The sequence below is a fragment of the Motacilla alba genome, chromosome 3, assembly GCF_015832195.1.
Source record: "Motacilla alba alba isolate MOTALB_02 chromosome 3, Motacilla_alba_V1.0_pri, whole genome shotgun sequence".
NCBI classification, from domain to species: domain Eukaryota; kingdom Metazoa; phylum Chordata; class Aves; order Passeriformes; family Motacillidae; genus Motacilla; species Motacilla alba.
Window position 1 is genome coordinate 1,393,278 of NC_052018.1, and position 63,785 is coordinate 1,457,062.

At 52.0% G+C, this 63,785-nt stretch overlaps 3 protein-coding genes across 6 annotated transcripts; all 3 read right to left on the reverse strand.

The window, feature by feature from the left end:
• Nucleotides 1-2,320: 2,320 nt before the first annotated feature.
• STMN4 (stathmin 4) lies at nt 2,321-13,995 on the reverse strand. 4 transcript variants are annotated; one of them, XM_038133825.1, is made up of 6 exons: nt 9,091-9,182; nt 8,107-8,163; nt 6,715-6,810; nt 5,163-5,368; nt 4,843-5,034; nt 2,321-3,779 (listed from the first exon to the last, which is right to left on the reverse strand). In XM_038133825.1, the coding sequence occupies exons 1-6, from the start codon at nt 9,179-9,181 to the stop codon at nt 3,720-3,722; spliced, it is 702 nt and encodes a 233-aa protein (XP_037989753.1). In that variant the 5' UTR covers nt 9,182; the 3' UTR covers nt 2,321-3,719. The 4 variants fall into 4 exon arrangements, 3 of the variants coding, with proteins under 3 accessions (XP_037989753.1, XP_037989754.1, XP_037989755.1); XM_038133826.1 differs by lacking the exon at nt 2,321-3,779 and adding an exon at nt 3,789-4,220 and having other exon boundaries at nt 9,091-9,663; XM_038133827.1 differs by lacking the exons at nt 2,321-3,779; nt 9,091-9,182 and adding exons at nt 3,791-4,220; nt 13,893-13,995.
• A 7,893-nt stretch (nt 13,996-21,888) lies between these two features.
• TRIM35 (tripartite motif containing 35) lies at nt 21,889-29,708 on the reverse strand. The gene is made up of 6 exons (XM_038133924.1): nt 29,118-29,708; nt 27,188-27,283; nt 24,779-25,009; nt 24,624-24,646; nt 24,214-24,335; nt 21,889-22,598 (listed from the first exon to the last, which is right to left on the reverse strand). The coding sequence occupies exons 1-6, from the start codon at nt 29,556-29,558 to the stop codon at nt 22,039-22,041; spliced, it is 1,473 nt and encodes a 490-aa protein (XP_037989852.1). The 5' UTR covers nt 29,559-29,708; the 3' UTR covers nt 21,889-22,038.
• A 2,936-nt stretch (nt 29,709-32,644) lies between these two features.
• Nucleotides 32,645-59,855, reverse strand: LOC119698534 (dynein regulatory complex protein 1-like). Its single transcript, XM_038130507.1, has 17 exons — nt 59,494-59,855; nt 57,169-57,262; nt 54,155-54,267; nt 52,115-52,298; nt 51,088-51,225; nt 50,779-50,865; nt 48,508-48,630; nt 44,255-44,394; nt 44,022-44,156; nt 39,954-40,183; nt 39,415-39,587; nt 39,207-39,296; nt 38,047-38,133; nt 37,768-37,922; nt 35,227-35,367; nt 35,018-35,128; nt 32,645-32,776 (listed from the first exon to the last, which is right to left on the reverse strand). Exons 1-17 carry the CDS (start codon nt 59,853-59,855, stop codon nt 32,695-32,697), a joined length of 2,445 nt encoding a protein of 814 aa, XP_037986435.1. The 3' UTR covers nt 32,645-32,694.
• Nucleotides 59,856-63,785: the final 3,930 nt, after the last annotated feature.

The following is a 63,785-nucleotide window of genomic DNA, read 5'->3' on the forward strand; positions in this document are numbered from 1 at the left end:
TGGATAATTAATTTTAATTATAGTTTCAGCCATAAACTCTCCTTTTTCCCTGGGTTTGCCTTTTCCTGGGATCTGGATTTCCTGGGATCTCAGCTCCGCCCTCCCTGTGTTTGGTGATGAATATTTAATTTAATTTAATTTAATTTAATTTAATTTAATTTAATTAATATTTAATTAACTGACCTTTCTTTCCTATTCAATGCTTTCTGAGGAGGGAAAGTCGGATTTATCCCTTCCAACCACTCCCTTCCCTCTTGGTGCTCTCCTGGTGGATTCTTTCCGATATTCCGGACTCTGTTTTCCCTGGAATGTCGTTTTTTTATGGATAAATCCACGGACAAGTTGCCTTCCAAGCATCCCACAAATAAATAATTCCCAGAGAACGAATCAAGGGTTTTTGGCTCTTGGTTTTCCTTGGATGTTTTCCAAGGGTGCGAGACATCCCAAGACTCTCCCGGATGTGTCTTGGATTCGACATTCCCGTTGGATCACCGGCCAAAACTCCGCGATACTTCCTGGATAATCAATACCCGGCAGAGGGATTAATTAATCACTTAATAAGCAACAAGCTTCACTAATTAACGATCCCATTACTGTTATTAATCCACCGTCTGATTTCCCACGTTATTGAACTCGGAAATTCCCAAACCTTGGGAATCCCACGTGGCTGATCAGGAGTGAATCCTTCCATCCTTCCTTTCCCACAGCTTTTTATCCCGGGTGCAAATTCCTCCCTTGGATTCTGGAAGGATCCAGGGAATTCTTGGAGCTGCTTCCCCATCCCAAAGGGGCTCCGGGAGAGCTGGGATTTGGGGAAGGGCTGGAGGGCCAGGAGGCAGGGAATGGCTTCCAGTGGGAAAGGGGAGCTTGGGATTGTGGGATCTTGGGAAGGAATTCCCGGCTGGGCTGGAATTCCCAGGGAATCCCTGGATCCCTGGCAGTGTCCAGGGGTGCATTTGGATCACCCTGGGATCATGGGAAGTGTCCCTGGGATGGGATTGAAGGTCCATGGATCCCATCCCAAACCATTCCGGGATTCTGGGATCAAGGACACTCAGGATCCATCCCGAGGGATTTTGATGGAATGTGGGGATGGAAAAGGGAAGGGAGACCCTTCCTGGAGTCCCCAATTCCCAGTGGAGCCCCTGGATCCCGAAATTCCTTCTCAAGGAGGAATCGGGATGGGGATGGATCCAGTGCCAGGCTGGGAGAGCTGGGAATGTGCAGCTGGAGCAGGGAAGGATCCAGGGAATCCTTGGAGCCGCTTCCCCATCCCAAAGGGGCTCCAGGAGAGCTGGGATTTGGGGAAGGGCTGGAGGGCCAGGAGGCAGGGAATGGCTTCCAGTGGGAAAGGGGAGCTTGGGATTGTGGGATCTTGGGCAGGAATTCCCGGCTGGGCTGGAATTCCCAGAGAATCCCTGGCAGTGTCCCAGGAAAGGTGGGATCACCCTGGGATAGGGGAAGGCATCAATGGGAGAAAAATTATTCCCCAAATCGTCGTTCCTCAGGATTCCTCAGGCTGGGCAGTGGGATGATCCTGGAATCCTGGAATGGTTTGGGTGGGAGCGGACCTTAAACCTCATCCCATTCCATCGGCTGGGACACCTCCCACCATCCCAGGTTTTTCAGGAAGTGTGGATGGATCCATGTCCTCTCTTCCTGATCCCTTTGGATACAGACCCTTCCTATCCCACCTGGACACCACAGGAATCCCAGCTGCATCCACAGGGAAGCCCAAACCCCTTTCCCTGGATTTGTCTGATCCCACACCCGTGGGAATCACCCATCCTGAGATATTCCCAGGATCAGTGAGCATCCTGGGATCCGGGATCTCCTTATCCTGGGTCAGAGAGGATTGGATCAGGAGGAACGGACACTTTGGACCCTCTGGAATGCTGCTCCCAAATTTTGGTCCCATTTTTGGGTGGAACAAAGATGGGAGAGGAACCTTCCCATTGCTTCCTCCTTGGAGCCGGGGCAGGAATTCCCGGGATTTCCTCCTGGCCCTGAGGAACGGATGGTTTTTTGCCTGTTCCATGGATATTCCATGGATGGATGATCCAACCTCATCCAGCTCTTTCCCAGGTTCCTCCCCTCCCAGCACATGGTTGGAGCTGGGATCCAACTCCCCGCTCCAGGTCTGGCACGGGAAAACTTCATGGAATGAGTTTGGAACTCCCAAATCTTCCAATCCCACCAGCTTTTTCGGGAATGAGGGGAAAACAGCCCGGCCTCCCACCCTAATTCCCTCCTTTCCTCCTTCTCCCGACTACGGAATGCCCCAATCCCAAAAAAAACCACACGGGAAGCGCCGCAGGGATCATGGAAACCAAAGGAAAGGCCAAGGCAGTTTTATTTACATCCGTTGTGTACAAAAAAAAGGACAGCTCGTGCCACAATCCGTCCCCAATCCCATTTTTTCCCCCTTTCCCAGGATTCTCCCCGGGGCTCCGGGATCAGGGTGGGCAACTCCTGGCACCGGGAAAGAGCCGCGACTCCCTCCGGACCCGGATCGGAGCTCGGAATGTCTTATCCAGACATAGCGGAGACCCAAACCCTTCGTTCACATCCGGGTTGGAATTCTGGGGGGTGCCGCAGCACTGGGAACGCTTCCAGCTGGCAGCTGGGAATGCAGGGAATTCCCACTTTCCCCCCCCCCGGAAAATCCCAATCTTCCTTCTCCCCGCCCTTCCTGGAGGCAAAGATTCCCCAGGAATGGCATGGCAGCTCCCAAAAAAGCATCTCCTGGGATATTGGGAGGGTTTTCCACCGTCCCTGGTGTCACCAGGAGGTGCCACCGCTGTCCCCAAGGGGTTCCCACGGATATTTCTCCCTGCTCTCCGCAGGGCTCCATCCCACCTCCACCTTTTTTCCCGAATTTTCCCTCATTCCCTTCCATCGCGGTCTCTGCGGCCCCGCCCTGGCTTCTCCTGCTGCTCCATCTCCGGGAGCTGATGGTTTTCCAGCCGGAAAGGGAGATTTCACCCAAGAATTCCCACCGGGATTGTTTTTTGGGCGGTTCTTACAAAAAAAAAAGCTTCTTTGGGAATTCATGGGGCTCTCCAATGCCACCCCTGGGAAGGATCATGGGCGCCTCCAACAGCTGGGAATAAACCTCTGGAGCAAGGGAATTTCACTCCCCTGACCACCCCCAACGGTGGTGGTGGGCAAAAAAAACTTCTCCCCCTTCCCAAAACGGTGCTGGCAGGGCAAAAAAAATGCCAGATCCGGGAAAAGATCCCAAATCCAGGCGGCAACGAGGGAGGGAGGGACACCAAGAGATGCCACAGCCCACGGATGGGATGGGATGGGATTGGATGGAGAAGACTCCGGAGGGATTCCCGCCCGCCCCGCCTGCCCAGCACCAAATTAAAGTCACACACGACGCACATTTCCCACAATTCCCTCCCCACCCTCTCCGTATTCCCGGGATTTCTCCCGGGGATCACCTCCTCAGCCCTCGGCTGTCCCCTCCGGACCTGGCTGACGGGCGGGACCCATCCGTGGGTGGGCATCCCAAAATCCCGCCCTCATCCCTTCCCTCCCCACCCTCCCCGGAACGACGACGACGACGACTCCGATGGCTTCACCCCCTCGACTCGCCACATCCACGAACAAAGAAAGCAGAGGAACGTCCACCATTTTCCCACACCATTCCGACCTGGAGCTGCGGAAGCCTCCGGCACCTCCCCGGAGCTGTCAGTCCAAGCAGAGCCTCTTTACCTGGAGGCTTCTTCCTTGAGCTCCTTGTTTTTCCTCACTTCTTCCGCGTGTTTGTCCTGTGGGATCGGGAAGGAGGAGGGGGAGGAGGGAGGAGGAGGAGGAGGAGGAGGAGGGGAGGGGAACACGCGTTAGCCGGGTTCCAGGATTCCGGGATCCCCACGGACAGCGGCTCCAGAGGGGTTGAAGGCACGAGGTTCATCCCGAGGGACGCCACGGATGGGTCACCAGCGTCCTCTCCTCCCCTGGGGTCACTTTAAGGGCTGCTGGTGGCACTTGGGGACACTTTGTCCTCGCCCTCTGGCTACGAGGGAGACGTCAACCGTCCCAGGAAGCCCCATGGAGCTGGGATTAGCTGGGATTTTCCGGCATTATCTGGCGCTCTCCGCCTCTGCCCCAACGGAGGCGTTCGGAGAAGGGCACTGGGCCGGCTCCGGATGTTTTGGAGGGAGCTGGAGGTGGTGAGGGTGGGATTTTCCGTGCGGAGGTTGGGAACAGACCTGATTCGGGAGAGAGAAGAGGGCTGGAAGGGTGGGAATGGCTCCCAGCACGGAGCCGGGGAGCTGCCGGATCCGTGGGAAGGGACATGGGGAAGATCCGCCAGCCCGGAGGTGGGAAAAGTGCAAGGGGAGCGGCAGGGATGCGGCTGGGATGGAATTCCCAGAGAAGCTGTGGCTGCCTCTGGATCTCTGGAAGTGTCCAAGGGAAGGCTGGACGGGGCTTGGAGCAACCTGGGATAGTCCAAGGAGAGGTTGGACAGGGCTTGGAGCAACCTGGGATAGTGGAAGGTGCCAGGGGTGGAACTGGATGATCCTAAAGGTCCCTCCCAACCCAACCATCCCGGGATTCTAGGATTCCTGGGATTCTGAGCCCCATCTTGGTGGGACACGGGAAAAGGACGGGCTTTGCTTGTCCATGGACAAGATCCAGATCCCAACTCTCCGACCTCTCCCAAGCCTACGGATCCGCCCAGGCAGGACCCCCCCGGTCCCAGTGGGACGCTGAGCTTGGGTGGGAAGGGAAGCGGGGACCCCCCCCCCCCACCTTTGGTGGTGCCACCCCAAGAGCCACCAGTATCCCGAATATTCCAAACTCATCCCAAGCCCTTTTCCAGGCGCCCACCTTCTCCTGGAGGCGCTCCAGCATGGCCGCCAGGTGGGCCTCGCGGTTCTCCTTGTTGGACTCCATCTTCTGCGCCAGCTTCTCCTTGGCCATCTTGATGAAGTTGTTGTTCTCCTCGATGGCCTTCTGGATCACTTCCCGCTCGTGTTCCCGCTTTTCCGCCAGGTGCTTCAGCAGCTCCGCCTCCTGGTACTGGGGGACACCACGGGGACATTCCCGGGATAAAGCCACCTCGTCCCAACCCAAAAACGGGGAGGGAATTCCCGACAGGGAACGCCGAACCCCAAAAATGGGGCGGGTGGGGGGGGGGATTCACCCACCTTTCTCCTCTCCTCCGCCGCTTCCAGCTTCTTCTGGATCTCCTCCAGGGAAGGGTCGCGGCGGCGGGGCAGGGAGGCGTTGAATTCCGGAATTCCGTCGAAGGAGGGAGGCTTCAGGATGACCTCGAAGGATTGGCCCGAGGTGCGTTTGTTGAGCTCGATCACTTCCATGTCGGAGATGACGCACCAGGTCAGATCCACCGTGTCTGGGTGAGGGAAAAGGGCGTGGAATGAGCGCCGGGAATTCCCATTCCCGGATTTCTGCACCTGTGGAAGCCGATTCCGCCTTTCCTGGTACCCGTGAGTTTCATCCAGATTTAGCCCAAATGCATCCCTGGGGTTAAGGGATGTGGGGTAGAAATTCCAGGATTCCCGTGGATGGGGCTGAGCTGGGAATATTTTGGAGAGCTGAGGCTTGGGAATGTTCCCGTCTCTCCATCTCTCCCTGCTTTGGGAAGTGGGAATGGGATCATGATCCCTTTTCCAGTGTAGATCCCCCTCGGGCTGGGAATCCTTTTCCATGGCCTCCGGACATGGATCGGGATGAAAACTACGGAGCCCACACTCCGGGGAAGAGGGAATGAGGAGCTCCCAGAGCTCCTCTGGATCCCAACCCATCCATGGGGTCGGGTTGGGAGTATTTGGGAGAGCTGAGGGTTGGGAATGTTCCTGTCTCTCCATCTCTCCCTGCTTTGGGAATTGGGAATGGGACCATGATCCCTTTTCCAGTGTAGATCCCCCTAGGGCTGGGAATCCTTTTCCATGGCCTCCAGACATGGATCGGGACGAAAAATACGGAGCCCACACTCCCGGGAAGAGGGAATGAGGAGCTCCCAGAGCTCCTCTGGATCCCAACCCATCCATGGGGTCGGGTTGGGAATATTTGGGAGAGCTGAGGGTTGGGAATGTTCCTGTCTCTCCATCAATCCCTGCTTTGGGAATTGGGAATGGGAAGATGATCCCATTCCCTGGATAACCTGGAGGAGCCCCCCAAGGCTCTTCCATGGCCTCTGCACATGGATTGGGATGAATCACCTGGAGCTGAAAAATACGGATACGGGATAAAAGGATAAAGGGCTCCCAGAGCTCCTCTGGATCCCAACCAATCCATGGGGTCGCGTTGGGAATATTTCGGAGAGCTGAGGGTTGGGAATGTTCCTGTCTCTCCATCTCTCCCTGCTTTGGGAAGTGGGAATGGGATCATGATCCCTTTTCCAGTGTAGATCCCCCTAGGGCTGGGAATCCTTTTCCACAGCCGAGAGACGTGGATCGGGATGAAAAATACGGAGCCCACACTCCCGGGAAGAGGGAATGAGGAGCTCCCAGAGCTCCTCTGGATCCCAACCCATCCAGGGGGTTGAATTGGGAATATCTGGGAGAGCTGAGGGGGCTGGGTCTGCCCAAACCCCTCCAGATCCCAACCCAGGCTTGTGCTGAATTCCCAGGAAATTCCGGAGCTGCCGCGCTCAGTTCAAGGGTGACCCCGCTCACGCCGAGGAGTCGAATCCCCCCAGAGATCCCGGAATTCCCGGGGTTGGGAAGGGGGTCCCACCTTCGTAGGCGTAGGTCGTCTTGTTGAGGGGATCCGACAGGAAACAGGAGCAGAAGAGGGAGACGAGGGGCAGCTCCTTCATCTTCTCCTTGTAGGCTGGGAAGAGACGCCGGGATCGGGATCAGAGGGGATCCGTGGGCCAGGGAAGGGGTTGGCATGGGGGGAAAATGGGATGGAGGGAATTCCAAGTGGGATCAGAGGGATGGAAGGGCTCCCTGGGCCAGGGAAAGGGTTGGGATGGAGGGAAAGGGGATGGGGGCTTTTCCAAGGGCCAGGGAAGGGGTGGGATCAGGATCAGAGGGGTTTGGGAACTTCCATGTGCCAGGAAAAGTTTGGGATTGGGGTCAGAGGGATGAGGGGGCTGCCACATATCAGGAAAGGTTTGGGATTGGGGTCAGAGGGATGAGGGGGCTCCCTGGGCCAGGAAAGGCCTGGGATTGGGATCAGAGGGGTGGGGAGGCTCCCTGGGCCAGGGAAAGGGTTGGGATGGAGGGAAAGGGGATGGGGGGTTTTCCAAGGGTCAGGGAAGGGGTGGGATCGGGATCAGAGGGGTTGGGGGACTTCCATGTGCCAGGAAAAGTTTGGGATTGGGGTCAGAGGGATGAGGGGGCTCCATGTACCAGGGAAAGGGTTGGGATGGTGGAAAAAGGGATGGAAGGAATTCCATGTGCCAGGAGAGGGGTGGGATTGGGATCAGAGGATTGGAGGGGCTCCATGTGACAGGGAAACAACGGGATTGGGATCAAAGGGGTGGAGGGGCTGCTACGTATCACGAAATGTTTGGGATCGGGATCAGAGGGATGAGGGGAATGCCACATCCCAGGGAAGGGATGGGATCGGGATCAGAGGGATTGGGAATTTCCACATCCCAGGGAAGGGATGGGATCAGGATCAGAGGGATTGGGAATTTCCACATCCCAGGGAAGGGATGGGATCAGGATCAGAGGGATGGGGAAATTCCAAATGTCACGGAAGGGGTGGGAAATTCCCAGTCAGAGGGATTGGGAATTTCCACATCCCAAGGAATGGATGGGATTGGGATCAGAGGGATTGGAGGGGCTCCATGTGCCGGGAAAGGGATTGGGATCAGAGGGATTGGGAATTTCCACATCCCAGGGAAGGGACTGGGATTGGGATCAGAGGGATTGGGAATTCCCACATCCCAGGGAAGGGATTTGGATCGGGATGGTGGCCAGCCCCAGATGTTCCAAGCGGGACGAGCTGAGGATCCAGACGTGCCAAGGGAAAACTCGGGAAGGACTCGGGATTGTCCCGGGCTGTCGATCCCTGTTTGTCACCACCGGGATGCCGGGAGCATTCCAGGGCCGGGATGAGAGCCCGGGATGGATTTGGGGTGCCATGGGGGGGTGGGGGGGTTTGGGGGCGGCGTACCAGCCAGAGTCATGGCGAGGAAATCCTTGGAATTCTGCAGGAAGAGCGATCCTGGGCCTGCGGAGGGAAGGAAGGGATCGGGTCAGTGGCGGGGTCCTGGGAACGGGATGATGGGAACTCACCGGGATGGAGGGATGGGATAACGGGATATGGGGATCATGGGATATAGGGATGATGGGATGGGATCATGGGGTGGGATGGGATGATTTGGGATGGGATGGGATGGGATAACGGGATATGGGGATAATGGTATGGGAACACACTGGAGTGATGGAATGAGATGGGATAATGGGATGGGATGGGATAATGGGATGGGATGGGATAACGGGATGGGATAATGGGATGGGATGGGATGGGATGGGATGGGATGGGATGGGATGGGATGGGATGGGATGATTAGGCATGATTTGGAATGGGATGATTTGGGATGGGATGGGATGGGATGGGATGGGATGGGATGGGATGGGATGGGATGGGATGGGATGGGATGGGATAGTGGGGTGGGATGGGATAATGGGATGGGATAACGGGGTGGGAATGCCCTGGGATAATGAGGTGGGATGAGATGATTTGGGATGGGAATGCACTGGGATAATGGGATGGGAAGGGATGATTTGGGATGGGATGGGATGGGACGGGATGGGATAATGGCATAGGAGGGGATGGGATAATGGGATGATTTGGGATGGGATGGGATGGGATGGGATAATGGGACAGGCACACACTGGAGTGATGGGATGGGATAATGGGATGGGATGATTTGGGATGGGATAATGGGACAGGCACACACTGGAGTGATGGGATGGGATAATGGGATGGGATGATTTGGGATGGGATAATGGCATAGGATGGGATGGGATAATGGGATGGTATGGGATGGAAAGGGATGGGATGGGATGGGATGATTTGGGATGGGATGGGATGATTTGGGATGGGATGGGATAATGGGATGGGATGGGATGGGATAATGGGACAGGAACACACCGGAGTGATGGGATGGGATGGGCACACACCGCGATGACGGACACATCCCGTGGGATGTTCCTGGCACACGCAGCCCTTCCCAGCTCCACATTCCCACGCCACACGTGTGAGGATGCACGCCGGGAGCCACACACGGACACACCTGGACACACCTGGACACACCTGGACCCCTCCCGAATTCCCTTCCAATTCCTTCTACTCGCATCCCGACTTTCCCAGTCCTCAGCCCCTCCCTTCCCGATGCTCCAGGATCCTCTCCCACATCCCAGTGGGATCGTTCCCGAGGTCTCCAGGGCCCCCACCCACCCCCAGGGCTTGAAATGGGAATTGGGAATCAGGAAAACTGGGATAATCCGGGCTGTTCCCCATTCCCAGGGTTTTTGGGTGTGGAAATGTGGAAACGCCCTTCCCAGCTGCACCGAAGCATGGAACGAGGTGGGATTTGGGGATTATTCCCAGATTTTGATCCCCAAATCCCTCCTGTAAAACACGGATCCTTAAATCCCTGCAGCTCCCGAGGGAATGACAATTCCAGGGCTGCGCCACGCCCCACCCATCCCGAGAAATCCCAGCCCCCAAATCCTGCTGGGATCTGCCCCGGGAATCCCAAAAATAACCCGGCTGCAGCTTCCAGAGGCTGCTGGGGGGGGAGAACAGGGAGAAAATCTGGGAATATCCAGCTGGGATCACCACCCACTTTTCCAGGTGGGGCTGGTGGGGCTCGGGTGGGGATGCTCCGATGGATTCCTGGATTCCGGTTATCCATGGATAACCCGGCTGGAAACGATTCCCTGCCTCCTGCCTCCCCGCTGCCGGCATTCCCGCCCCAAATCCGGCTTTTCCCTGGGATCTGCTGGCATTCCGTGCCCGCTCCCCAGACCTCACGTGGCGTTCCCACGGGATGAAACGTGGGGATCGCCCACCAGAGCCGGAATGGGTGGGAAATGGGATCCATCCCTATGGATACGGCTGGATGAGGGGGGAGTGGCCCAGCCCCGTTCCTGCCTGGATGAAGACGATTTTTCCAGGGGTTTGGAGGAGGGAATTCCTCCCCTGCCCCATTCCCAATGGGAGTGGGCCGTGGTAGGGGACCTGCGGCTGTCACCCCCAGAATCCCAGTGCGGATGGAATGATCCCCATCCCGACCAGGCGATCCCATTCCTGACCGGGCGATCCCATTCCTGACTGGGTGATCCCATTCCCAGAGAGGTGATCCCATTCCCAGCCACACCATCCCATTCCCAGACAGGCGATCCCATTCCTGACCAGGCGATCCCAATCCTGACCGGGCGATCCCATTCCCAGAGAGGTGATCCCATTCCCAGCCACACCATCCCATTCCCAGACAGGTGATCCCAATCCCAACAAGGCGATCCCATTCCCGACCAGGCGATCCCATTCCTGACCGGGCAATCCCATTCCCAGAGAGGTGATCTCATTCCCAGCCACACCATCCCATTCCCAGCCAGGCGATCCCATTCCTGACCAGGCGATCCCATTCCCAGAGAGGTGATCTCATTCCCGACCAGGCGATCCCATTCCTGACTAGGTGATCCCATTCCCAGAGAGGTGATCTCATTCCCAGCCAGGCGATCCCATTCCTGACCAGGCAATCCCATTCCCAGAGAGGTGATCTCATTCCCAGCCAGGCGATCCCATTCCTGACCAGGCGATCCCATTCCCAGAGAGGTGATCTCATTCCCAGCCACACCATCCCATTCCCAGCCAGGCGATCCCATTCCTGACCAGGCGATCCCATTCCCAGAGAAGTGATCTCATTCCCAGCCAGGCGATCCCATTCCTGACTGGGTGATCCCGTTCCTGGCCATGCCATCCTACTCCTGGCTGCACAATCCCATTTCCAGCCACTCAATCCCATTCCCAGCCACGCAATCCCATCCCTGACCACACGATCCCATTCCCGACCACGCGATCCCATTCCAAACCACACCAGCCTATTCCTGGCCACACCATCCCATTCCCAACCAGAAAATCCCATTCCAAACCACACAATCCCATTCCAAACCATGCAATCCTATCCCAAACCACACGATCCCATTCCCAACCAGAAAATCCCATTCCAAACCAGACAATCCTATTCCAAACCATACAATCCCATCCCTGACCACACGATCCCATTCCCAACCATGCAATCCCATTCCCAGCCAGGTGATCCCATTCCTGACCACTTGATCCCATTTCCAGCCACACAATCCCATTCCTGACCACACCATCCCATTCCCAACCATGCAATCCCATTCCAAACCACACAGTCCCATTCCTGACCCCTCAATCCCATTCCCAACCATGCAATTCCCTTCCAAACCATGTTGTCCCATTTCCAACCACACGATCCCATTCCCAACCATACAATCCCATTCCCAGCCACAAAATCCCATTCTCGACCTCACAATCCCATTCCCAACCATGCAATCCCATTCCAAACCATGCCATCCTATTCCTGACCACACAATCCCATTCCCAGTCACGTGATCCCATTCCAAACCATGCCATCCTATTCCCGACCTCACAATCCCATTCCCAACCACATGATCCCATTCCAAACCATGCCATCCCATTCCCAACTGCGTGATCCCATTCCAAACCATGCCATCCTATTCCCGACCTCACAATCCCATTCCAAACCATGCCATCCTATTCCCGACCTCACAATCCCATTCCCAGCCACGTGATCCTATTCCAAACCATGCCATCCCATTCCCAGCCGCGTGATCCCATTCCAAACCATGCCATCCCATTCCCGACCACGTGATCCCATTCCAAACCATGCCATCCTATTCCCGACCACGCAATCCCATTCCCGACCACACAACCCGATCCCTGCCCACACGATCCCATTCCCGACCACGCCATCCCATTCCCAGCCAGCCGCACACGGCAGGGTGAGGGATCCCGCGGGATCCACCCCCCGGCCGGGCTGCGACCCCTTTTCCCACCCTGAATTCCACGGGAAGGACCCTCCCATCTCCCATCTTTTTTTCCCTGGAAAAAAGCATCCAGCCATGGATGGAGGAACGGGAAGGGATTTTGGCGGGGGTGGGGGAAGGCGAGGGGAGTGCTCCCCATTCCCTGTCTGGAAAAATGGGAAGCTCCAGAAGGAGGAAAAATGGGATGGCAGCGCCTTCTTCTCCCTCCCTTCCTCCCTCCCCGTCCCTTTTTTCCATTTCCCTGGAATAAAAAAATTCCAGCGGCTGCTTCCACCGGCAGGAATTCCACATTTTGGGGGGGCTCTGGGTGGGGCCGGTGCAGCCCCCGAGGGGTCCCCGAGGACGCCCCGGGGCGGGGGGGGTGCAAAATCCCGGGAATGCTGAAGACGACCCTCCCAGGATAACAGGGTGAGGGTCTCCCAAAAATTTGGGGCGGGGGAGGGGATCCCAGGAATGTGGAGGGAGCGGGGTCCACCCCGGGAATTCGGGAATCCGAGGATGCTGGGAGAGGAAAAATCCAGGGATTTTGGGGGGTCTGGGTCCCCCTGAGGATGCTGAGGGGGGGCGAAATCCCAGGATTTTGGGGGGGTTTTGGTCCCCTGAGGATTCTGAGGGTGGAGAATCCCGAGATTTTGGGGGGTTTTTGATCCCCTGAGGAATTTGAGGGTTCAGAATCCTGGGATTCTGGGGGGCTTCGGGTGCCCCGAGGATTTCGAGGGGGCAGAATCCGGGGATTTTGGGGGATGCTGGAATGGGGGTCCCCAAGGACCCCCGGGAAAGCGGAGGGGTCCCCTACAGGATTCAGGGGGTGGGGGGATTCTGCGGATCCCCGGGAAATTCTGGGAATGCTGATGGGGGCAGAATCCCTCGGGAATTCTGGGGGTGCGGAGCCCCCGAGGACGCTGATCCTCCCCCCCCCAAACCCAAATTGGGGGCGGCAGCCGAGGATGAGGATGAGGATGAGGATGAGGATGAGGATGAGGATGAGGATGAGGATGAGGATGAGGACGGGGCGGAGCAGGGGGAAATCTCCAAAAGGATCGGGATGAGGAATTCTACACGGCTGGAAAACGCCCCGGGAAGAGCGGGACCAGCACCCCAAAAAGAGATGGGGGGACACCGGGGGGGACAAAATGGGGACCCCACCGCGACATCCAGACCAAAACCACCCCCCCAAAAAAACTGCCGTACCTCAACCCCCCTCCACCCCAAATCCATCCAAACCCCCCTGGCGTGCACGGAACCGGCCAAAATTCCCGAAAAAATTCCCAAAAATTCCAGGGGAGGCTGCCGGACTCACCCCACGTCGGGGGTCGCGCTGCTCCTCTCCCCAAATCCTTTATGCCCCCCCCAAAAAAAATGCCGTACATCAACACCCCCCCCCCGTCTCCAAATCCATCCAAACCCTCGTGGCGTGCACGGAACCGGCCAAAATTCCCCAAAAATTCCCAAAAAATTCCCAAAAATTCCAGGGGAGGCTGCCGGACTCACCCCACGGCGGGGGTCGCGCTGCTCCTCTCCCCAAATCCTTTATGCCCCCCCCCCCCCAAAAAAAAATCCCCAAATCCATCCAAACCCTCCTGGCGTGCACGGAACCGGCCGAAATTCCCCAAAAAATTCCCAAAAAATCCCAAAAAATTCCCAAAAATTCCAGGGGAGGCTGCCGGACTCACCCCACGGCGGGGGTCGCGCTGCTCCTCTCCCCAAATCCTTTATGCCCCCCCCCCCCCAAAAAAAAATCCCCAAATCCATCCAAACCCTCCTGGCGTGCACGGAACCGGCCAAAATTCCCCCAAAATTCCCAAAAAATCCCAAAAAATTCCCAAAAATTCCAGGGGAGGCTGCCGGACTCACCCCACGGCGGTGGTCGCGCTGCTCCTGGCGCTCTCCCGGCTCCTTTAACGCGGCTTTGGAACATCCCGGGCGGGGGGTCCCCAGAGCGCCCCCCCCATGACATCATCGCCCGGCTCTCTGATTGGTCGACAGCCCGTGCGAATGAGGGCCCCGCCCGGTGACGTCACAGCCCGCAGCTATTTTTGGGGTCGGAGCAGGGAAAAGGAGGAAAAAAAAAACCGGGATAAAAAGGGATGGATGGGAAAATTAAGGGATTTTTTTTTAAAAAAAGAGGGGGTTTTGGGGTGAAAAAAGGGGGTTTTGGGGATCCGGGGCAGGGAGGAGCTGGGGGGGACAAAGTGACAAAGGGACACGGAGGGGTTCGGGGCGTCGCAAGGGGGGGCGAAGCGTCCCCGGTGGCTTCTTGTCACATCGCGGGGGCATTGGGGTGTCCCCCGAATTTGGGAGGACAATGGGGTGACAACGCCAGGGTGGGCGACAATGGGGTGACGTCGATATGGGGGGGACAGTGGGGTGACACCGATATGGGGGGACAATGGGGTGGCATCGATATGGGGGGACAATGGGGTGACATCGATATGGGGGACAATGGGGTGGCATCGATATGGGGGGACAGTCAGGTGACATCAACATGGGGGGACAATGGGGTGACATCGACATCGGGGGACAATGGGGTGGCATCGATATCGGGGGACAATGCTGTGACATTGATATGGGGCGACAGTGGGGTGGCATCAATATGGGGGGACAGTGGGGTGACACCGATATGGGGGGGACAGTGGGGTGGCATCGATATGGGGGGACAATGGGGTGATATCGACATAGGGGGACAATGGGGTGACATTGATATGGGGGGACAATGGGGTGACATTTTCAATGTGGGGGACAATGGGGTGACACCGATATCGGGGGACAATGGGGTGACATCGATATGGGGGGACAATGGGGTGACATTGGTATGGGGGGGACAATGGGGTGGCACCAATGGGGGGAGACAATGAGGTGACATCGATATCAGGGGACAATAAGGTGACATCAATGAGGGGGGACAATGGGGTGACATCTCCAAGATGGGGGGACAAGGGGACAATGGGGTGACATGGATATGGGGGCGACAATGGGGTGACATCGACATGGGGGGACAATGGGGTGACATCAATATCAGGGGACAATGGGGTGGCATCAATATGGGGGGACAATGAGGTGACATTGATATGGGGGGACAATGGGGTGATATCGACATAGGGGGACAATGGGGTGACATCGATATGGGGGGACAATGGGGTGACATCAATATGGGGGGACAATGGGGTGACATCGACGGGGGGGGACAAAGGGGTGTCCCCTCCATCCCGGGGGACAATGGGGTGTCATCTCTGAGATAATGGGGTGATGCCTCCAGGACTGGGGGTGACACCTCCAGGATTTGGGGACAATGGGGTGTCCCCTCCATCCCGTGGGACATTGGGTCGTCCCCTCCACCCTCCCATCCCCAGGACGTGTCCCAATCCCAAATCCATCCCGTCCCATCATTCCCAGCCCCAAATTCCCACCCGGATTTGTCCTCCTCTTCCTCCGTCCCCAAATCCGGGCCACGGGAACACGCAGAGGCCGAGCCCCAGATCCCAAAACTATTTTGGGGCGAGCGGAGTCTCCAGGGATTCCATGTGGATCAAGGGCACCTCCGGAGTGCCAAGTCCTTCCCAAATTCCGGCTCTCCTTCCCCAAATCCGCCTCATCCCGGCCTATTTTCCGCCGGTCGCGTGCCCGGCACCTCTGGGAATCATCCCGGTATTTTTAGGTTCTGGATTTCTGTCACGCACGGAGCGCCGGGAGGGTTTTGGGAACGCGGATCGCTCTGGAAAAGGGATTTAGGGTGGGTTTGTGGGGCAGGATATCGGGAAATCGGGATGGCCCCATTGGAATTTGGGGGTGAATGGGGAATTCCGGCTCTGGAATGTTCATTTCCAGGTTGGGTGGGGATTGGAGAAATCTGGGATAGAGGAAGGCGTCCTTGGGGCGGGATTTAAGGACCATTCCCACCCAAACCGTTCCATGATCCAATGATTCCATGGCAGGGACATCCGGCCGAAATTCCCGAACTTCCGATCCTTTCCAAGCGGACAGGATTTGGGATTCCCACGGGAATTGGGCTGGAGCACATTCCAGAGGGACAAAGGCCGGGAAAGGGTGAAATCCCAGTGGCCGAGTTGGGGACAAAGAGCTCTTCAGTGGCTCCGGGGACATCCCGGCCGCGCCTGGCACCGGCGGCTCCTTTGAGATTCCTGGGATCCAGGCCCTTCCCCGGATCCCTGCTCCGGACACCGCCCCCTCCCCGGTGGCCTTGGTGGCCATGGATCAGCTGGAGCTGGGAATGACGTTGGAAGCACGGGGAAGGTCACACCTGGAGGTGGCTCCTGTCCCCACATTTCAGGAGTGGCTTTTTTTAGGGATGGAGTTTGGGATCAAATCCTGGAGCTGGGAATGACACTGGGAGCACTGGGAGGGTCACATGTCCCCCATTTCAGGAGTGGCTTTTTTTAGGGATGGAGTTTGGGATCAAATCCTGGAGCTGGGAATGACTCTGGGAGGGTCACACCTGGAGGTGGCTCCTGTCCCCCATTTCAGGAGTGGCTTTTTTAGGGATGGAGTTTGGGATCAAATCCTGGAGCTGGGAATGGCACTGGGAGCACTGGGAGGGTCACATGTCCCCATTTCAGGAGTGTTTTTTTTAGGGATGGGGTTTGGGATCAAATCCTGGAGCTGGGAATGGCCCTGGGAGCACTGGGAGGGTCACATGTCCCCATTTCAGGAGTGGCTTTTTTAGGGATGGAGTTTGGGATCAAATCCTGGAACTGGGAACGGCACTGGGAGGGTCACACCTGGAGGTGGCTCCCTGATTTCAGGAGTGTTTATTTACGGATGGATTTCGGGATCAAATCCTGGAGCTGGGAATGACACTGGGAGCACTGGGAGGGTCACATCTGGAGGTGGCTCCTGTCCCCACATTTCAGGAGTGGCTTTTTTAGGGATGGTTTTTGGTATCAAATCCTGGAGCTGGGAATGGTTCCAGGAAGGTCACACCTGGAGGTGGCTCCCTGATTTCAGGAGTGGCTTTTTTAGGGATGGGGTTTGGGATCAAATCCTGGAGCTGGGAATGGCCCTGGGAGCACTGGGAGGGTCACATGTCCCCATTTCAGGAGTGGCTTTTTTAGGGATGGAGTTTGGGATCAAATCCTGGAGCTGGGAATGGCCCTGGGAGCACTGGGAGGGTCACATGTCCCCATTTCAGGAGTGGCTTTTTTAGGGATGGAGTTTGGGATCAAATCCTGGACCTGGGAATGACACTGGGAGCACTGGGAGGGTCACATGTCCCCATTTCAGGAGTGGCTTTTTTAGGGATGGGGTTTGGGATCAAATCCTGGAGCTGGGAATGGCCCTGGGAGCACTGGGAGGGTCACATGTCCCCATTTCAGGAGTGGCTTTTTTAGGGATGGAGTTTGGGATCAAATCCTGGAGCTGGGAATGGCCCTGGGAGCACTGGGAGGGTCACATGTCCCCCATTTCAGGAGTGGCTTTTTTTAGGGATGGTTTTTGGTATCAAATATTGGAGCTGGGAATGGTTCCAGGAAGGTCACACCTGGAGGAGGCTCCCTGATTTCAGGAGTGGCTTTTTTAGGGATGGAGTTTGGGATCAAATCCTGGAGGTGGGAATGGTTCCGGGAAGGTCACATCTGGAGGTGGCTCCCTGATTTCAGGAGTGTTTAATTAGGGATGGATTTTGGGATCAAATCCTGGAGCTGGGAACGGCTCTGGGAGGGTCACCCCTGTAGGTGGCTCCTGTCCCCACATTTTGGGAGTGGCTTTTTTTAGGGATGGTTTTCGGGATCAAATCCTGGAGCTGGGAATGACACTGGGAGGGTCACATCTGGAGGTGGCTCTGTGTCCCTGATTTCAGGAGTGGCTTTTTTTAGGGATGGAGTTTGGGATCAAATCCTGGAGCTGGGAAGGGCTCTGGGAGGGTCACACCTGGAGGTGGCTCCTGTCCCCACATTTTGGGAGTGGCTTTTTTTAGGGATGGATTTTGGAGTTCCCCGAGAATCCCGGGATCCCTGGCAGTGTCCAAGGAAAGGTTGGATGGGGCTTGGAGCAGCCTGGGACTGTGGAAGGTGTTGGGGATTCTGGGATCAAGGACACTCAGGATCCATCCCGAGGGATTTTGATGGAATGTGGGGATGGAAAAGGGAAGGGAGACCCTTCCTGGAGTCCCCAATTCCCAGGGAAGCCCCTGGATCCCGAAATTCCTTCTCCAGGAGGAACTGGGATGGGGCTGGATCCAATGGCAGGCTGGGAGAGCTGGGAATGTGCAGCTGGAGCAGGGAAGGATCCAGGGAATCCTTGGAGCCGCTTTCCAAGGGAAAGGAGAGAGCTGGGATTTGGGGAAGGGCTGGAGGGCCAGGAGGCAGGGAATGGCTTCCAGTGGGAAAGGGGAGCTTGGGACTGTGGGATCTTGGGAAGGAATTCCCGGCTGGGCTGGAATTCCCAGAGAATCCCTGGGAGTGTCCAAGGAAAGGTGGGATCACCCTGGGGCGCGGGAGGTGCCGGGGTTGGAATGCGGTGGGATTTGAGCTCCTTCCCACCCAAACCTTTCCCTTTCCACGATTCCTGGATCCCTGGGAATTCCAGAGACTCCCAGGATTCCCGGAGAACCTCCCCCGGAGGCTGCTGCACCCCCCAAAAAACTCCCAAATCCCCCCCAAAATCCCCCAATTCCTTGGGATGCTCCGGGTACCGGGAGGGAGGGGAGGGGCGGGGCAAAGGCGCGGTGTCGGGCTCTGATTGGTCAGAAATGACATCATCGATTAGGCACAGCCAATGGGAAGCCGCCGGGTTTGGGGGGCACCGCCCCGAATCCTGGGAGGGTCCAGGGGGATCCCGGGAATGGGGCGGGAATTGTGGGAAAAATGGGAAAAAGGGATGGGATTTTTGTCGGGAACGGGATAAAAAATGGGAAAATGGGATGGGGGAAATGTGGGGAAAATAATGGGAAAATTAATGGAAATAAATGTGAAATAAAATTTAATGTAAATGCCAATAAATAAAATAAAATAAAAATAAACGCAGAAATAAATATGGAATAAATTTAATATAAATGCAAAAATAAATATGGAATAATATTTAATATAAATGCAAAAATAAATATTAAAAATAGAGAATCAACATAAAAGAAATATGGACATAAACCCCTAAAAATATGATATAAAACAAATATAAAAATAAATACAACACCCCCAAAAATCTCAAAATAAATTCGAAATAGATGGGGAAAATAGATGTTGAGTAAATAGTTATGATTGAATTGATATAAAATATTTCTTATAAAATTTAAAATGGTAAATAATATATAGAATAAATATAAAAGAGAATAAATAATTTATTTAAACACAAATTAAATAAAATTTTTAAATGAAGAATTAAGGTAAATGTAAAAATAAGAATTAACAAAAAAGAACTTAAAATGAAAGTCTACAAAAAAAAGGAAAAAAAGTTTTAGAGTGAAAATAAGAGTCAATAAAAAAATAATTAATTTTACCATTTTAGAAATATAACGATTTTAATATTAAAGTTCAAATAAAAGCCTAAATAAAAACAAAAATTAATTTAAAAAATGTTAAAACCTGCTAACAAATAAAATTAATTAATTTAAAATTGTAAATGGAAACCTAAAGCCAAAATAAAAAAAATATAAAAAAGAAAAAGAAAAATACAAATAAAAATGAAAAATAAAAAATTAAATTTAAAATTAAAATTAAAAGATTTAAAAATAGAAATAGAAATAGAAATAGAAATTTAAAAAAAAATTAAAAATATAAATAAAATTAAAAATAATTAATAATAAAAATAAAAACAAAAACAAAAATAAAAATAAAAATAATTAATAATAATAATAATAAAAATAATAACAAAAATAAAAATAAAAATAAAAATAAAAATAAAATAAAAAATAAAATTAAAATTAAAATTAAAATAACAATCAGTGAGACTCTTCTGAGTGGAATTCCAGGTTTTGGGATGGGAAAGGTGCAGAGGAGCCTCTCGACCCCCTCCAGTGTTTTCCCCACATTTATCCTCCAAAATTCCCTGGAAAAAAAGGGAAAAATTCCAGGCCTCACGTTCCCAAACGTGCCAAAATCAGTGCTGGGAAGTTCGGAATTCTGGGAAGTGCCGGGATTTTGGGGCGATGGGAAATGTCGGGATGTGGGACAGGGAGGGGGATTGGGATGGGGCGGAGAGAGGGGATAATGGGATATCGGGATAATGGGATAATGGGATAGGGACTGGGATAGGGATAGGGATAGGGATTGGGATTGGGATTGGGATTGGGATTGGGATTGGGATTGGGATTGGGATTGGGATTGGGATTGGGATTGAGATTGGGCTGGGATTGGGATGGGGCTGGGATTGGGATGGGAACATGGGATAATGGGATAATGGGATAATGGGATAATGGGATAATGGGATAATGGGATAATGGGATAGTGGGACTGGGACTGGGATTGGGATGGGGTTGGGATTGGGATGGGATAATGGGATAATGGCCTTGGGATTGGTATTGGGGTTGGGATTGGGATGGGGTTGGGATTGGGATGGGATAATGGGATAATGGGATAATGGGATAATGGGATAATGGGATAATGGGATTGGGATTGGGATGGGGTTAGGGTTGGGATTGGGATGGAGCAGGATTGGGTATTGGGATGGGATTGGATTTGAGACTGGGGTTGCAATTGGGATGGGATATTGGGATTGGGATTGGGATTGGGATTGGGATTGGGATTGGGATTGGGATTGGGACGGGCATTGGAATTGGTGTTGGGGATGGGATGGGATGGGATTGGATGGGATGGAATGGGATGGGATTGAGATTGGAATTGGGATTGGGGTTGGAATTGGGATGGCATTGGGATTGGAATTGGGATGAGATGGGATTAGGATGGGATTGGGATTGGAATGGGATTGCGATGGGATGGGATGGGGTTGGGATTGGAATTGGGATTCGGGTGGGATGGGGGTGGGATGGCAATGCAGGATTGGGGTGGGATGGGATTAGAGTTGGGATTGGGATGAAGCTGGATTGGGATGAGATGGGATGGGATAGGATGGGATGGGATTGGGATGGGATGGAGGGAAGATGGAGATGGGATGGAGGGAGTGAGGATGGCGATGGGATGGAGGAATGGCTGGAGATGGGATGCAGGGATTTGGGATGCTGCAAATCCCTTTTTTCCTCCTTTGCCGTATCCAGGGATACGCCGTGGGAGGATCCCGGGGTCACCCCCCGCTCCAGCATCTCCCTTTTGTTTTCCCTCCTCCGGCTCTTGTTCCCAAGGAGCTTCCCCAGCAAATGGTGGGAAACCATGGAAACCACCCGCTCCCGTCGGAATCTGGGCAGGAAAAAAGCAGGGAAAAAGCAGGAAGAGGGTGGGAAGGGCCACCCAGGCCCCTTCCCTTTCCCCATGGAATCACCTGAAATCCCAAGGATTCGGGGAAAAAAATGTTTGGGCGGGATTAATTCTGGGTAAAAACTCCAAACTTCCTCCTCTTCCCAAACCAATCTTCACCGGATTCCCAGAGCTGGGAATTCCGGGGAAAACCCCTCAGAGGGATAAAGCTGTGGGGAAAAGGGTGGAGGGGGTGGGATACTCCCAGGGACGTTCCCATTGGTGGTTTTCCATGTGGAGGGGACGCACCCCTTGTCCAGCCAAATCCCGAGGGTTTTTCCCATTCCAAGAGCCGGGATAAGGATCGCCGTTCACAGCAGGAATTCCTGGATCCCTGAAAACTGCAGGAAAAAGTTCCCAAAGCCTTTAATTCCTCATTTGTCAGGGAAACCTCTTCTTCCCAGAGAATTCCCAGCTTGGATCCATGACAGAGAGTGGCAGGAAAATTTGGGATTGGGGCACAGAACCACACAGGGAGATAGATGGATAAAATTTCGAATATTTATTAATATTTATTAATGATAAAAACCTGAGACATTACAAACAAATATTCTTTTTATCCCTGCGTATTTTTCCCTTTTTCTCCCCCCTGGAAAAAGCCGGAAAAGCACCTGGAGAATCCCACCAGGAGGCGAGGAGACGCCCTAGGTGGGGACATCCTCAAGGACACGGACCCGGAGCGGGCAAATCCGCAGCGTGTTGGTGTTGGCGTCCCCTTGGGAATTCCCCACGTAGAAATAGGGGAAGACGACCCCGCCGAACTTCTCGTGGAAGGTGTAGACGTGGCTCTGGGCATCGGCGTCGTAGAAGGACAGCTCCCCCTCGGTGCAGTCCAGCTCCACCCGGACCCGCCGGATGTTTCCCAGCGCCGTCCGCGAGCGCACGGCGTTGGAGGCCCGGCACTCGTCTTTGCCGTGCAGGTGGTAGATGTACCAGAAGCCCGAGCGGGAATCGTGGTGGAAACTCCAGTGGGAACCTTTGTGGGGCCGGGACACGCCCACCCTCCAGTTGGTCAGCCCGCCCAGGTCCACCTCCCAGGTGTGGAAGCCTTCGGAGAAGCCGCGGGATCCCAGGATGCAGGGGGCGGAGGTGAAGCGCTCCGGGTTTTCCACGGAGCCTTTGTAGCCGCAGCTGGAGACGCTGGAGAGGTCCTCGGACACGGAGAGCCAGCCGGCGGCCGAGTTGGGATCCAGGCTGAAGGGGACTGGCCAGGAAGGGGAATGTTTTATGGGAAGTTCGCAGCTCGGTAGGGATCCATCCGTCCCTCTGTGGAGCCCTCCATGGGATCCACACATGGATTCATATGTGGATCCCTCCCTCCATCCATGATCCCTGCATGGCTCCATCCATCTGCCCCTCCACCCATGGATCCCTCCCTCCATCCATAGATTCATTTGTCCATCCATCCATGGATCCATCCATGCATGAATCCATCCCTCCATCCATTTGTGGATCCTTCCATGGATCCATCCATCTGTGCCCTCCATCATGGATCTATCCCTCCATCCATCCTTGATCCTTCCATGGATTCATCCATCCATTTTTGGATCCATCCCTCCATGGGTCCTTCCATGGATCCATCCATCTATCCCTCCATCCATCCTCGATCCTTCCATGGATCCATCCATGGATCCATCCCTCCATGGATCCATCCATCCATCCATGGATACTTCCATGGTTCCATCCATCCTTCCATTGATCCTTCCATGGTTCCATCCATCCATGCATGGATCCTTCCATGGTTCCATCCATCCATCCATGGATCCATCCCTCCATCCACACCATCCATGGATCCATCCCACCATGGATCCATCCATCCATCCTTCCATGGATCCATCCCACCATCCATTCATCCATGGATCCATCCAACCATGGATCCATCCATCCATCCATCCATGGATCCATCCATCCATCCGTCCATCCATCCACAAATCCCTATCCATCCATGGATTCATCCATCCATGGATCCACCCCTCCATCCACACCATCCATGGATCCATCCATCCATTGATCCATCCATCCATCCATGGATCCATCCATCCATCCATCAATCCATCCATCCACAGATCCCTATCCATCCATGGATCCATCCCTCCATCCACCCATCCATGGATCCATCCATCCATCCATCCATCCATCCATCCATCCATCCATCCATCCACAGGTCCCTATCCATCCACAGATTCATCCATCCATGGATCCATCCCTCCATCCACACCATCCATGGATCCATCCATCCATCCATTCATGGATCCTTCCATGGATCCATCCGTCCATCCCTATCCATCCACGGATCCACCCACCTCTATCCATCCATGGATCCATCCCTCCATCCACCCATCCATGGATCCATCCCACCATGGATCCATCCATCCATGGATCCATGGATCCATGGATCCATCCATCCATCCACAAATCCCTATCCATCCATGGATTCATCCATCCATGGATCTATCCCTCCATCCACCCATCCATGGATCCATCCCACCATGGATCCATCCATCCATCCATCCACAGATCCCTATCCATCCACCAATTCATCCATCCATGGATCCATCCCGCCCTCTGCCCATCCCTATCCATGGATTTGTCCCTAACCCACGCCACCCCCGGCAAACGCACATTCCCAGGTTTCCCTTTTTGAGGAAAAAGCCCCTCCCTTTACTTCCCCAATCCCCGATCCCAGCTCCACATTTCCCATCTTTCCAGACCCCCCCACCACCACCACCACCGTTTTTTAGGGAAGAATCCATCTCCACATTTCCCATTTTTCCACCCCCTGGAAAAGCCCCGCTCCGGACATTCCCGGCGCTCCTCACCGGCGGTGATGGTGTCCAGCATCTTCTTCCACACGTTGTACTGCAGCGATCCCAGGTACTTGGCCACGTCCAGGAGCATTCCCGAGGGAACAGCTTCCGGCTCCTCGGCCGTGCAGGCGATCCTAGGGCAGGGATTGACCACGGAGAAAGGATTGGGATCAGGCACCCGGCATCTCCCAAGCTTCTTCTCCCTCGATTCCCACAAAATCTGGGATTTAACGCTTCCCACGAACCCCGAAATTCCGCTTCGCGTCCCTGCTGTCCTGCCCGGAGCACCCCGGGGACATCCAGCACCTCGGAGGGGATACTGGAATTTTCTTGGAGCGGGGACCTCAGGAGACCCCATCCAGCCAGCGGGAAGGGCTCAGCCATTCCCAAATTCCCACGGATACGATGGGATCAGGACTTACCTCCGCTTGCGGTTCTTGTGGGTCTGGAAAAGAAAAGAGGGAGACATCGGGAATCAGATCCCGGCTGCCATCGGAATTCCGGCAGCCGGTGGATCACGCAGGGGAGGCCGGATGGGGATCCGGGTGGGAATTGCCATCGGGAACGTGGGAATTACCATCAGGAATGTGAAGTCGTCCTGCTTGAGATCCGCCTGGAGCCGCGCGGCCTCGTCGAGCAGGGCCTGGCTGGCCTCGCTCAGCTGCTCCATCTTTCCCAGGATCAGATCCTGCTTCCGCCCCGTCTCCTCCCGGAGCTGCGCCAGCATCGCCTGCTCCTCATCCCACAGGAACTTGTGCAGCTTCTCGAATTCCCACTTCACCTGCCGCTCCAGCCGCTCCGACTCCGCCTGGGAATTGTCGGCACCTTGCTCCAGGTGGGAACGGCGGCAGCGCCTGAATTCCCTGGGGTCCCTTTCCAGGCAGCTCCAGCGCTCAGCGGTTCAATGGGATCACGCTGCCCCTCCCAAATTCCCATCCCCAATTCCCAAATCCCCAACGCTTACCGCTCCCGGGATGGGATCAGTGCTCCAACCCCAGCCGGACGTGCAGGATTGGGATCGGGATCAATCCCACCTCTGGAGCACCCCAATTCCCTGGATTCACCCTTCCCAGAGCTCAGGGATTCCTGGGATCACTGGGATCACGCTGCCCTTCCCAAATTCTTTTTCCTGCTTCCCAAATCCCTACTTCTCTCCTTTTCCAGGATGGGATCAGGCCTTCACTCCAGCTGCATTCCCAATCAGGATCGGGATCAATCCCACCTCTGGAGCCCCCAAATTCCCTGGATTCCCCCTTCCCAGAGCTCAGGGATTCCCTGGAATCACTGGGATCATGCTGCCCTTCCCAAATTCCCATCCGCACTTCCCAAATCCCCACCACTCTCCTCTCCCGGGATGGGATCAGTGCTCCAACCCCAGCTGAACGTGCAGGATTGGGGGTCGGGATCAATCCCACCTCTGGAGCACCCCAATTCCCTGGATTCCCCCTTCCCAGAGCTCAGGGATTCCCTGGGGTCACTGGGATCACGCTGCCCCGCCCAAATTCCCATCCCCAATTCCCAAATCCCCACCGCTCTCATTTTCCGGGATGTAATCAGTGCTCCACTGCTGGCTGCATGTGCAGGATTGGGATCAGGATCAATCCCATCTCTGGTGCACCCCAATTCCCTGGATTCCCCCTTTCCCAGAGCCCAGGAACTCATCGGGATCACGTTGCCCTTCCCAAATTCCCATCTCCAGTTCCCAAATCCCCACCACTCTCCTTTTTCAGGATGGGATCAGGCCTTCACTCCAGCTGCATTCCCAATCAGGATCGGGATCAATCCCACCTCTGGAGCCCCCAGATTCCCTGGATTCCCCACTTCCTAGAGCTCAGGCATTCCCTGGGGTCACTGGGATCACGCTGCCCTTCCCAAATTCCCACCCCCAATTCCCAGATCCCCACCGCTCTCCTCTCCCGGGATGGGATCAGTGCTCCAACCCCAGCTGAACGTACAGGATTGGGATCAGGATCAATCCCACCTCTGGAGCACCCCAATTCCCTGGATTCCCCCTTCCCAGAGCTCAGGGATTCCCTGGGGTCACTGGGATCACGCTGCCCTTCCCAAATTCCTTTTCCTACTTCCCAAATCTCCACGACTCTTCTTTTCCAGGATGGAATCAGGCCTTCACTCCAGCTGCATTCCCAATCAGGATCGGGATCAATCCCACCTCTGGAGCCCCCACATTCCGTGGATTCCCCCTTCCCAGAGCTCAGGGATTCCCTGGGGTCATTGGGATCACGCTGCCCCTCCCAAATTCCCATCCCCAATTCCCAAATCCCCACCAGTTTCCTCTCCCGGGATGGGATCAGTGCTCCAACCCCAGCTGAACGTGCAGGATCAGGATCGGGATCAATCCCACCTCTGGAGCACACAAATTCCCTGGATTGCCCCTTTCCCAGAGCTCAGGGATTCCCTGGGATCACTGGGATCACGCTGCCCTTCCCATATTCCTTTTCCTGCTTCCCAAATCTCCACCACTCTCCTTTTCCAGGATGGGATCAGGCCTTCACTCCAGCTGCATTCGCAATCAGGATCGGGATCAATCCCACCTCTGGAGCCCCCAAATTCCCTGGATTCCCCCTTCCCAGAGCTCAGGGATTCCCTGGAATCACTGGGATCATGCTGCCCCTCCCAAATTCCCATCCGCACTTCCCAAATCCCCACCACTCTCCTCTCCCGGGATGGGATCAGTGCTCCAACCCCAGCTGAACGTGCAGGATTGGGGTCGGGATCAATCCCACCTCTGGAGCCCCCCAATTCCGTGGATTCCCCCTTCCCAGAGCTCAGGAACTCATTGGGATCACGCTGCCCCGCCCAAATTCCCATCCCCAATTCCGAAATCCCCACCGCTCTCCTTTTCCGGGATGGAATCAATGCTCCACCCAATGAACATGCAGGATCGAGATAAGGACTGGAATCGGGATCGGGATCGGGATCGGGATCGGGATCAGGATCAATCCCAGCTCCTGGAGGGAACGCACACCTCGTTGTGCCGGGAGATGGATTCGTAGGATCGCCGCACGGCCCCGAAATCCTTGGCCTTATCCCGCAGGGAGGATTCCATGTTCTCCAGCTTGGCCTGCGGAGAGGAGATGCCCTCAGGACTCCCCCGTTCCCGGGATTTTCCCAGATTTTTCCAGGATAAACACCCCTGGAGCCGGATCCTTGCTCCATCCAACCCTCCCCCTCGGGCAGCTGGGAGGAAGAGGAACTCTGCTCCATAGGGAATCCTCCTCCCTGTTTTTTGGGATATCACATCCCGTCCATCCCGGTGCCGTGGGCAGCCCCATTCCCATTCCCACTCCCATTCCCAGGAACACGGGCCAAGCTTTTCCCGCCACGTTTGAAATCCAGCGGGATGAGTCAGGGCGGCGCCGGCTGTTTTCCAGCGTGTCCTGGCAGCATTCCCAGCTCCTGGCTGCATCCCATCTCCTCCTCCTCCTCAGGCAGCCACGGCCCGTCCCTCCTTTCTGCCGGAATTGTGCAACTCCCAAATCCCCGCTCCCAAAGCCTGGAATAACCAGCGTGGCCGGATCCAAGCTGGGATCAAGGGAATCACCAAACCGCCGGGAATAATCATCCCGCTCCCCTTTCCTGCAGGATTATTATCCGGGATGGCGCCGGATAATTAAAAGGCAGGAGAGCATCCGGCAGCTGCCACATCCCCGCAGGGAAGCGTGGCTGCCTCATCCCAAATCCTGGCAAATTTGGGACACCTCCAGGTTTTGGGCGTGCCTCTCCTTGTCATCCATCCATGGATGCATCCATGGATCCATCCATGAATCCATCCATAGATTCCATCCATGGATCGATCTATCCCTCCATCCATCCACATCCATCCATGGATCCATCGCTTCATCTTCCATTGATCCATCCATCCACATCCATCTCTCCATCCATGGATCCATCCCTCCATCCATCCATGGATCCATTCATGGATCCATCCATCCACATCCATCTCTCCATCCATGGATCCATCCCTCCATCCATCCATGGATCCACACCTATCCATCCATGGATCCACACCCACCCATCCTTCCATCCTTGGATCCCTCCATCCATCCATGGATCCACACCTATCCATCCCTGGATTAACACCCACCCATCCCTCCATCCATTGATCCACACCCACCCATCCCTGGATCCACACCTATCCATCCATTGATCCACACCCACCCATCCATGGATCCATCCCTCCATCCATGGATCCATCCCTCCATCCCTGGATCCACACCTATCCATCCATGGATCCACACCTATCCATCCATGGATCCACACCTATCCATCCATGGATCCATCCCTCCATCCCTGGATCCACACCTATCCATCCATGGATCCATCCCTCCATCCCTGGATCCACACCTATCCATCCATGGATCCACACCTATCCATCCATGGATCCATCCCTCCATCCCTGGATCCACACCTATCCATCCATGGATCCATCCCTCCATCCATGGATCCACATGTATCCATCCATGGATCCACACCTATCCATCCATGGATCCATCCCTCCATCCATGGATCCATCCCTCCATCCATGGATCCACACCTATCCACCCATGGATCCATCCCTCCATCCCTGGATCTGCACCTACCCATCCCTCCATCCCTCCATCCCTGGATCCACATCCACCCATCCCTCCATCCCTCCATCCCTGGATCCACACCTATCCATCCATGGATCCATCCCTCCATCCCTGGATCCACACCCACCCATCCCTCCATCCCTCCATCCATAGATCCATCCCTCCATCCATGGATCCACACCTATCCATCCATGCATCCATCCCTCCATCCATGGATCCCTGGATCCACACCTATCCATCCCTCCATCCATGGATCCCTGGATCCACACCTCTCCATCCCTGGATCCATCCCTCCCGCCCCTTTCTCCCGCCCCATCCCCTCACCCTAAAATCCACCGCCGCCTCCTGCACGGGCCTCATCTTGTGCCCGCGGTGCTGCTCGGAGCTCTGGCAGGCGAAGCACGCCAGCTCCTTGTCCTCCAGGCAGAAGAACTTGGCCTCCTCGCGGTGCGCCGGGCACAGCGCCGCGCCGCGGCTCTGCCGCTGCCCTTCCTCCTTCAGCACCAGCTCCACCAGGTTCCTCAGCGTGTGGTTGACGCGGAGCTCCTCCAGCGAGGAGCTCTCCTTGCACAGCGGGCACGCGTGCCGCCGGCTCTCCCACGAGCGGCTGATGCAGCCCTTGCAGAAGTTGTGGCCGCACGGCAGCGTCACGGCTTCGCGGAACGGCTCGTAGCAGATGGGGCACAGCAATTCCTCCTTCAAGCCCGGCGTGCCGCCGGACGGAGCCGCCGAGCTGCTGGAGCAGGGCTCGCCTCCTTTCTCCATGCTGCGGGGAGGGATTTTTTTTGCCGATGGGGTTTTTTCCCCAACTGCCCCGACCGGACAAACGGCTCCGCTTTTCTGATGCAACCGCTCGGTTTCCTGCCGCTGACTCAGCCGCGCTGCCTCCCGCCCGCCGACACCGCCCCGGGGCCGCTGCCGGGGGGGTTCCGCCCCGCGGGGACGGCGGCAAAAGCGGCCGGGACCCCCCCCAGCCCCGAGGTCGGACCGGGACCCTCGCCCTGGACACGCCCGGGGCAGCCCCGGTGGCCGATTGTGGGTACCCAGGTCCCCCAAACTCGGGACTGCCCCGGTGCCCGGTTCTGGATCTCCATGTCCCGGTCCCCCAAACTCGGGGCTGCTCCTGTGGCCGGTTCTGGATCCCCAGGTCCGGGTCCCCCAAACTCGGGGCTGCTCCGGTTCTCGACCCCCACCCCCGGTCTCCGCAGCTCGGGGCTCCCCCGGTGTCCAGATCCGGCTCCCCCGCCCTGTCCCGGGGCAGCTCCGGTGCCCGGTTCCGGTCCTCATGTCCCGATCCCGGGTCCCACCTGCGGTGCCCGGACCCCCCCCTCCCTTTTCTCCCCCGGGACAGCCCCGGTGACCGGAGCTGGACGCTCTGTCCCGGACCCGGCTTTGGACCCTCACGCCGGGGTTCTCCCCGGTGCAGCCCCGGTTCCTCAAACTCGGGCCCGGACCGGTGTCCCCGTAACTCGGGGCAGCCCCGGGTGTCCAGACCCCCAGTCCCGGGGCTGCTCCGGTGCCCGGTCCCCCAGTCCTGGTGCCCGGTCCCGCCCCCCCACCCCGGTCCCCTATCCCGGGGCCACTCCGGTGCCCGGTCCCGGTCCCTCACCCTCGGTCCCCTATCCCGGGATCATTCCGGTGCCCAGTCCCGGTCCCCAACCGCGGTCCCCCATTCCGGGGCCACTCCGGTGCCCCGTCCTCCAATCCCGGTGCCCGGTGCCGCTCCCCCACCCCGGTCCCCTATCCCGGGACCTCTCCGGTGCCCGGTTCCCCTATCCCGGGGCCACTCCGGTGCCCGGTCCCCCAGTCCCGGTGCCCGGTCCCGCTCCCCCACCCCGGTCCCCTATCCCGGGACCTCTCCGGTGCCCGGTTCCCCACCCCGGGGCCACTCCGGTGCCCGGTCCCCCAGTCCCGGGGCCCGGGGCCCGGTGCCCGGTCCCCCACCCCCCCGATCCCCCATCCCGGGGCCACTCCGGTGCCCGGTGCCGCTCCCCCACCCCCGGTCCCCTATCCCGGGATCATTCCGGTGCCCGGTGCCGCTCCCCACCCCCGGTCCCCTATCCCGGGATCATTCCGGTGCCCGGTGCCGCTCCCCCACCCCGGTCCCCCATCCCGGGGCCACTCTGGTGCCCGGTTCCCCAGTCCCGGTGCCCGGTACCGCTCCCCCACCCCCGATCCCCCATCCCGGGGCCACTCCGGGGCTGCGTCCCGGTCTCCCACCCCCGATCCCCCATCCCGGGGCCACTCCGGTGCCCGGTCCCCCATCTCGGTCCTCCAATCCCGGTGCCCGGTCCCGCTCCCCCCCCCCCCCGGTCCCCCATCCCGGGGCCACTCCGGTGCCCGGTTCCCCAGTCCCGGGGCCACTCCGGTGCCCGGTGCCGCTCCCCCGCCCCGCTCCCGCTCCACGTGGCATCCCGGTGCCTCCCGGCCCTTGCCGGTGCCGGTGCCGGTTCCGGGCGTTCCCCGGGCGGCGTCCCCGCTACCGGGGGGGTGACGGAGGTGGGGTCTCACCTGGCGGATCGCTCCTGGCACCGGTTTCCCGACGCCTTCCTCCGTTGCAGGCGGCGCGGGAGGCCCCGCTCGGCTTCCTGCGACATTCCCGGTGCTCCCGATCCTCCCGGGAGAGCGGAGCGGGGCGGGAACGTCGGGATGCAGCTCCGGGGGAGGATCCCGGGGCTGGCCCGGCCCATCCCGGCCCGGAGCCGCCCCTCCGCTAGGACCGAGACCCCGCCCCGGGAATTTCGGGATCCCAGAAATCCCAAAATCCAGTTTTCCCCCCCCACCGCCCCCCGTTTCCTTGGGGAATGGGGTTCCCGAGGAATCCCCCCCGCTTTCCCCCTTTCCCTGTTTCCCCCTTGCTCCAAAATTCCCGGTTTTTTCACGTCCCTACCCCGGGAGTCGCGTGGTGCCCCCCAAAATCCCCCCATTCCCCCTCAAAAAAAAACTCCCAAAAAACCCATCCCGCCGGGGGAATCCAAAAATTATCCAAGGGAAGCCAAAAAACCGGGAAAAATAGAGGAAGGGAAGGGAAGGGAAGGGAAGGGAAGGGAAGGGAAGGGAAGGGAAGGGAAGGGAAGGGAAGGGAAGGAAATTTCAAGGAAAGGAAAGGAAATTTCAAGGAAAGGAAATTTCAAGGAAAGGAAATTTCAAGGAAAGGAAATTTCAAGGAAAGGAAAGGAAAGGAAAGGAAAGGAAAGGAAAGGAAAGGAAAGGAAAGGAAAGGAAAGGAAAGGAAAGGAAAGGAAAGGAAAGGAAAGGAAAGGAAAGGAAAGGAAAGGAAAAGGAAAGGAAAGGAAAGGAAAGGAAAGGAAAGGAAAGGAAAGGAAAGGAAAGGAAAGGAAAGGAAAGGAAAGGAAAGGAAAGGAAAGGAAAGGAAAGGAAAGGAAAGGAAAGGAAAGGAAAGGAAAGGAAAAAAATAGGGAAAAAAGAAAGGAAAACAAAAAAGAAAAAAGTAAAAAGGAAAAAAGAGGCAATAAAATAAAAAAAGGAAAAGAAAAAAGAAAAAATTGAAAAGGAAAAGAAAAGAAAAGAAAAGAAAAGAAAAGAAAAGAAAAGAAAAGAAAAGAAAAGAAAAGAAAAGAAAAGAAAAGAAGAAAAGAAAAAAGAAAAAAGAGGGAATAAAATAAAAAAGAAAAAGAAAAGAAAAGAAAAGAAAAGAAAAGAAAGAAAAAAAGAAAAAAGAAAAGAGGGGACAAAAGAAAAAAGAAAAAGAAAAAAAGAAATAAAAGAAAAAAGAAAAAAAGAAAAAGAAAAAAGGAAAAAAGAAAAAAAGGGGGGAAAGAAAAAAGCAGGGAAAAAAAAGAAAAAAGGGGAAAAAAAGAAAGGAAAGAAAGAAAGGAAAAAAAAGCTGTGTTTTCCCAAACCTTTGGAGCCGTGCTTTCCAAAGGCTGCGAGTCCAAGGTCAAAGATAAACGCGGCTGGGAATCCGCGCTGGGAATGTGGGAATGAGGAGATGGGACTGGTGGGAAGAGCGGGGGTGGAGGCTGGCAGGGATGGGAAAAACAGAAATCCCTGCTGGAAAAAAATCGCGGCCTCTGGGGCCATCCCGGCCCGGAATTTGTGGGAATTCGGGACAGGGAAAAGTGGTTGGGGTTGGATTTTTGGGAAGAGCCAGAGGGGGGAAGCAGGAGGGAACGTGGGGAGTGGGATCATGGAATTATTTCGGGTGGAAAACCCTCTGGAATAATCAGGAAATTCCAGGATCCCCTTCCCCCCCCCCCCCCCCCTAAATTTGAAATCCCTCCAGGAATAGGGACTGGAAACCCTTTCCAGGCTGGAATTCTTTCCAGGCCCTCTCCCACCAGGCAGAATTCCAGCCTTGAGCATTCCATGGGGTTTTAGGGATCCTTGGAGCTGTCAGGGATATTTGGGATATTTTTGGGAAGGAATTCTTCCCTGGGAGGGTGGGGAGGGGCTGGGCTGGAATTCCCAGAGAATTCCCTGAGAGAAGGAAAGGCTGGAGCATCCTGGGATGGTGGAATCCCCAGAATTTGATGATTCCAAGCCTCAGATCCCACAGCTTGTGGCACTTCCCACAATTCCAGGAATTCCTTGGATCATGGAAGGTGTCAGGGTTGGAATGGGATGGGATTTAAGCTTCCATCCTGGAATTTGACAATTCCAGGCCTCAGATCCCACGGTTTTGTGGCTCTTCCCACAATTCATAGAATTCCCTGGATCATGGAAGGTGTCAGGGTTGGAATGGGATGGGATTTAAGCTTCCATCCCGGAATTCCAGACCCAGATCCCACGGCTTTGTGGCACTTCCCACAATTCCAAGAATTCCCTGGATCATGGAAGGTGTTGGGCTGGGAATGGGATGGGATTTAACCTTCCATCCCGGAATTCCATGCCTCAGATATCATGGTTTTGTGGCACTTCCCACAATTCCAAGAATTCCCTGGATCCAGGAATTCCCTGGATCATGGAAGGTGTTGGGCTGGGAATGGGATGGGATTTAAGCTTCCATCCTGGAATTTGACAATTCCAGGCCTCAGATCCCACGGTTTTGTGGCACTTCCCACAATTCCAAGAATTCCCTGGATCCAGGAATTCCCTGGATCACGGAAGGTGTCAGGGCTTGGAATGGAATGGGATTTAAGCTTCCATCCCGGAATTCCATGACCCAGATCCCATGGTTTTGTGGCACTTCCCACAATTCCAAGAATTCCTTGGATCATGGCAGGTGTCAGGGTTGGAATGGGATGGGATTTAACCTTCCATCCTGGAATTCCATGCCTCAGATCCCACAGCCTTATGGCACTTCCCACAATTCCAAGAATTCCCTGGATCCAGGAATTCCCTGGATCATGGAAGGTGTCAGGCTGGGAATGGGATGGGATTTAAGCTTCCATCCTGGAATTTGACAATTCCATGCCTCAGATCCCACGGCTTTGTGGCACTTCCCACAATTCCAGGAATTCCTTGGATCATGGAAGGTGTCAGGGTTGGAATGGGATGGGATTGAAGCTTCCATCCCGGAATTCCATGCCTCAGATCCCACGGCTTTGTGGCACTTCCCACAATTCCAGGAATTCCCTGGATCATGGAAGGTGTCAGGGCTGGGAATGGAATGGGATGTAAGCTTCCATCCCGGAATTTGATAATTCCACGCCCCAGATCTCACAGTTTGTGGCACTTCCCACAATTCCAAGAATTCCCTGGACCATGGAAGGTGTCAGGCTGGGAATGGGATGGGATTTAAGCTTCCATCCTGGAATTCCAGGCCCAGATCCCATGGTTTTGTGGCACTTCCCACAATTCCAGGAATTCCCTGGATCCAGGAATTCCCTGGATCATGGAAGGTGTCAGGGCTTGGAATGGGATGGGATTGAAGCTTCCATCCTGGAATTCCATGCCTCAGATCCCACGGCTTTGTGGCACTTCCCACAATTCCAAGAATTCCCTGGATCATGGAAGGTGTCAGGGCTGGGAATGGGATGGGATGTAAGTTTCCATCCCGGAATTCCGTGCCTCAGATCCCACAGTTTTGTGGCACTTCCCACAATTCCAAGAATTCCCTGGATGGTGGAGACACCCGGATGTGCTCCCATTCCCGAGCTGCTCCGCGCACAGACCCAGATTTGGGAATGATTTATTAACCCACACCAGGAATTCCTGGCTCAGATCCAGGGAAAAATCCACACCCGGCGCCGGCGATTCCCGGGTTCAGCTCGATCCCGGTGGGATCCGCGTCCGGAATATCCCCGGGATTGGGATCTCACCGGCCTTGTGTGGATCCCAAATATTCCTCCAGCAGCATTCCCAGCTCCGAGTTCTGCCGCTGCAGGGCGGTGGCCTCGGAAAAGAGCTCGGATCTCCGGGTCAGGACTTTGCTGGGAAAGCGACACCGGGACAACATGGAAAATTCCCGGGATTATGTGGTAAATCCCTGGAATTGTCCCAGTGCTGCCCCACCCCACCCGGCACTCACTGATATTCCAAGAGTGCGGCTCCAAGCGCATCCCAAAGTTTGAGGTTCCGCTGGGGAATGATGCGGGTCATGGCTTCCCAGTATTCCCCGTCCTTGGAATTGTCCCGGACATCCTGGATTTCCTTGGGGGGGCCTTCGTCCCTGGGGATGGAAAACAAAGGTTCGGGATGGAGATGGAAAGCTTGGGATGGGGAGGGAACCATTGGGATGGTGAACGAATCCTTGGGATGGAGAACAAATCCTTGGGATGGGGAGCAAATCCTTGGGATGGAGAACAAATCCTTGGGATGGAGAGCAAATCCTTGGGATGGAGAGCAAATCATTGGGATGGAGAGCAAATCTTTGGGAATAGTGGACAAGTATTTGGGATGGAGAAAAAATCCTCGGGAATTGGGAATTTAAAACTGGGAAACAAAACCTTGGGATGGAGAACAAATCCTTGGGATGGACAAGAAACTCTTGGAATGAAGAACAAATTCCTGGGATGGAGAACAAACTTTTGGGATAGAGAAAAAACTCTTGGAATGGACAATGGAGAACAAATCCTTGGGATGGAGAACAAAACTTTGGGATGGAGGAAAAAAAACCCTTGGGATGGAGAAAAAAAATCTTGCAGTGGAGAACAAATCTTTGGGATTGCAAACAAATCCTTGGGATGGAGAACAAATCTTTTTGGGATGGAGAAGAAACTCTGGGAATGAAGAACAAATTCCTGGGATGGAGAACAAACTTTTGGGATAGAGAAAAACTCTTGGAATGGACAATGGAGAACAAATCCTTGGGATGGAGAGCAAATCCTTGGGAAGGAGAACAAAACTTTGGGAATAGAGAACAAATCCTTGGGATGGAGAACAAATCCTTGGCAACTGGGAATTCAAAATTGGGAAGCAAATCCTTGGGATGGAGAAGAAACTCTTGGAATGAAGAACAAATTCTTGGGATGGAGAAAAAATCTTTGGGATGGAGAAAAATCCTTGGGAAGGAGAAAAAATCTTAGGGATAGGGAAAAAAACCTTGGGGTGGAGAAGAAATTCCTGGGATGGAGAACAAATCCTTGGGATGGAGAACAAATCTTTGGGATGGAGAAGAAACTCTGGGAATGAAGAACAAATTCCTGGGATGGAGAACAAACTTTTGGGATAGAGAAAAACTCTTGGAATGGAAAATGGAGAACAAATTCTTCGGATGGAGAGCAAATCTTTGGGATAGAGAACAAATCTTAGGGATAGAGAAAAATCCTTGGGAAGGAGAACAAAATTTTGGGATGGAGAACAAATCCTTGGCAACTGGGAATGCAAAACTGGGAAACAAATCCTTGGGGTGGAGAACAAATCCCTGGGATGGAGAAGAAACTCTTGGAATGAAGAACAAATTCCTGGGATGGAGAACAAACTTTTGGGATAGAGAAAAACTCTTGGAATGGACAATGGAGAACAAATCCTTGGGATGGAGAGCAAATCCTTGGGAAGGAGAACAAAACTTTGGGAATAGAGAACAAATCCTTGGGATGGAGAACAAATCCTTGGCAACTGGGAATTCAAAATTGGGAAGCAAATCCTTGGGATGGAGAAGAAACTCTTGGAATGAAGAACAAATTCTTGGGATGGAGAAAAAATCTTTGGGATGGAGAAAAATCCTTGGGAAGGAGAAAAAATCTTAGGGATAGGGAAAAAAACCTTGGGGTGGAGAAGAAATTCCTGGGATGGAGAACAAATCCTTGGGATGGAGAACAAATCTTTGGGATGGAGAAGAAACTCTGGGAATGAAGAACAAATTCCTGGGATGGAGAACAAACTTTTGGGATAGAGAAAAACTCTTGGAATGGAAAATGGAGAACAAATTCTTCGGATGGAGAGCAAATCTTTGGGATAGAGAACAAATCTTAGGGATAGAGAAAAATCCTTGGGAAGGAGAACAAAATTTTGGGATGGAGAACAAATCCTTGGCAACTGGGAATGCAAAACTGGGAAACAAATCCTTGGGGTGGAGAACAAATCCCTGGGATGGAGAAGAAACTCTTGGAATGAAGAACAAATTCCTGGGACGGAGAACAAACTTTTGGGATAGAGAAAAACTCTTGGAATGGACAATGGAGAACAAATCCTTGGGATGGAGAGCAAAACTTTGGGATAGAGAAAGATCCTTGGGAAGGAGAACAAAACTTTGGGATGAAGAACAAATATTTGGGATGGAAAACAAATCCTTGGGATGGGGAACAAATCCTTGGGATAGAGAAAAAAACCTTGGGATGGAGAGCAAATCTTTGGGAATAGAGGACCAATCTTTGGGATGAAGAACAAATCCTTGGGATGAAGAACAAATCCTTGGGAAGGAGAACAAACTCCGTCTTTTTCTCCCTTCCCAGCTCCTGGATCATCTCCTGCCTGTTTTATTCCCATCCTTGGGAATCTCCTGATCCCTCAGGGAAGGTCGGGAATCTCTTTCTCCGAGCAGAACAACCCAGGGACTCCCAGGACATTCCCTGGATCCCAGTTTGGCTCCGTCCCGGTGCCACCAGCCCCGCCCCGTCCCTATTTCCACCTCAGCTTGACAAATTCCTGCAGGAATTCCCTCAGGATCGTCAGGACATGGTCCACTTGGATGGACGGGATGCGCGGGGTGCTCCCGGGGGGTCGGCGCTGATCCCTCTTCCCTCGGTCCTCAGCCGGATCCGAGGAATCTTCTACCTGGCTGACCTGGAGGGAGAAAAGCTGGGCGTGGAATTTTCCGGATGAACGCACCCATCCTCCTTCCTGGAATTCTCGGGACGCCTTCCCGGGGATCCTGGGGATCTGCGGGGCTCTCCCCTGGCGATCCCACCTGGATCTTGGGCGCGTTGTGGGATTCGTAGTCCAGGAAAAAATCCACGAGCTCGCGCAGCTCGTCCTCGTCCTCGATCCGCAGGGCCTGGAAAAGCGGGAATTCCGTCAGGGTTCCGCGGGATGGGGAGGGGAAGGGAAGGGAATTTTGCAGGAGAAGAGGAAATGCCGGAATTCCGGCAAATGCCGGATAAGGAAGGAATGGGGGGAAGTGGTTGATGTGGGATAGCCACGGAATATCCATGGATGAGAAAGTCTGGGAACAGGCTGGAGGAGCCCCGGAGGGGTTTAAATCATCGGGATGGGCTGGAGCTGGGAATCTGGGAATCCTGGAATGTTCTGGGTGGAAAGGGACCTCACAGCTCATCCCGTTCCATGATCCCAAACCTTGCACATTCCCAGGGGTCCAGGGGCAGCCACAGCTTCTCTGGGAATTCCAGCCCAGCCGGGAATTCCTGCCCAAGATCCCACAATCCCAAGCTCCCCTTTCCCACTGGAAGCCATTCCCTGCCTCCTGGCCCTCCAGCCCTTCCCCAAATCCCAGCTCTCCCGGAGCCCATTTGAGGTCGGGAAGCGGCTCCAAGGATTCCCTGGATCCTTCCCTGCTCCAGCTGCACATTCCCAGCTCTCCCAGCCTGCCATTGGATCCATCCCCATCCTGACTCCTCCTGGAGAAGGAATTTTGGGATCCAGGGGCTTCCCTGGGAATTCGGGACTCCAGGAAGGGTCTCCCTTCCCTTTTCCATTCCCACATTCCATCAAAATCCCTCGGGATGGATCCTGAGTGTCCTTGATCCCAGAATCCCGCAATGGTTTGGGATGGGATCCGTGGACCTTCAATCCCATCCCAGGGACACTTCCCATGATCCCAGGCTGATCCAAACCCACCCTGGGACACTGCCAGGGATCCAGGGATTCCCTGGGAATTCCAGCCCAGCCGGGAATTCCTGCCCAAGATCCCACAATCCCAAGCTCCCTTTTCCCACTGGAAGCCATTCCCTGCCTCCTGGCCCTCCAGCCCTTTCCCAAATCCCAGCTCTCCCGGAGCCCCTTGAGGGATTCCCTGGGTCCTTCCTTGATCCCGCTGAGCATTCCCAGCTCCACGTCCTCCTGGCGCTGAGCATTCCAAGCCCAATCCTGGGAGATCCCATCCCAGCTCACCTCGAAGACGGATCGCAGCTGCCGGACGTCGTTCCTGGGTCCCACCACCTCCCGCAGCGGCTTCAGGAGTTTGTTTTCCAGCAGGAACGCCTTGGGAAAAAGGCCGGGAATAAGGGGGCGGAGCCACGGTGAGCCTTCCCAGCCCTCATTCCAGAGGGATCCACAGAAAATAATCTGGATCTGGATCCCGAGCTCCAGCGCCGCTCACCGACTCCTCGCTCACGACCTCCAGGATTCTCCGGAGGGTTTTCCTGGGAATGCCTGGCCGGGATGTGAGTCTTTCCTCGATCCTTTCCTGGTTTTCCTTGCCTCCCTCTGCGCTCCGTGCTCCTTTCTTCTTACTCCTCCTCCCTTCCTGCTCCGGTTTTCCAGACTTGATCCCTGAAAATCGGAGAGGGAAGCAGGAGCAAGATCCCAAACCGTGGGAATCCCTGGGATTCCCTCTGCGCTCCGTGCTCCTTTCTTCTTACTCCTCCTCCCTTCCCGCTCTGGTTTTCCAGACTTGATCCCTGAAAATCGGAGAGGGAAGCAGGAGCAAGATCCCAAGTCGTGGGAATCCCTGGGACGAGAGCCGCTTCCCGGAACGGGGAAAACCGGGAAAAACACAGCGGGAACATCCCTGGGAATGAGTGGGAATGAGCCAGCTCGGGGCTGACGACTCCGGGAAGATCCCATCTGGGAACGCCAGGGATCGACACACGCGAGGTTTTCCAAGGAGGAAGATCCCGAGGAATTCCCGGCTCCCACCTTGCAGCAGCTTGGCGGCCAGCTGCAGGGCGTCCCCCTTCTCCCGGCAGCGCCCCAGGGGTCCCACGTTGTCCAGGAAGCGCAAGCGGGGCTCTTCCCACGGCATTCCCAGCTGCTGGACGTGGATGACGCGGTCGGCGTCCAGCAGCTGCCGGATCAGCGCCTTGGCCTCCTCCTCGTTGACGATCCAGACCTGCCGGAAGCGCTCGGCGCTGCCGCGCAGCAGCCGCCTGCGGGGAGACGCGGGCAGCGCCCCGCTGTTAGAATTTTAACATTTAAAATTTTGTATGGCAATAAAATGGTTATAAAAGTATGTTTATTTAATTACTTTAATTTAATTTCATTAATTTTATAAATTTAATTTATTTAATTTATTTAATTTTATTTCATATAGTAATAAAATGGTTATAAAAATATTAATTTAATTAATTTAATTTCATTAATTTTATTAATTTAATTAATTTAATTTATTTAATTTTATTTTATAAAGTAATAAAATGGTTATAAAATATATTAATTTAATTAATTTATTTTCATTAATTTTATTTATTTAATTTATTTAATTTATTTAATTTTATTTCGTATAGTAATAAAATGGTTATAAAATATATTAATTTAATTAATTTAATTTCATTAATTTAATTAATTAATTTATTTAATTAATTTAATTTTATTTTATATAGTAATAAAATTGTTATGAACATATAGTAATTAATCTATTTAATTAGTTAATCTATTTAATTAGTATTTAATTACTTTAATTAAATTAAATTAATTAATTATTTTATTTTATTTTATTTTATTTTATTTTATTTTATTTTATTTTATTATATTTTACATAATAATAAAATGGTTATAAACCTATAGTAATTATTTTATTTAATTACTTTAATTTAATTTAATTTAATTTATTTTATTCATTTTTAAATTTTATTTTATTTTATTTTACATAGTAATAAAATGGTTATAAACATATAGTAATTAATTTATTTAATTACTTTAATTTAATTTTATGTAATTTAATTGATTTAATTGATTTTATTTGATTTTAAATGGTAATAAAATGGTTATGAACATATAGTAATTAATCTATTTAATTACTTTAATTTAATTAAATTAATTATTTAATTTTAATTTTCCATAGTAATAAAATGTTTATAAATATATAGTAAATATTTTATTTAATTCATTTAATTTATTTTAATGAATTTAATAAATTTAATTAATTAAATTTAATTTATTTTATTTTATATAGTAATAAAATGGTTATAAACATATAGTAATTAATCTATTTAATTACTTTAATTTAATTACATTAATTTAGTTAATTTAATGTAATTTTATATAGTAATAAAATGGTTATAAACATACAGTAATTAATCTATTTAATTAATTAAATTATTGAACTAATTTATTATCTTTTATTTAGTTTTATATAGTAATAAAATTGTTACAAAATATAGTAATTAATTTATTTAATTACTTTAATTTAATATAAATAATTTAATTTATTTTATTTTACTTTATTTTATATAGTAATAAAATGGTTATAAACAAGTAGTAATTAATCTATTTAATTACTTTAATGTAATTTTATTAATTAAATTATTAAGTTAAATTTTATATAGTAATAAAATGGTTATTAAAATATAGTAATTATTTTAATTTAATTTAAATAATTTAATTTAATTTTATATAGTAATAAAATGGTTATAAAAATATGTTTATTTAATTACTTTACTTTAATTTAATTAATTATTTTATTTTATTTTATTTTATTTTATATTATAATAAAATGGTTATAAACACGTAGTAATCAATCTATTTAACTCCTTTAATGTAATTTATTTAATTAAATTATTAAGTTAAATTTTATATAGTAATAATATGGTTATAAAAATATAGTAATTAATTTATTTAATTACCCTAATTTATTTTTTATTTACTTAATCTAATTTTATATAGTAATAAAATGGTTATAAAAATATAGTAATTAATCTATTTAATTATTTTAATTTAATTTAATTTAATTTAATTATTTTATTTAATTTAATTAAATATGGTAATAAAATGATTATAAACATATAGTAATTAATTAATTTAATTAATTTAATTAATTAATTTTATTTTATATAGTAATAAAATTGTTATAAACATATAGTAATTAATCTATTTAATTACTTTAATTTAATTTAAATAATTTATTTAATTATTTTATTTTATTTTATTTTATTTTATTTTATTTTATTTTATTTTATTTTATTTTATTTTATATAGGAATAAAATAGTCATAAAATATAGTAATTTATTTATTTAATTACTTAAATTAATTAATTAAATTCAATTTTCTATAGTAATAAAATGGTCATAAAAAGGTCATAAAAAGAGCAATGTAATTCGAGCAATCCAAATTTGGACTATTGGGATTTAGGATAACACGAGACAATAAAAACAAAGAGTCACGGGGTACCTTTTTCTGGGCAAAATAAGCCCAAAAAAGGACCCAGTTCCCAGAGATTACCAGCCTGTTGCATATTCATAGACCTCATGCATAATGCATAAACTCCATTCAAACAAAGAATTCTCCCTGGTCAGCGTCACCGTCTTCCTCTGAATCCCAAACAGGAATTATGTTAATGAATCCAATTTAAATGAATCCAAATCAATAACTCCTAGAAAAGGACCCAGTTCCCAGAGATTACCAGCCTGTTGCATATTCATGGGCCTCATGCATAATGCATAAACTCCATTCAAACAAAGAATTCTCCCTGGTCAGCGTCACGTTCTTCCTCTGAATCCCAAACAGGAATTATGTTATTAAATCAAATTTAAATGAATCCAAATCAATAAATCCTAACGGGAATGAACCCTCCCGGGCCGAGACAGGCGGCAAGAAGTTCGTTTCTCCGGACAAGGGAGCAATAAATTCATTTTCTCTGAAATATTTATCTGCTGCCTCACTGCGAGTCCCGCATTCCTCTCTTTGAAAATAAAAAATCACCTTCCACGGTTTAGAAAAATCATCTTCCGCAGCGGCATTGCTATTTTAACATTAGGAAATAACCTAAAATCAGATTTAACATGCTACTTGAAAAAGAAATTAATCAATGAATTAATGAATTAAATTTAATTTGATAATTTAATTTAAATTAATAGATTTAATAAAATTAATATATTAATAATATAATATAATACAATATAATATTATAATATATTATAATTAATTTTATATATTAATATATATATTATATATATCTTTATCTTATATCTTATATCTATATTATATATTATATATTATATATTATATATTATATATTATATATTATATATATAATATAATATAATATAATATAATATAATATAATATAATATAATATAATATAATATAATATAATATAATATAATACAATTTATTATAATATAATATAATATAACATAATATAATATATTATAATATAATATAATATTATATTATATTATATTATATTATACTATAATTATTATATATTAATATATATATTATATTATATATAATATATTATATATATTATATATTTTATATAATATATATTACATATTATATAAATTATATATAATTATTATATATAATATAATATAATATAATATAATATAATATTATATTATATTATATTATATTATATTATATTATATTATATTATATTATATTATATTATATAATATAATATTATATAATATATTATAATATAATATAATATAATATAATATAATATAATATAATATAATATAGTATAATATAATATATTATAGTATAATATAATATATTAATTTAATAGACATTATTTAATTAATTAATTAATTGAAATAATTAATTAAATTAAATTAAAGTAATTGAATAGATTAATTACTATACATTTATGACCATTTTATTTCTATATAAAACAACGCAGCCCAACTTCCTAGCGCGACGCGTCCAACCTCCTCTTCCATATCCGCCAATCCCGAAATTCCCGTTTTTTCCCGGGAAAGGATCCCCGAAGGGACCGGATCCCGCGCCGGCGTTCCGGGGAATCCCGAGCGCTCCCGCACCTCATCCGGTCGCGCGTCTCCTGGAACTGCCCGGTCACCCGCTCCAGCTCCGCTTCCAGGCCCTGCTTCTCCTCTTGGAATCGCGCCTCCTGCTTGGCCATCCTGTCCTTCAGCAGCTCCAGGGACGTCCGGAACCTGGGAAGCGACGGCGAGCCCGGGATTTGGGGGGTTCCCCGGATGTGGGAAAAGCTTTGGAATTTGCAGGGGGGGTTCCCCGGGATGGGGTTTTTTACCGGCTGATTTTCCTTTTCTGCAGGGACCGGAGCGTGGAGTTTTCCACGTCCAGCTGCCGGAGCACGTCCAGGTTGTATTCCAGCTTCACCTGGTTCAGGTGGTAAATCCCCTTCATCTGCCGGAGTTTCCTCTCCAGGTACTGGAATTCCGCGTGGGGGAAAAAAAATAAATTAAAAATCACAAAGAATTCCGTGGAAATTCCACGGAGAAAAAAAAAAATCACAAAGAATTCCATGAAAATTCCAAGGAGAAAAATCACAAAGAATTCCAGGGAAATTCCATGGAGAAAAAAATCACAAAGAATTCCAGGGAAATTCCATGGAGAAAAAAATCACAAAGAATTCCAGGGAAATTCCACGGAGAAGAAAAAAATCAGAAAGAATTCCAGGGAAATTCCATGGAGAAAAAGAAAAAATCACAAAGAATTCCAGGGAAATTCCATGGAGAAAAAAAAATCACAAAGAATTCCAGGGAAATTTCATGGGGAGAAAAAAAATTACAAAGGATTCCGTGGAAATTCCATGGAGAAAAAAAATCTCAAAGAATTCCCGGGAACTTCCATGGAGGAAAAAAAAGACAAAGAATTCCACAGAAATTCCATGGAGAAAAAAAATCACAAAGGATTCCAGGGAAATTCCATGGAGAAAAAAAAATGACAAAGAATTCCAGGGAAATTCCACGGAGAAGAAAAAATCACAAGGAATTCCATGAAAATTCCAAGGAGAAAAAAATCACAAAGAATTCCAGGGAAATTCCATGGAGAAAAAAAAATCACAAAGAATTCCAGGGAAATTCCACGGAGAAAAAAAAAATCAGAAAGAATTCCGTAGAAATTCCATGGAGAAAAAAAAAATCACAAAGGATTCCGTAGAAATTCCATGGAGAAAAAAAAAATCACAATGAATTCCAGGGAAATTCCATGGAGAAATAAAAAAAAATCACAAAGAATTCCAGGGAAATTCCACAGAGAAAAAAAAATCACAAAGAATTCCAGGGAAATTCCATGGAGAAAAAAAAATCACAAAGAATTCCAGGGAAATCCCATGGAGAAAAAAACAAAATCACAAAGAATTCCACAGAAATTCCACGGAGAAAAAAAAAAATCACATAGAATTCCAGGGAAATCCCATGGAGAAAAAAAATCACAAAGAATTCCAGGGAAATTCCATGGAGAAGAAAAAAATCACAAAGAATTCCGTGGAAATTCCATGGAGAAAAAAAATCTCAAAGAATTCCCGGGAAATTCCACGGAGGAAAAAAAAGAGAAAGAATTCCACAGAAATTCCATGGAGAAAAAAAAATCACAAAGGATTCCAGGGAAATTCCATGGAGAAAAAAAAAATGACAAAGAATTCCAGGGAAATTCCACGGAGAAAAAAAAATCGCAAAGAATTCCGGGGAAATTCCATGGAGAAAATAAAAAATCACAAAGAATTCCAGGGAAATTCCATGGAGAAAAAAAATCACAGAGAATTCCAGGGAAATTCCACGGAGAAAAAAAAAAATCAGAAAGAATTCCAGGGAAATTCCATGGAGAAAAAAATATCACAAAGAATTCCAGGGAAATTCCACAGGGAGAAAAAAAAATCACAAAGAATTCCAGGGAAATTCCACGGAGAAAAAAAAAATTACAACGTATTCCAGGGAAATTCCATGGAGAAGAAAAAATCACAAAGAATTCCATGAAAATTCCATGGAGAAAAAAAAAATTACAACGTATTCCAGGGAAATTCCATGGAGAAGAAAAAATCACAAAGAATTCCAGGGAAATTCCATGGAGAAAAAAAAAAATCACAAAGAATTCCAGGGAAATTCCATGGAGAAAAAAAATCACAAAGAATTCCAGGGAAATTCCATGGAGAAAAAGAAAATCACAAAGAATTCCAGGGAAATTCCATGGAGAAGAAAAAATCACAAGGAATTACAGGGAAATTCCATGGCGAAAAAAAATCACAAAGAATTCCATGGAAATTCCACGGAGAAAAAAAAAAATCACAAAGAATTCCAGGGAAATTCCATGGAGGAAAAAAAATCGCAAAGAATTCCGTGGAAATTCCATGGAGGAAAAAAAAATCACAAAGAATTCCACGGAAATTCCATGGAGAAAAAAAAATCACAAAGAATTCCAGGGAAATTCCATGGAGAAAAAAAATCACAAAGAATTCCATGGAAATTCCATGGAGAAAAAAAAATCACAAAGGATTCTGTAGAAATTCCATGGAGAAAAAAAAAATCACAAAGAATTCCAGGGAAATCCCATGGAGAAAAAAAAAAATCACAAAGAATTCCATGGAAATTCCATGGAGAAAAAAAAATCACAAAGAATTCCAGGGAAATCCCATGGAGAGAAATAAATCACAAAGAATTCCAGGGAAATTCCACGGAGAAAAAAAAAATCACAAAGAATTCCAGGGAAATTCCACAGAGAAAAAGAAAAATCACAATGAATTCCAGGGAAATTCCATGGAGAAAAAAAAATCACAAAGAATTCCAGGGAAATTCCATGGAGAAAAAAAAAAATCTCAAAGAATTCCAGGGAAATTCCAAGGAGAAAAAAAAAATCAGAAAGAATTCCATGGAAATTCCATGGTGAAAAAAAAATCACAAAGAATTCCATGGAAATTCCATGGAGAAAAAGAAAAATCACAAAGAATTCCAGGGAAATTCCATGGAATTCCATGGGAAAAAACCCACAAAGACAAGCCCGGAGTTTAGGGAAAACCCAGGGAAACTCCCAGAAGGGTTTGGATTCCCCAGGAAAAAAAAAAAAAAAAAAGCTGGAATTAAATCCCAGCATGGCCAAGAGTTTTTTTTTCCCTTTCCAGAGGATGGAGGAAAGCCACGATCCAGGGGTTAATTCCCAAAAAAATCCCACATCCAACGGCAAATCCTAAACAACCATCAGGGAAGCCCTTCCCAATCCCAGACTTGGAATTCCCACCCTCAATCCCAGTCCCAGCCTCAATTTTTGCTTCCGGGTATTTTTTTTTTTTCCACCTGCACAGAGAATTCCTGCCCCTCATCCTTAGGGAATTCTGCGCTTGTTGGGATTAACCATTGGGATATTTTACACCCGTTTGGGGAAGCAAATATTCCGAATATCCTGAGGAAAAATTTCCCTGGGACAGCCTGAGGGATTTCTCGTTATTATCCCTGCTCCCAAGGCTGCTCCAAAAACCGGGATAAGGCCGCGGAACACAAAGAGGGGAAATTATCTCCGGAGCCTCCCCCGGCTACAGCTCAAGGTTGTTTTTCCAACGTTTTTCCGTCTTTCCAACGGCCCCACGGCACTCCCTGGGAATGCTGAGCTCCAGCACGGAGCTGTTTCCATCCCGAGACACCTGGGGAACATCCCACGCTTCCGAGCTAGCGGGAGCTGCTGGAGCGAGGCCAGGGAATGCCACGGAGCTGCTCCAGGGCTGGGAGAGCTGGGAATGTGCAGCTGGAGCAGGGAAGGATCCAGGGAATCCTTGGAGCCGCTTCCCCATCCCAAAGGGGCTCCGGGAGAGCTGGGATTTGGGGAAGGGCTGGAGGGCCAGGAGGCAGGGAATGGCTTCCAGTGGGAAAGGGGAGCTTGGGATTGTGGGATCTTGGGAAGGAATTCCCGGCTGGGCTGGAATTCCCAGAGAATCCCTGGATCCCTGGCAGTGTCCCAGGGTGGATTTGGATCACCCTGGGATGGTGGGAAGTGTCCCTGGGATGGGATTGAAGGTCCATGGATCCCATCCCAAACCATTCCAGGATTCTGGGATCAAGGACGCTCAGGATCCATTCCCAGGGATTTTGATGGAATTTGGGGATGGAGAAGGGAAGGGAGACCCTTCCTGGAGTCCCCAATTCCCAGTGGAGGCCCTGGATCCCAAAATTCCTTCCCAGAGAGGAGTCAGGATGGGGATGGATCCAATGGCAGGCCGGGAGAGCTGGGAATGTGCAGCTGGAGCAGGGAAGGATCCAGGGAATCCTTGGAGCTGCTTCCAGAGGGAAAGGAGAGCTGGGATTTGGGGAAGGGCTGGAGGGCCAGGAGGCAGGGAATGGCTTCCAGTGGGAAAGGGGAGCATGGGCAGGAATTCCTGGCTGGGCTGGAATTCCAGAGAATCCCTGGATCCCTGGCAGTGTCCCAGGAACTGCTGGATCACCCTGGGGTTGTGGAGGTGTCTGGGTTGGAATGGGATGGGATTTGAGGTCCCTTCCCATCTCAAACCATTCCGGGATTCCATGAGGTGATCCCATGATCTGGGGCCTTTCCCGGTACCTCCACATCCTGTTCCAGCTGGAATTTCATGTTGTCGTAGATCTCCACGCTCTCATCCTGCAGCTCGTTCAGCTGCTGCTCGAAATCCAGCGCCTTGTCCATCTGCTTCCGCAGGAATTCCAGCTGCGGGAACGAGGAGAACCTCATTCCACCTCTTCCAACCTTATCCAAAGTCCTGCAACCTCATCCCACCTCATCAAACCTCTTCCAACCCCATCCATCCCAATCCATTCTCATCCAACCCCATCCCACCTCCTCAAACCTCATTACCGCCCATCCAACCTAATCCCACCTCCTCCCACCACATCCAACGTCCTCCAACCTCATCCCATCTCATCCCAGGTCATGCATTCAACCTCCTCCCACCTCTTCCAACCTCATCCAACCCCAATCCAATCTCCTGCAACTTCCTCCAACCTCATCCCACCCCATCCAACCTCATCCAACCTCCTCCAACCTCATCCATCCTAATCCATTCTCATCTAATCTCATCCAACCTCATCCAGGCTCATCCAACCATATCCAACCCCATTCCACCCCATCCAACCTCATCCAATCTCCTCCCACCTCATCCAATCTCCTCCAACCCCATCCAACCCCATCCAACCTCATCCAATCTCATCCAACCTACTCCAAACTCATCCAATCTCATCCAACCTCCTCCAACCCCATCCAACCTCATTCCAGCTCATCCAACCTCCTCCAACCCCAATCCAACCTCATCCAACCTCATCCAACCCTATCCAACCCCATTCCACCCCATCCAATCTCATCCAATCTCATCCCACCTCATTCCATCTCCTCCCACCCCATCCAACTTCATCCCACTTCCTCCAACCTCCTCCAACCCCAATCCAACCTCATCCAACCTCATCCAACCTCATCCAACCCTATCCACCCCCATTCCACCCCATCCAACCTCATCCAATCTCATCCCACCTCATTCCATCTCCTCCCAGCCCACCCAACTTCATCCCAATTCCTCCAACCTCCTCCAACCCCATCCAACCCCATCCAACCTCCTCCAACACCATCTAACCCAATCCATTCTCATCCAACCTCCTCCCACCTCATCCAGCCTCATCCAACCCAATCCAACCTCCTCCCACCTCATGCAACCTCATTCCATATCATCAAAACTCCTCCATCCTCATCCAACCTCATCCATCCTCATCCAAGTTCATCATCCAACCTCCTCAAACCTCCTCCAACCTCATCCATCCTCATCCAACCTCATCCAACCTCATCCAACCTCATCCAATCCCATCCAACCCCATCCCATCTCATCCAACCTCATCCAACCTCCTCCAATATCCTCCAACCCCATCCAACCTCATCCCACCTCATTCCAGCTCATCCCACCTCATTCCAGTTCATCCAACCTACTCCAACCCCATCCCACCTCATCCAACCTCCTCCAATATCCTCCAACCTCATCCAACCCTATCCTACCTCATTCCAGTTCATCTAGTCTCATCCAATCTCATCCAACCTCATCCAATCTCATCCAACCTCATCCAACCCCATCCAACCACATCCCACCCCATCCCACCCCATCCCACCTCATTCCAGCTCATCCAACCTACTCCAAACTCATCCAGTCTCATCCAACCCCATCCCATCTCATCCAACCTCATCCCAGTTCATCCATCTTCATCCAACCCCATCCATCCCAATCCATTCTCATCCCACCCATCCCACCTCATCCCACCTCATCCCACCCCATCCAACCTCCTCCATCCTGATCCCAGCCTGTTCCCACCCCAATCCCAATCCCAATCCCAATCCCAAAAAACCCAGCTCCTTCACGCTGCCTTCCCGACATTCCAAGCAGGACCTGGAGCGTGTCCAGGGAAGGGAATGGATTGGGAACGGGGCTGGAGCCCTGGGAGCAGCTGAGGGAGCTGGGAAAAAATGTCTCAGCCTGGAGAACAGGAGGCTCCAGAGGGGACTTTCCCACTCTGGAATTCCCGGAAAAGCTGGATCCAGGTGGGATCGGCCTCCACTACCACATGATAAGAGGGAAAGTGCCAGGAGAAGTTTAGCTGGATATCGGGAACAATTCCCGAATCCTGGAATGGGTTTTCCAGCCCTGGAAGAGCTGCCCAAGGCAGGGTGGAGTCCCCGTTCCCGGTGGGAATTGAAATCCACGTGGATTTGGCAATTTTGGGGGCGTGGATCAGCGCTGGGAATGGTTGGACTCGGTGATCCCAGAGGGCTTTTCCCACCCTCAGCGATTCCCCGCGATCCCAAATCTCCCACGGGATTCACCTCCTGCTCGTTGTGGGCCCGCATGGCCTCATTCCACCTCTTCCGGTTGCTGACCAGCATCTCCCGCCGCTCCTCCTCGAACGTTTTCTGCGGAAAATCGGGAATTCCACACCGGGATCTCAGGGAACGGGAACAGCGGGGCAGCGACGCTTCGGGGTCACTCCCAAAGTCATTCCCAACCCCTCAGAGCTCCGGATTCCGACCTCACGCACCCAGGTTTCATCCACAGCTCCAAGGATTTTTAACCAAAAGATACGGAGGAGCAGAGCGGTTTTCCCAGTTTTCCCATTTTTCCCGGGATTTGGGTACCTCGATCTGCCGGACGTGGTGCCGGTAGGCTTTGAGCATATTCCTGGTTTGCTCTTCCATCCTTTCCAGGAGCACCTGGATGGCGTCCGCCTGCTCCTTCAGGGCCCGCTCGTACTGCTCGTCCTTGGCCTTCAGCTCCTGCAGGAACGAGGGGAAGGGAGGCCGGAATCAGTGGGAATCGAGCGGGAATCCTCAGGGAAAGGGCAGGACATGGAATTACTGAGGACTGGGTGGGAAGGGAACATAATGATCATCAAATTCCAGTCCCGCGATCACAGGGTGATCCAAGCTTTCCTTGGATACTCCCAGGGATTCTCTGGGAATTCCTGCCCGAGATCCCACAATCCCAAGCTCCCCTTTCCCACTGGAAGCCATTCCCTGCCTCCTGGCCCTCCAGCCCTTCCCCAAATCCCAGTTCTCCTTTCCCTCTGGAAGTGGCTCCAAGGATTCCCTGGATCCTTCCCTGCTCCAGCTGCACATTCCCAGCTCTCCCGGCCTGCCATCGGATCCATCCCCATCCTGACTCTGCCTTGAGAAGGAATTTTGGGATCCAGGGGCTTCACTGGGATTTGGGGACTCCAGGAAGGGTCTCCCTTCCCTTTTCCATCCCCAAATTCCATCAAAATCCCTCGGGATGGATCCTGAGTGTCCTTGATCCCAGAATCCCGGAATGGTTTGGGATGGGATCCATGGACCTTCAATCCCATCCCAGGGACACTTCCCACCATCCCAGAGTGATCCCAACCCACCCTGGGACACTGCCAGGGATGCAGGGATTCTCTGGGAACTCCAGCCCAGCTGGGAATTCCTGCCCAAGATCCCACAACCCCAAGCTCCCCTTTCCCACTGGAAGCCATTCCCTGCCTCCTGGCCCTCCAGCCCTTTCCCAAATCCCAGCTCTCCTGGAGCCCCTTGAGGATTCCCTGGATCCTTCCCTGCTCCAGCTGCACATTCCCACTTCTCCCAGCCCTGGATCCATGGCAGAGGCGCTCCAGCCCTGGGAGCAGCTCCGAGAATTCCCAAGTACCTCCTGGAGCTCTCGGATGAGCCGGTTCTTCCCCGCCAGGAGCTCCTCGCACTCCTGCCGCTGCTGCTCCAGCAGCTCCCACAATTCCTGCGGGACCCTCACGTCCCCCACCACGGCCCACTTGGAGTTGATCTCCGCCAACTTTTCCGTGCCGTGCTTGGCTTCCGCCTCCAGCTTTTCCAACCTGACGGAAGACAGGGAATCAGGGAGCTGGGATACGGCTGGAATTGCTCCAGGCCTGGGGTTCTTCCCTTCCCTAAATCCCTTCCATGAATCCCTCCCCTCAACCCTTTCCCTAAATCCCTTTCCTGAATTCCTTTCCTTTCCTAAATCCCTTCCCTTCCCTAAAATCCCTTCCCTGAATCCCTTTCCTGAATCCCTTTCCTGAATCCCCTTCCTGAATCCATTCCCTAAATCCATTCCCCAAATCCCTTCCCTGACTGATTTTTGAAAATCCCTTCCCAAAATCCCTTCCCTAAATCCTTTCCCTAATTCCCTTTCCTTCTCTAAACCCTGTCCCTGAATCTCTTTCCTCTCCTGAATTCCTTTCCTTCCCTAAGTCCCTTCCCTTCCCTAAAATCCCTTCCCTAAAATCCCTTTCCTTCCCTAAATCCCTTTCCTCAATCCCTTCCCTGAATCCCCTTCCTAAATCCATTCCCAAAATCCCTTCCCTAAGTGATTTACGAAAATCCCTTCCCTAAATCCCTTCCCTGAATCCCTTCCCTAATTCCCTTCCATGAATCCCTTCCCTAGATTTCCTCCCTAAAATCCCTTTCCTTCCCCAAGTCCCTTCCCTAAATCTCTTCCCTAAATCACTTCCATGATTCCCTTCCCTAAATCCCTTCCCTGAATTCCTTTCCTGAATCCCTTCCCTGAATCCATTCCCTGAATCCCTTCCCAAAAATCCCTTTCTTTCCTTAAATCGATTCCCTAATTCCCTTCCTTAAATCCCTTCCCTAAAATCCCCTCCCTTCCTTAAATCCCGGGAGCATGGATTTGGTGTTTCCTGGAATTTCTGGGAATGGGGCTGATGAAAAAGCAGGATGGGACCGGCCAGGAACGATCCTGGTGGGGATCAGGGAATTCCAGAGGCTGGAAAACCTTTGGAAAATCGCAGGAGGAAAAATTGCACAGCCAGAGCGGGATGGGCTGGGCCTTTCCAGGAATGTGATGAGGAATTCCAAGAAGGAATTCCAGGATGGTTTAGATGGCATCCGTGGACCTTCAATCCCATCCCATTCCAAACCCACAATCCCAGGGTGATCCAAATCCACCCTTGGATTCTCCCAGGGATTCTCTGGGAATTCCAGCCCAGCCGGGAATTCCTGCCCAAGATCCCACAATCCCAAGCTCCCCTTTCCCACTGGAAGCCATTCCCTGCCTCCTGGCCCTCCAGCCCTTCCCCAAATCCCAGCTCTCCCGGAGCCCCTTTGGGATGGGGAAGCGGCTCCAAGGATTCCCTGGATCCTTCTCTGCTCCAGCTGCACATTCCCAGCTCTCCCAGCCTGCCACTGGATCCATCCCCATCCCGATTCCTCCTGGAGAAGGAATTTTGGGATCCAGGGGCTTCCCTGGGAATTCAGGACTCCAGGAAGGGTCTCCCTTCCCTTTTCCATCCCCACATTCCATCAAAATCTCTCGGGATGGATCCTGAGCGTCCTTGATCCCAGAATCCCGGAATGGTTTGGGATGGGATCCATGGACCTTCAATCCCATCCCAGGGACACTTCCCACGATCCCAGGGGGATCCAAATCCACCCTGGGACGCTGCCAGGGATCCAGGGATTCTCTGGGAATTCCAGCCCAGCCGGGAATTCCTGCCCAAGATCCCACAATCCCAAGCTCCCCTTTCCCACTGGAAGCCATTCCCTGTTTCCCGGCCCTCCAGCCCATTCCCAAATCCATCTCCAGCTTTCCAGGAAACCTCTGGAAAACTCCCTCAAACCACCCGGGCCAGGTGGGATTTGGGACCTCTCATGGGCCGGAATTTTCCATCGGAATCCGGCAGCATTCCCGAATTCCCGGCTCCTCCCCGCTCACCTCCTCAGCTTCTCCTGCCCCTCCTTTTCCCGCCGCCGCGATTCCCGGAGATCGGATTCCACCTGGACGTCCGTCAGCAGCTGCGTCCCGTGGAAAAGCAGCTTGGCCAGGGCCTGCCAGGGATGGGACATGCCGGGAATTTGGGCTTGGAATGCACCAATCCCGGATCCTTCCCGTCTGTGGGCCGGTTGGGAATCCAGTTCCAAGGATCCCGGTCAAATCCAAATCCCTAAAGGATCCTGAAATCCCTTTCCTTCCCTAAATCCCATCCCGGAATCCCATCCTGGAATCCCATCCCAGAATCCCATCCTGGGATCCCATTCCAGAATCCCATCCCAGAATCCCATCCCGAAATCCCATCCCATCCCAGAATCCCATCCTGGAATCCCATCCTGGAATCCCATCCAATCCCAGAATCCCATCCCCGAATCCCATCCTGGAATCCCATCCTGGAATCCCATCCCAGAATCCCATCCTGGAATGCCATCCCAGAATCCCATCCCAGAATCCCATCCCGGAATCCCATCCCATCCCAGAATCCCATCCTGGAATGCCATCCTGGAATCCCATCCTGGAATGCTATCCTGGCAACCCATCCTGGAATCCCATCCTGGAATCCCATCCCGGAATCCCATCCTGGAATCCCATCCTATCCCAGAATCCCATCCCCGAATCCCATCCCATCCCAGAATCCCATCCCGGAATCCCATCCCAGAATCCCATCCCGGAATCCCATCCTGGAATCCCATCCCGGAATCCCATTCCATCCCAGAATCCCATCCCGGAATCCCATCCTGGAATCCCATCCCAGAATCCCATCCCGGAATCCCATCCCGGAATCCCATCCCGGAACCCCATCCTGGAATCCCATCCTGGAATCCCATCCCGGAATCCCATCCCATCCCAGAATCCCATCCCGGAATCCCATCCCAGAATCCCATCCCGGAATCCCATCCCGGAATCCCATCCCGGAATCCCATCCTGGAATCCCATCCCGGAATCCCATCCCGGAACCCCATCCTGGAATCCCATCCTGGAATCCCATCCCGGAATCCCATCCCATCCCAGAATCCCCATTTAAGGTTGGAAAAGCCCACGGAATCCAACCATTCCCGGCACCAAGGATCCTGCTCAAATCCCGGTCCCGCGGAGTTTCTCTCCCAGTTTTTGGCCCATCAAGGAGGAAAATGAGGGATAAGGATGGATCCAAGAGGAGATTCCCATTAGATCCCAAATCCCCGTCCCAGGGAGTTTCTCTCCCAATTTTTTGTCCCGTCAAGGGGACATCAAGGGGGAAAACATGGAACAAGGATGGATCCAAGAGGAGATTCCCATTGGATCCCTAATCCCGCTCCTGGGGAATTTCTCTCCTGGATTTTTATCCCACCGAGGGCACACCAAGGATCAAAAGAAGGGACAGGGATGGATCCAAGAGGAAATTCCCATTGGATCCAAATGATCCAGCCCCAGTCCCAGTCCTGGGGAGTTTCTCTCCCGGTTTTTGGTCGATAAAGGAGGAAAACCAGGGATAAAGAGGGATCCGAGAGGAGATTCCCACTGAATCCCTAATCCCACTCCTGGGGAATTTCTTTCCATATCTTTTGTCCCGTCAAGGGGACACCAAGGAGGAAAACATGAAACAAGGTTGGATCCAAGAGGAGATTCCCATTGAATCCCGATGATCCAGCCCCAGTCCCAGTCCTGGGAGTTTCTCTCCCAGTTTTTGGCCTGTGAAGGAGGAAAACCAGGGAAAAGGATGGATCCGAGAGGAGATTCCCATTGGATCCCAAATCCCCGTCCCAGGGAGTTTCTCTCCCAATTTTTTGTCCCATCAAGGCGACATCCAGGAGGAAAACATGGAACAAGGATGGATCCAAGAGGAGATTCCCATTGGATCCCTAATCCTGCTCCTGAGGAATTTCTCTCCTGGACTTTTATCCCACCGAGGGCACACCAAGGATCAAAAGAAGGGACAGGGATGGATCCAAGAGGAAATTCCCGTTGGATCCCGATGATCCAGCCTCAGTCCCAGTCCCGGGGAGTTTCTCTCCCAGTTTTTGGTCCATGAAGGAGGAAAACAAGGGATAAAGAGGGATCCAAGAGGAGATTCCCATTGGATCCCAAATCCCAGTCCCAGGGAGTTTCTCTCCCAATTTTTTGTCCCATCAAGGGGACACCAAGGAGGGAAACATGGAACAAGGATGGATCCAAGAGGAGATTCCCATTGGATCCCTAATCCCGCTCCTGGGGAATTCCTTTCCTTATTTTTTGTCCCGTCAAGGGAACACCAAGGGGGAAAACATGGAGCAAGGATGGATCCAAGAGGAAATTCCCATTGGATCCCGGTGATCCAGCCCCAGTCCCAGTCCTGGGAGTTTCTCTCCCGGTTTTTGGTCCATAAAGGAGGAAAACCAGGGATAAAGAGGGATCCAAGAGGAGATTCCCATTGGATCCCTAATCCTGCTCCTGGGGAATTTCTCTCCTGGATTTTTATCCCACCGAGGGCACACCAAGGATCAAAAGAAGGGACAGGGATGGATCCAAGAGGAAATTCCCGTTGGATCCCGATGATCCAGCCCCAGTCCCAGTCCTGGGGAGTTTCTCTCCCGGTTTTTGGTCCATGAAGGAGGAAAACCAGGGATAAGGATGGATCCGAGAGGAGATTCCCATTGGATCCCAAATCCCGGTCCCGGGGAGTTTCTCTCCCAATTTTTTGTCCCGTCAAGGAGAAACCAAGGAGGAAAACATGGAACAAGGATGGATCCAAGAGGAGATTCCCATTGGATCCCGATGATCCAGCCCCAGTCCCAGTCCTGGGAAGTTTCTCTCCCGGTTTTTGGTGTATAAAGGAGGAAAACCAGGGATAAAGAGGGATCCGAGAGGAGATTCCCATTGGAATTCAAGGGTCTGGCCCAAATTCCCGCTCTGGAGTTTCTCTCCTGGTTTTTGGTCCATGAAGGAGTAAAACAAGGGATAAGCAAGGATCCAGGAGGAGATTCCCAATCCCTCCTCACCCTCTCGGTCTCCTCGATCAGTTTCAGGCTCTTCCTCTCCTCCTCCTCCTCCTCCTCCTCCTCTTCCTGCTCCACCTTCTCTCCAAGCGCTTCCCTGGGAGGAAAACAGGGAAATGTTGGGAATATTTTAATAATATTTATCATATTTTAACATATTAACACTAATTTAGTTTAATTAACTCAAATTTATATCTAAAAATTTTTATATTAAAATATCTATTATATATATAATATAATATAATATAATATAATTATATATAATTAATAAAAATTTAATTAATATAATTTTTTATATATTTAAATATTTATTTTAATGTTTAATGATATAATATCCACTCCACCCTCTTCCCGATGCTTGAAAAGGGCCTGGATCGAATCCCATCGGTTTCTTGGGATTGGGAAAGGATTTGGGATGATCCCCGTGGGATCCTTCCAGAGGGATCAATCCCAGGTGGGATTGGGAAAGGATTTGGGATGATCCTGGGGTGATCCCAGTGGGATCCTTGTCACTCAGGATATTCCAGAGTGATCAATCCCAGGTGGGATCAGGAAAGGATTTGGGAAGATCCTGGTGGGATCCTTCCTGCTCAGGATATTCCAGTGGGATCAATCCCAGGTAGGATCAGGAAAGGGTTTGGGATGATCCCGGTGGGATCCTTCCATTGGGATCAGTCCCAGGTGGGATTGGGAAAGGATTTGGGATGATCCCGGTGGGATCCATTCCCCTCTTGGGCTATTCCAGAGGGATCAATCCCAGGTGGGATCAGGAAAATATTTGGGATGATCCCAATGGGATCCTTCCTGCTCAGGATATTCCAGTGGGATCAATCCCAGCTGGGATCAGGAAAATATTTGGGGTGATCCCAATGGGATCCTTCCTGCCCAGGATATTCCAGTGGGATTAGTCCTAGGTGGGATCGGGAAAGGATTTGGGATCAGGAAGGGAAGGAGGATCCTGGCGGGGTGACAAATCAGATTCCATGGATTCGGAATTCCTGTCGGGAATGGGATCCACAGGCACCTCGTTGTGGGTCAGGCTGGGGGGAAATGGTGCCTTCCATCCCAATTTTCCCTAAAAACAGTGGGAAAAGCGGGATCCCGACCCAGCCCCAGCTCGGGAGTGGATCCCGCTGCTGGATCCATCACAGTGGGATTCGATCCGGATGGGGAATAAATGGGATCCAGTTTGATCCCAGGGAAAATCCTTCGGGAAAAGGATCCCAGGTGGATCCAAGGATGGATCCGGGATGGGAATGGGGATTTGTGCAAGTGGGAATGGGAATTTTTCTTGGGAATGGGATCATCCCCGGACGGGGACGCCCTCAACCTCGGGATCCGCTGGGATTGGGAATGGTGATCCCAGGAATCGGGAATCTCTTCCCAGGGGGATCCCAGAGCTCCTGCATCTGCCTGGGAATTGTTTGGGAATGTTTGGGAATGTTTGGGATCGAGGGGAGGCCCCGGCCTGGGGCCACTCTGGGGACATTCCTGAATCCCTTTCCCATCCCAGTCCCCAATGTGGGAATGTTCTGGGAACTGGGAATGGTTCTGAGCTCTGGGATTGGGATTGGGATGGATCCCGGGCCTGGGACTGGGATGGATCCCAGGCCTGGGATTGGGATTGGGATGGATCCTGAGCCTGGATTTGGTTTGGGATGGATCCTGAGCCTTTGGGACGGATCCTGAACTCTGGGATTGGGTTTGGGATGGATCCTGACCCTGGATTGGGATGGATCCTGAGCCTGGGGTTTGGTTTGGGATGGATCCTGAGCCTTTGGGATGGATTCTGATCCCTGGGAATGGATTTGGGATGGGTTTGGAGCCCTGGGATTGGATTTGGGATGGATCCTGAGCCTGGATTGGGATGGATCCTGAGCCCGAGGATTTGGTTTGGGATGGATCCTGAGCCTGGGATTGGGTTTGAGATGGACCCTGAGCCCGGGATTTGATTCAGGATTGGATTAGGGATGGATCCTGAGCCCTGGGGATGGGTTTGGGATGGGTTTGGAACGCTGGGAATGGTCCTGAGCCCCGGGGATGGGTTTGGGATGGTTCTGAGCCCTGGGATTGGATCCTGAGCCTGGGATTGGATTTGAGGTGGACGCTGATTTCTGGGAATGTTCCTGAGCCCCTGGCATGGGTTTGGGGTCAACCCCGAGCCCGTGGGATGGCTTAGGGAGCAATCCCGAGCCCCGGTTCCGGTTCCGAGCCCCCGGTTTGGGGTCGGCTCCTGACCTCCGGCCCAGTTTGGGGCGGGGACCCCCCCCAGCACCATCCCCCTCTCTGGAAAACCGGGAATGGGGGCCCAGCCCCGCCGTTCCTCACCGGCGCCGGACATCGATGCGGTTCCGGCGGGCGGCGATTCGCTGCTGGCGCTCCCAGTCCGCGCCGGACGCCGCACCGGGACCGGGACCGGGACCGGGATCGGGAGCGGGATCGGTACCGGGGCCGGGATCGGCATCGGGATCGGCATCGGGAGCGGGATCGGTACCGGGGCCGGGATCGGCATCGGGATCGGCATCGGGATCGGTACCGGGACCGGGACCGGGATCGGTACCGGGATCGGGACCGGGACCAGCACCGGTATCCGGCTTGGGATGGGGTTTGGGATCGAGTTCAGGCTCGGGATCGAGCTCGGCGAGCTCCAGGCCCGGGCCCGGGCCCGCCCCGTCCGCCCCCGGCTCCATGCGCACACCTGGGCGCAGGTGCGCGCCCGTCACTGCGCATGAGCGACTCGCGTTACCCCGGCAACGGCCGATGCGCCGTGCCCACTGCGCAAGCGCGCACCTCTGAGCGTCCCTTGTTGCCTAGCAACAATCGCGGCATCATCGGGACGCTGCTGCGCAAGCGCGGTGGTGCTTCCTGTTGCTTGGCAACGGCGGGAGCATCATGGCCCCCGCTCCCGAATTGTCCAAATTTTCCCGGCGCGTTTCCGTGGGAAGCAGCGGGAAAAAACGGCACCGGGACAGCTCCTGCCGCTCCTTCCCGCCGGGATCCGGGAGCTGGGGACGGGGTTGGGATGAGGGGAGGGGCTGGGATGGAATTCCCAGAGAATTCCTGAGAATCCCGGGGAGTGTCCAAGGAAAGGTGGCAGCACCCTGGGATCGGGGTGGGAATGGGATGGGATTGAAGGTCCATGGATCCCATCCCAAACCATTCCGGGATTCTGGGATCAAGGACGCTCAGGATCCACCCCAAGGGATTTTGATGGAATTTGGGGATGGAAAAGGGAAGGGAGACCCTTCCTGGAGTCCTGAATTCCCAGGGAAGCTCCTGGATCCCGAAATTCCTTTCCAGAGAGGAGTCGGGATGGGGATGGAATGGCAGGCTGGGAGAGCTGGGAATGGGGGGAATTCCCTGAGAAAGGGGAGCTTGGGATTGTGGGATCTTGGGAAGGCATTCCCGGCTGGGCTGGAATTCCCAGAGAATCCCTGCATCCCTGGCAGTGTCCAAGGGTGGGTTTGGATCAGCCTGGGATCATGGGAAGTGTCCCTGGGATGGGATTGAAGGTCCATGGATCCCATCCCAAACCATTCTGGGATTCTGGGATCAAGGACACTCAGGATCCATCCCGAGGGATTTTGATGGAATGTGGGGATGGAAAAGGGAAGGGAGACCCTTCCTGGAGTCCCCAGTTCCCAGGGAAGCCCCTGGATCCCGAAATTCCTTCCCAGAGAGGAATCAGGATGGGGCTGGATCCGATGGCAGGCTGGGAGAGCTGGGAATGTGCAGCTGGATCAGGGAAGGATCCAGGGAATCCTTGGAGCTGCTTCCCGAGCCCAAAGGGACTCCGGGAGAGCTGGGATTTGGGAAAGGGCTGGAGGGCCAGGAGGCAGGGAATGGCTTCCAGTGGGAAAGGGGAGCTTGGGATTGTGGGATCTTGGGCAGGAATTCCCGGCTGGGCTGGGATTCCCAGAGAATCCCTGGCAGTGTCCCGGGACAGGGATCCCGCTCCCGATTCCCGGGATTTGCTTTTCCAGCCTCCCTCCCGCCGAACTCCTGGATTTCTGGGAATCCCATGGATTCCGCGGAAGGCCGGGAGCAGAACCCTCCAGGCCCAGCATTCCCGGGGCCTCTCCCGCCTCCTCCTCCGGGATGTGGGAACGCCTGTTGCCATGGGGGGTTGCCATGGAATTGGGATCCGCAGTTTCCATGGAAATCGCCGGAGGTTGGGAATGGGATGGGGGGGTGGGGGAGGGGAGGGGAGGGGGGGGTGAGGCCCTTCCAGGGTTCCCGGGATGGCCCCACATGGGGACAAAATTCCCGGCCTTCCCGAGCCCTGCTTCCACAAATCCTCCTCTTTTCCCTGCCTGGAGATCCCAGGGAATGTTGCTTTTCCAGGGGATTTCGCGGCTCTGATGGGGCTGGCTTGGGGTCAAGGAGCGGGAATATTCCAGGGGATAATTTATGGAAAATCCCGGATTTTTTGGGGGTTTCCCAATCCTTTTGGGATTGCTCCGGGATGCGGGGATCGAAAATTATTCCCTCCAGGAATCCTGAGCTGGGAAAAGAAGGGAAAAATCCGGGAATTTCGGCCTGATCCATCCCCCCCCAATCCCTTTCCCAACCCTGATCCCAAAGGATGAGGAAAAATGGGATCATCCCATGGCCTGACCCCATCCATCCACCCTCATTCCCGCTCTTTCCCAGGATTTTCCTCGGGAAAACCCCGTAAAACTCATCCCAAAGTGGAATTATCCCAGCAAATCATGGAATTGTTTCCCTGCCGGGGGTTTGGAGGGCCGGGAAGCCCCGAATTCCTTGGAATGCCGGAACGGGGGTGGTGGAAGAGGGTTGGAATTTTTTCCCCAGCTCCAGCTTTTCCAGCCTGAAGATGGCAGCAAGCGCCCGCGGCATTCCCGGCGGTGGGAACAGCTCCATCCAACCCCCTGGAAGCGGCTCCAACTTCTCCCGCTCCCAAATCCCGGCCGGATCCCGCGGAGCTCATTCCCCGCTCCGACATTTCCCTTGGAAAAAAGTGAGTGGATCCCAATTATTTTTTTTTAATTTTAAATTTTATTTTATTTTTATTTTTTTTTCCCGGGATGCCGCGAGCCGCAATTCCAAAGCGTCGCTCCCTAGCGATGGGAGGGAAAATTTTTTTCTTCCCAGCTCTCCGTGCCAATGGAAAAAAAGGGGAAAATTGGGAAGTGGAAGCGGCGGCGGGGGGGGTTGGGAAGGGAGGGAGGGAGCAGCGGTTTCCCGGGAGCCGTTCCCGGAGCGACGGGATCGCCTCTGGAAAAGGGAGCATGGGATGGCTCAGCCGCCTCCTGAGCCAGTTCTCCTGTGAGTCCTCGGGAATGGGATCGCGGCTGGAATTCGGGGAGGGAATTTGGGAATTTGGGGCAGCGTTTTGCCCCCATTTTTCCACCCCCACCCCCGAGGGATCGTCCCGAAGTTGCGCGTGGGCGAGGCGGGATCGGGAATGAGGGGATGGGACGGGGGGGGAAGAAGGATGAGGAGGAGCGGGATGGTTCCCGTCGGAACTCCGAGGAGATTCCCGGAGGGAATCTTCGGGGGGATCCGATCCCGGGGAGATTCCCGGCCCTGAGGATGCAGGATTCCAGCCGGAGCCGCCGGAGAGCGTGGGAATTGCGCAGCTCCGCGTGCGCGTGGGAGAGCTCGGGAAGAGCCGGGGATGGGAATCTTTGGGATCCAGGGGATCCGGGGAGAGAGGGGTTTGTCCGGGATCCCGGGATTTGCCCAGGATCCCGGGATTCCTGCGCCTCATCCGCTTGGGGAAAAGGATTTGGGGTCCCTAGAAGCGAAATCGAGAGGGATTATCCGGGATCCAGAATTCCAGAGAAGGGGATGGCGGAATTCCCGGTGGGTTTTGGGGAATGGGGGAGCCCCACATTCCTTGGGGTTCATTCCCGTCTCTCAGGGGCCGGGTCCAGGTGGTCCCACCTGGAGAGGGGAAATTTGGGAGCAGTGGGGAAGGAGCTGAGGGAAGGGGATGGAATGGGAATGGGATTGGGATTGGGAATGGGAATAGGATTGAGATTGGGATTGGGAATGGGAATAGGATTGAGATTGGGATTGGGAATGGGATTGGGAATGGGAATGGGAATGGGAATGGGAATGGGAATGGGATTGGGAATGGGATTGGGAATGGGATTGGGAATGGGAATGGGATTGGGAATGGGAATGGGAATGGGAATGGGAATGGGAATGGGGATGGGGATGGGGATGGGGATGGGAATGGGGATGGGAATGGGAATGGGAACAAGAATGGGAATGGGATTGGGAATGGGATTGGGAATGGGAATGAGTCAGGTGTCCTTGGACACCATTGCGGGCTGCAGGTCCACAGGAATTCCCACCTGGGATTTTGGGAAGTGCTCATCCCCTTCATCTCCCATTCCCACTGGGAACTCCCCATTCCCACTGGGAATTCCCAGCACACCCCCAAACTGTGGGATCAGGGTCACCCCGTTGCTCCCCTCCCCTTCCCGATTTTCCTCCTGGCATTCCCATAAATTTAAACCAATCTGGGATTGGGATTGGGATCGGGATTGGGATTGGGATTGGGATTCCTCCTCGAAGAAGGATTCTCTGGGCAGAATTCCCAGGATCCCGGGGATCCCAGGAGTGGGAAGGATCCTCTGGGCCAGGAA

Bases quoted from the DNA above. Each gene is read 5' to 3' on its own strand.
- STMN4 (XM_038133826.1), bottom strand. From the start codon at position 9,295: ATGCGAGTAGAAGGAATTGGAAGGGAATTCGGGAGGGGTCCAGGTGTG. The intron at 8,164-9,090 runs GTGTGTTCCTGT...TTCCCTCCGCAG, and splicing joins CATCCCATCCCATCACTCCG to GCCCAGGATCGCTCTTCCTG. The intron at 5,369-6,714 runs GTGGGACCCCCT...TCCCTCACCCAG, and splicing joins GACGACCTACGCCTACGAAG to ACACGGTGGATCTGACCTGG.
- TRIM35 (XM_038133924.1), bottom strand. From the start codon at position 29,558: ATGGAGAAAGGAGGCGAGCCCTGCTCCAGCAGCTCGGCGGCTCCGTCC. The intron at 25,010-27,187 runs GTGTGCGTTCCC...GACAATTCCCAG, and splicing joins CCATCTCCCGGCACAACGAG to GCGGAGTCGGAGCGGCTGGA. The intron at 24,647-24,778 runs GTAATTCCCACG...TTTCTTTTCCAG, and splicing joins ACGACTTCACATTCCTGATG to ACCCACAAGAACCGCAAGCG.
- LOC119698534 (XM_038130507.1), bottom strand. From the start codon at position 59,855: ATGGAGCCGGGGGCGGACGGGGCGGGCCCGGGCCCGGGCCTGGAGCTC. The intron at 57,263-59,493 runs GTGAGGAACGGC...TTTTCCTCCCAG, and splicing joins CGCATCGATGTCCGGCGCCG to GGAAGCGCTTGGAGAGAAGG. The intron at 32,777-35,017 runs GTGAGATCCCAA...CATCCCTGCCAG, and splicing joins TTGGGATCCACACAAGGCCG to CCTCCACCCCCGCTCTTCCC.